This window comes from Astatotilapia calliptera, chromosome 5, assembly GCF_964374335.1.
Source record: "Astatotilapia calliptera chromosome 5, fAstCal68.1, whole genome shotgun sequence".
Taxonomy (NCBI): Eukaryota; Metazoa; Chordata; class Actinopteri; order Cichliformes; family Cichlidae; genus Astatotilapia; species Astatotilapia calliptera.
In genome coordinates, this window is record NC_137426.1 from 18257830 (window position 1) to 18326046 (window position 68217).

Sequence of the window (68217 nt, forward strand, 5' to 3'; positions counted from 1 at the left end):
AACAATCTCAATCGCTACCTTAGGGTTCAGCTGTGTGGCTGTTGTTCTTCACTTCATCGTAGTTACTCCAGCTAAGAATATGCTTAGATCTACTGTCTAGAATAATGAGATTGCTTTTCAAGCAGTGTGCTGGACATGGAGCTAAACAGTAGCATGATCGTGTCCCAGGAGACTGCACTGCACTACTCCTCGACTCTACTTATTGACTCTCAGTTCTACCTCTTCAGTTACCTCTACTACAGTAATAGCACAGGAAATCATTTAATGAATACTATGTCACTATAACTAACAGTAAGTCCTGGCACAATCAGCGAAGACTAATTTCTACTTCTTCTATATGCAAATGCTGTCTTTCAGTAACGTCCAGGTCCTAAGATATGACCAAACACACAAACCAAAGAAATATTATTATTATATTTGTACTCATTTTACTCTCGAAGATGGAGACAAATGTAAGAAAGAGGACATTAGAGAAAGATTAGAGAATATCAGTGAATGACAAACTTTAAACTTAAAATTTACATGTGATGTTATAATTCTTGTTAGATTTTTTTTTAATCAGACAGAGAATTTGTGCCCCATGTGTTGCTGAAGTTAAATAGTTCTTTGATGTTGTGGAATTTCTTAAAAAAAAACTATTTAAAAAACAATTTACTGGTGTGCAAAGGTTGCCGAGGAGTACGTGAACAGAGCGAAGTAAGTGCAAGTTAACATTAAGTCCAGCTTAAACTGCAGTATTGTTGTACAGTTTACTGATGCTAGATTTCTATAGAGCAAAGTTATGCATTCATGATTAGTACAATGGAAAGAAATTATTACACCCACTTCTTGAATCTCAGTTCAACACCTAAATACTCCCAGCCTCCAGGTAATGTTGCAAACGTCTGTGAACAAGTCACAGCTTGTCAGCAACATACACTAAGTTGGCCCAATGCATCACCACATCACCACAAAATGATCAGTGCTCTTTACTCCTCTTTTCAAGATATTTTATCCACAGATATAATGATACATCAATAAAATCAGTCATCTACCCACAGCCTTAAACATGCTCAAACATGGTGTGCTTTTTTTTAAACGGACAAACTGTAATAAGAACAAATGTCCAGAAAAAAAAAAATCACATTAGGTCATTCCTCCCCATCACACCCTTTCAGTTCCCCAGGAAAGCTCTGTGAGGAGGTTAGGCTATTTGTACTGATGTTTCACAGTTTGTGGAAACATATGTCAGAGTTACTTCCTGACCAGAAGACATGTGAAAACCACCTTCTTCTTAACTTTAAATAACCCTTAACATTTAACATTTGTGCGCAAATCTACTTCTAACCCATTCAACTCCAAAGATATAGAAAAAAGCCTAGCGACCTTCCAGGAGAATTTTTTCCAGAGCATATGTTTTGGGTAAAGGTATGTTTAGCCAGTACATGTAAACCTCCAGCACAAGTTTAAGCTCCTTTCCCACCAGAGGTGACATTCTGTCTCTAAAGCAGGTTTGGCAAAGCCTGGAAAGGCCTTCACCAGTGATAGTAGCATTTATGAATATAACCAATACAGAAGAAACCTGGTTATAATCAAATTGTGTGCACTGCTAATTATCATGTATTCACCAAAGAAATGTTTCTTGAACTTTGACCAAATTATTTTAGGTTTTAACTTCTATTTAAAATAAATAGTGGATATCAACTTGTGTTAGAATAGAAACAACAAAAAGGGAAATATGGAATTAGAGGGAGCAGAGGTGATAAAACCACCAAGGCACCCAAGTTAAAGGCACGGATTATAACATTCAGTGCATGTTCTTAGCTCTAATAAATGGTAAATGTAATTCATTATATTTTAAAGAAATGTAGATTTGATGTTAATACAAACATTGTATAAAGATGCAAAAAACAAAACTACAAAACAATCAGTCTATTAATTACCTGTAACACGTTATCTCTCACATTAGATGAGATATTTTATCTTATCTTGTTAAAACGTACCTGAACAAATGACTCTGCAATGCACAGAGAAGATGGGTTTTTTTGGTTGATAAACTGCAAAGAATTAATAGGAATAAGATTTGCAGAATCCGAGAAAAATCTGCTGTTTCATGTTGCTTTGAAGTATAAAGTGCTATTGATAAGGCTTTCAATATACTTCCTGACTGTGTGTGAGTGTGTGTCGTTATATAATACACAAATGTTTGTGAGGGATTATACAGTATATGTGAACGCAATGATAGGAAATGAAGGAGAGCAGGTGTCAGCAATCTCTCCATGCTCCCCCTCTTATCCCCTATTCACCCAGGCCGTTTCTATGGCAACGAATGAATGGATTGCCACATGGATGATTGGTGCCAATCCACCAGTCATTGGCCTCATAATGGACACCCACTCAGGAAAATAATACTAAATTAACACAGAGCGATGCCTATGAAATACATCAGGGAGGAATTGAAACTCTTGTTTTAGGTTTCAACATTTTATAAACTTAAATTTGTTAATCCCCCAAAATTTTATAACTCAAGACACATTTTAGACAGTAGTTAATAGTTTACAATCTGTTGTTTTTAATGTGAAGATACACTGTTCTGAAAGTGAAAATCTTAATTATTGATAGCAATGCTATAGCCACTTTTTTTATTTTTATTTTTATTTTTTTACCATATATAGGCTTACATTGGATGCAAATGAAAGAGTCTGCTTCTGAATATCTTTAAGCACCAGAGATAGGTGAACAGCTGTGTCATATATATATATAAACAACATTATAGTTGCCTCAGCAATGGAGATGCACAGCATGGTCTATTTGGGCTGAGTGTCCCCAGCATCTCAGTATCTTGGAGATACCTGTATCATCAGATCTCAACACATTGTGGTGCATAAGTCACTTTCATTTACTTCTAGCGCTGTTAATAAAAAGCAATTCTGACTATACAGAAATTTTGGGATCTAAGTACTAGGGGTGCAACGATACACAACATTCACGGTTCGGTTCGATACTTTGGTGTCACGGTTCGATATTTTTTCGATAAAAAAAAAATGTTCATGCCTTTTTAATTTGTCATTTATAAAATTTTCACGGCACATTCCGCACCACATCTCTGTGCGTTCATCATTTGTTTGAAGCCAGCTCACCTCCTGCAACTACTTTTTCGAGAATACGCGCTTCTTTTGTGGTTCGGACTCCTGACATTTCTTTGGAGGTGGAGGAAAACCAAAGTAATTGCTTAAAGGAGCTTCTTCGACATCTTTAAGAGTTCTAAACAAATGTCTGTCCTCCTCCTGAAAATCTTATGTATGCAAACACGTGTTGCAACTTCTTATCTTGTGCGCGTTTTTTATTTTGACAGCGAATGCGCACCTGCAGACCACTTATGTGCAGCCCTGGTTATTTAGCTTGTCATATTGCAGCCATGGAAATTCTTTTGTCCATGAAACCATAAAGCTGCACTTTATTTTTGCCTTATAGTCTGATTTGTCATAACTTTTCCGTTTTGTGGTAAGCTTTTCTTTGGCTGTCACTTCTTCACCCTGACCTGTCTTATTTGGCTCAGCAGAACTAAAATATATATCCTGCAGCTTTTACACACACACACACACACACACACACACACACATAAGCTCAGCGATTCTCTGCGCGATCAACCTCTCATATGTTTAAGCTTGCTGCGGGAGATTTCACTTGTCATGTTTGCATAGTAAGCTAACGATTGATAAGACGATGTCAGAGGAATTGGTGCACAAATTATCATCACTCACCAATCAGTACTGTCGCTCTCTATACACAGTTCGCGCGATTGCAAAGTGAAAGCAAAAAACAAGCGCAAATTCAAACGCGATTTCAATATGTCACATATTGACAGTGGCTCACCGATGCCAGTGACATAATTACCCAGCTACATTTCCGAAAGAATGCAAAAGCATTGACATATATTTTTCCTCCCTACGATAGGCCGACGGACAGGGCAGAGATAGATTTTGGTAGCCCGACTGGAAAAATCGCTAGCCCCGGGACGTCGGGCTAGCGATTTTGCGAGCCCTGTATCTGATTGAGGAATCACTCATCTTTGGAAAAGAGAGTTTATTACAGAGAAATGTCTCTTTCCAAAATAAAAGCTATACTATACGCTTCTTCTGGGCTATATTCTCAGCAGCATATTAAACATATCAGGTCCCCATAAGGAGAATCCTGTGCTAATGGCTGTCTAAATGACTCGGGTAAAGTTTGTAGCTTGTTGTTTTTGTCTGCTTCCACTTGTCTTTGCACTAGGATGATGTCGGCCTAAATGTGCAGTCATATTCGTTGTGTTCCCACTAGTGCTGTCAGCGTTAATCTCGTTGAAATGACATTAACGCCACAACACGGCAAATCTCCGTCAACGAGCTAACTGCGCTAACACACTAGCTCCCACCCATGTAATTGAGCATTGCGTGGCACATCCAACATACTGTTTTACTTTAGTCCATGACGCGCTTACCTTCAGGGTCATACTTCACATGAAAACCAAAATAATTCCAAACACCAGATCTGAATGAGGGTGGGGGAGGTTCAATTTGCCATGTTGCAAGGAGAGCTTAACTTCTGTCTCGCTAGCTTGCCCTGCACTCAGTGAATCTGCGTTCGACTACTCCGCCTAGGCTGCACTGTCGAGCGCAGATCCACTGAGCGCTCAACACAGACAGCATCGTCAGAAGGAAAGTTGATAAAATAAATTAAAAATTTTGTATTGTTCGATACATATGCGTACCGAACCGAAAGCACTGTATCGAACGGTTCAATATCGATGTTGCACCCCTACTAAGTACTATAATGCATCACCAAACAGTGATTCTAGCCAAACCAGTGTGAATTTTAATATAAAAGTTTTGTTTAAAAATGGCTCAGATTTTGACAGTGTGACGACTTTAAACTACTAAAATATTAAAGGATGTGTTTTGCATAAAACATAACAGAATAACTAAAATGGCCTTCTGTTAAAGTAACAATATAGCCTGTTGTGCTGTCACTAAAGACATGATCTTTTGCCCTACACTGATATGCATGTGATGACAGATATCTCAGATTGCCTGCTTTGTATTTAGGACAGGGAATTGTAGTGGTCCACACAGCTTTTTGCGGTACAAAATGACTGTTCTTAGTGTGACAGCTGGAATCTGTCAACTTGTGAGACAATTAGACAGTGTAGTCTCAAGACAGATCCGTGACTGATGACTGTGTAAGGATGTCTATTAAAACAGAACATGCAATCATCACCATCTACCAGGAGCTAAACCACCCTAAAATCTAAAGAAAATGATCAAGAAAGAAAGGACAGCATTGACCAAAGACAATATATGAAGAGATATATACCTGTTGCATATTAGGAATTTGCATCAGAGGTCATTTGCCATGTTTATACATCTAAACAGCTATTGATCCTGGCAATTAGAGCTAGGATCTGTCTTTTGTAACGACTGCAGAGTTGTGTTTGAGTTCAGACCAGGGTTCTGTCAGTGAGTTGTAACAAGAAAAAAATTTGCTGTGAAAAAAGGAAGATAACAAATAGTTTTAACAGGGAGAATTTCATGATTACAAAAGAAAATATGTCAGCTGTGAACCAGTAACCAGAATACTGTTTATGGAAAACCAATGTTGCTCTTGAGATTTTAAAAAGTAATGTTTATGAATATTAATATATAGTGATATCAGACTTAAAATATTTTTTAAAACATGCATCTAATATTACAAGTTGTGGAAAATTGGGGTTTACCTTTGTATTATCTGCAAATGTAATGATAACATTTGTATGTAAACATATGAAAGATATGTATAAAAAACATATGAAGTTTAATTTGAAAGTGACAATGATAAATCTGGACTATCGTGGAGGTAAACAGAGACAACACGAGAGCTCTCGATTTACACTCCTCGTTTATTTCGGCGAGGGGCCGAAACGCGAAACCCACGTTGACAAAAATGCCACCACTTCTGCTGTAGTGGACTCCAGAAGCACTGCCTCGGGCCAGCGGGTTGTGCGGTCCACTACAGTCAAAAGGTGTGTGAAACCTTGTGACTGCGGCAGAGGACCAACCAGGTCCACGTGCACATGATCAAAACGCCTCCCTGGGACGCGGAAGGGTTCGAGGTGCGCCTGCGTGTGCCTATGGCATGGGATGCACGCCGCTGCCCAGTCTTTCACTGATTTACGAAGGCCTGGCCAAACGAACTTAGAGCTGACCAGCTCGACCGAGGCCCGGATGCCTGGATGAGAGAGGGAGTGTACTGAGTCGAAAACACGACGCCATGAAAGGGGAACTACAGGACGCGGACGGCCGGTGGAAACACAGCAAAGCAGGCTAGGCCCGCCATTCCACACGGGTCTGTCCTCCAGTACAAGGCCCGTTTGCGCAGACCGAAGGGCAAGGACGTCCAGGTCAGCACGCTGGTCAGCGGCCATAGCGTAAAAGTCTATGCCAACATAAACGGGAGAAACAAGCGCGCGGGACAGACAGTCAGCCACGCAGTTGGACTTACCAGTCACGTGCTGAATGTTTGTTGTAAACTCGGAAATGGCTGCCAACTGTTGCTGCTGGCACGTGCTCCACGGTTCAGAGACCTTGGACATCGCAAACGTCAAAGGTTTATGATTGACGTATGCGATAAAGCTACGACCCTCGAGAAAAAAACGAAAATGCCGCGTCGCGAGGTGCAGGGCCAGCAACTCCCTGTCAAAACACTATATTTGCGCTCACTGTGTGACTGAAAGCGGCGAGCGATTGCCAGACACCGGTTCTAACACTGCGCCCACTGTCCACCACACTATTATTATATTTATACAAATGTATACATATATTTATGTTTATGAGTATATATTCACTGCATTAACATTATATCTAAGGGAACAAGGGTGACACACGTATTTGGTATCACACATACCCAAGTTCCCTTATGGTTATACTAACAAATATGAAATATTTATTGTAAGAGTTTGGTTTCCATTTACATCCGTAGTAAAGGGAAAAAATAATTTAATCTAGTTTTTTCCAATTAATAAAATGAAATAACTACGTTAGAAAAGTGAATGATGAAACTGAGGCTATCACTGGGATGTTAGGTAGGTTTTAATCTTATCTGATGCCTGATGGCTATTGTATGTGGTGATAGAAATCACACACAGATAAAAGATAATTGGCATGACACTTGTTTCTTTGAACTTCATCTTTCTGCCCTATTTTATAATTCAGTGTTTAAGATATCGACACATTAAACAATTTTATGCCCTGCCAAACTGGGGCAGTCACTACACATTCTTATGCAGCATGCTATTGATTTTACAGAGAAATTTAAATTACAAACTAATGCATTTTTTAAAAAGTCAAAGAATCTTCATGATGGATGAGCTTTCATAAGCTTAGCACTAATGTTTAATGAATACTATGATCAGTTTCACTAACTGTTAGGCTTCAAATTACCAAATGTAAGAGCTTAAAACAAATAAAGACGCAATAATACCCATATCATCTAGAATTGGGGAAAAAAAAACAAGGCTCTTCTGGGATGACAGTTTGCATTAAGACTCATCGTTGCTGTATGCCTCTTTCTTACCATCAGTTCCAAGAGACAATCACAAGACCTCCCTCAGTGCCTGTGTAATCTGCTTCCTTTTGCCATAGTATCTTTTGACTGTCTTCAAGAAAAGGCAGGCATTTCTTCATATCAAAGCTTCTAACTAGAGATGTAGTTTGAGGAGCAGATGTGTTATGACATCGCTCTCAGGATGGTTGTCTGTTTGGCTAGCTTGTGATGTAGAGTGACAGTGACAAGTGAAAAGGTTCCAACGGGTGTTTTTGTGGATGAGCCACCCGTTGAAGCAGAACACAAAGGGGGACCGATCTAACCTTGCCTGAAGAATCTACAGGCTTTTGAATGGGTGCAGTTACATAAAGTGTAATATATTGTGACATATTATAACACAACTCCTTGAATTAACAGAAAGTTGAAACAAAGAAAGTTAAGAAAAATAACAACCATGATTTGAAGAAGTCCAAAAAGTCGAAATAACAGGAAGAACCAGAAGATAAACCTGGGAAGCCTGAGGGAGGAAACAACAGGAGACAACTTCACCAGGACAAAAGATGAAACTATACACACACACAGAGGGATAGGGGATTAGGCACACGAGAGGACTAAGACAGATGCATGTAAACAACACAGGTGATGACCATTAGACAGCCAACCAAGATGCAAAATCCAAAACAAAACATACTATCAAAATAAAACAGGAAATGAACAAACTACTCATAATAAGGCAAGAAGACCTTGAAAACTGCATCAGCTAACTCAGCTGATTGCACTATGAAGTGAGTTCACCATTCCTGGCGTATCCCTAGTATCAGCAAATAAGCTAAGCTGTTGCATGAAGGTGATTATCAACTGTATAAGGTGGCACAGGGTTTTCCAGTCAAGCTACAAGCACGTTAATGTGAAAGGGGTGGTGGTTGCAGCATCTGACCAATCACAAACATGGATAAATCTACTGCCAGCAAAGAAAGTGATCTTACACAAAAATATAAAACAATAATTAAAAACATACAGAGAGGTCAGACAACACAGCTGCTGCAACAGGAGATAGGAGATCACAAAAATAAAATTCATTGTTATTTATTAGAATAACAGAGGGATTAAAAAGAAATTCAACCAGCACAAAAATATGAAAAACAAGAAACATGGTAACATTGAAACTCAAACAGAGAAGTAGAAACTAATGCTTAAAATTAATAAAACGATAATGAAATCAAAGAAGAATTTAAAAAACAGCAGAAAAACTAAACATAAATTAATAGTGAAAGATAAACAAGAATCCAACAACTCTAGAGTCCAAGAGTCACTTAGAAGAATTTTAAAAAATGAATGGCCAGAATCAAAACAAAGACTCAAAGTCAAAGACTGAGATATATTTATTCAGACTTTGTATTTAAAGGTCAAACTTTTTAAATGATTGCACTGATGGAACTCGTGGTCTCCTTTATTACGTATCCGCTGCCTTTTAAAAGCCCCAGTCCTTCAAACTACACTCAACAAAAATATAAACGCAACACCTTTGTTACTGCTCCCATTCCCCATGGGATGGACGTAGAGACCTAAAATTCATTCCAGATACACAATATAACCATCCCTCCCAAACAGTGGTCACAAATCAGTCCAAATGTGTGGTAGTGGGCACATCTGCTATATTGAGATAATCCATCCCACCTCACAGGTGTGCCACATCAGGATGCTGATCTGACATCATGAGTAGTGCACAGGTGTACCTCAGACTGCCCACAACAAAAGGCCACCCTGGAATGTGCAGTTTTTTGCGCTATTGGGGGTCTGGGGACCCAGAACCGGTCAGTATCTGGTGTGACCACCATTTGCCTCATGCAGTGCAACACATCGTCGCATGGAGTCTATCAGATTGTCAATTGTGGCCTGTGGAATGTTGGTCCACTCCACTTCAATGGCTGTGCGAGGTTGTTGGATATTCGTGGGAATTGGTACACGCTGTCGTATACGCCGGTCAAGCACATCCCGAACATGCTCAATGGGTGACATGTCCGGTGAGTATGCTGGCCATGCAAGAACTGGGACATTCTCAGCTGCCATCTGCCCTGAACAATGTGAACCATGATTCATCCGTGAAGCGCACACCTCTCCAACGTGCCAGACGCCATCGAATGTGAGCATTTGCCCACACAAGTCTGTTACGGCGACGAGCTGGAGTCAGGTCAAGACCCCGATGAGGACGACGGGCATGCAGTTGAGCGTCCCTGAGACGGTTTCTGACAGTTTGTGCAGAAATTGTTTGGTTGTGCAAACCAATTGTTCCAGCAGCTGTCTGGGTGGCTGGTCTCAGACGATCCTGGAGGTGAACCTGCTGGATGTGGAGGTCCTGGGCTGGTGTGGTTACACGAGGTCTGCGGTTGTGAGGCCGGTTGGATGTGCTGCCATATTCTCTGAAACGCCTGTGGAGACGGCTTATGGTTGAGAAATGAACATTCAATGCACGGGCGACAGATCTGGTTGACATTCCTGCTGTCAGCATGCCAATTGCACGCTCCCTCATTGCTTGTGGCATCTGTGGCATTTTGCTGTGAGACAAAACTGCACATTCCAGGGTGGCCTTTTGTTGTGGGCAGTCTGAGGTACACCTGTGCACTACTCATGATGTCAGATCAGCATCCTGATGTGGCACACCTGTGAGGTGGGATGGATTATCTCAATATAGCAGATGTGCCCACTACCACACATTTGGACTGATTTGTGACCACTGTTTGGGAGGGATGGTTATATTGTGTATCTGGAATGAATTTTAGGTCTCTACGTCCATCCCATGGGGAATGGGAGCAGTAACAAAGGTGTTGCGTTTATATTTTTGTTGAGTGTATATTAACCCGACTTCTGACTCAAGGTCACCATCCAAAACAGCAGTCTTGAGCCTAAACATCACTGAGATGATAACTGTTTGACATTGTGCAGTAAAGACAATTACAAGCCTGTCCTTGGCTGGCTCATTTTCCACTCCATCTGCAACTTTTCTGCAAACAAATTAGTAGAACTATAAATGCATCTAGTCACATACATATGAGGTAAAACTCCAAATGCTGATGAAATGAATGAAGAGAATGCAGCTGCAGCACACAATTGAAGCTGGCCCACTGGGGCTGGCCAACTAATTCCCCCAGCTTTCATACCCAGTGCTGATTGCTGAGTGGAATCAGTTGCGATCTAGCTCCACAGGAGAAAAGCTGTGGCACCTGCAGGGGAGAGCAACAGCATAAGCTCATTCTACACAGATGAGAGGGCAGTTAATGCCTAGAGAAAATGCTGATGGGCTAATACCTGTTGCATGAAAATGAGATTGTATTGCACATGTTTGAACATAAATACAACACCTTTCTTACTGCCCAAGTGAGAAAATAGATATGATTGAGGATAACAGTCACCATCCGTCATTTTCTTCTTTAGTGGAGGTTTTTTGCTCAGCGGTGTGTTCTCAAAAGTATTTCTCCCCCCTACAATTTTTCTGATTTATCTAACAGTGAAAATGTGAATCTTTGGGGAAACCACTGACTGTATCCAAAGAGAGGTATCTTATACTCAGTTAGTGACCTTCAGGTTTTATAGACAGATAGATAACTTAAGATATTCAGAAGAAATTAAAATAAAGGGAGGGTATTTACAGACTAGAATTTAAAAGAAAAAAAGAAGACAGGTAAATGTAGTAGCTTAAAATGAATCAGAGATAAAAGAAGCAGTATAGAGAAATAGGTTTGCCGTAAAACTGAACAGTGTAGAAATAGAAAAAAGGACAACTTACAAAGCAGATTTTAAATTGATGCAGGAAGAACGATAAACAAAGGAAAACAGAGAACACAAGGAAGGGCTGGAAGGGGGCAAGCCATTTTAAAATCATCAACAGCTAGGCACTGCTGCTGGCCTAACTATTGTATGTCTACATCACTGAAAGTTTATCGTGAACAGTGCTGACAGTTCTGGCTGCCAGGCTCCGACTGACGTACTTTACTCATAGTGTAGGGTGGGGGCAGAGGGAATAAAGAATGAGACAGGGAAACGAGAAAGGGAGAAGAGACTAAACAAGGTAAAATAATGGAACAAAAAATAATAGAGGAGGTGGGAAAACATGAAGTCTCCCTTCATGTTTTCCCACCTCCTCTATTATTTTTAAGATGAAAGCAAAGGGTTAGCAAAGCTACAGTATTGTAAACGTAAAATAAATGAAAGAATGACAACATAGAGACCTTAAATGAATACAGATGTTTACATGAAGCTGAATCAGTGGTTTCTGGACTATCACAATGCTTGTAGTGATGATCAGAGGACGACGGTTGGTCCAGATGACGCTGTAGACAGGGATGGAAAAGTTTTTGTTGTCATACATTAAACCAGGTGTGGAATTTACCCATCACGGATGTCACCTGAGGATAAATACAGTCTGTTAGGACTATCTAATCAACTCTATATTAGCTTAATTATCTACAGCCTGATTTTCATTTCTCTGCAGTGCCCTAAAAGTATCTCATTGCATGCGACTGGAATGAGATGCTTCCCTTCGCAAGCACGATTGTCCCCAAATCTGCAACAGACTAATTAACTTTTGGAGGAGTGTGAGTAAATGTACATCGGCTATACAAGTTACAATGTGAAAGTTGTGCAGCAGAGTGTAAGTTTGCAAAGCTAAAAGTACAGTTCCAACAGACTTCAATATGCTATGTTATGTTCCCTGTTAAAAGAGCCTTTAACCAAGTTTACAATCCCAAACATGAACAGGTTAATGTTAATTTATTAGCCTTTTTTAAATGAGCTTTCACTTTTTAGGGACATCATTCGTTGCTGAATTGTCTGCCACTGCCACCTGCTGTATCATGCCAACAGGCTCTACAGTCCATCACAGAACATGCACATCACAACATCTATTTACTGTTTGTCAAGCAATGTTCACGTTACATTCTTTAGCATCAAATTCTGTTTTCTCATTGACCGTCCACTAAAAACACAAGAGGGTTTGTTTTTTTTAGCATGTAATTGTGTGAATGCTATGAAAAAAGCTGTGTGCAGATGAGAGCACCTGCAAGAAAGTGTCCCCATTTTCCTGACACTCAACCATATAAATAGCCAAGATGGCACAGATGCTGTGTGGGACAAAGCTTGCTTCAAGCCCACTACTCTTGCCATTCTTACCTCTGCCAAGAAGGGCATGTTTTTGTGGCTGTTTGTTTGGGTCTTTGTCTGTCAGCAGGGAAATCAAATGAAAGTGACAAAGGGAGAAAATTTTGGAATATAAATGGGCTTCTTTTAGAAAAGCTATACTTCTCTAAAAGAACAATAGGCAAACAGAAAAAAGTCAATATTTCAAACTTAAAAACCACAAAATTCAGAATCAGAATGCATTTTATTAGCCAAGGAATTAAATGGTGTTTATCTTTCCACTTTTTTAAAGCTTTTTTACTTACAGTACATTTGTTTTCCAAATTGCTTTGATAAATGAAATTAAACATTCATTAATACGCATCACTAAAAAGCAAACCTGGAGCAGGGTCACTGTTAGCCTCCATGAAGCTATTCCTTTGCTTGGCTGCATCTGGTTGAGCACCCATCGTGCTACAATCATTTCATACTGTCTTCAGTTTGAAGTTCAGGTTTTTCAATACTTTGTTTATGTTGACTGAAAGTAAATTGTTGCTCAAACTTGTTAATAATTTCTTGTCTCTTTAACCATAAATGGATTTTATTCTAATTAGAAAATGTAAATCAATGAAAATCAATTTTCATGCGTCAGTAAGTTGCATGATGTGCATTGTGACTGGAAATGAATATTGATGAAGAGACATAGTTTGCTAATGGATATTGAAAAAAAGCTTACTCTCCACCACGGGTGAGCAGTTGGGTTCAGAATTCTGCCCCCCCACACAAACACCTTTTTTTAAGCACTGTTCATACTAGACATACAGGCCTGAAAGATCCCACATATCCTGCCTTTTGCTGTGATGTGGGATAATATTTTTCAGCTCAACGTCAAGCTTAGAGGTGCAAATTACAAATTTTAATATTTTGTATTTACTAAAATTGAGAAAAAACCTAATATGTTACCGTATGCCTATTGTTACAATAAAGTTGGTTTTCCTTGAACATACAGTAGCACAGCGATGTGGTCAGCAGTATCCATTTTTTTGTCAAATAAAAGTAAATTAAACTTAAAATAACCTCGAAGGGTAAGTCAGTCAGTCCAGAACTACGCTAATAATTGTACAGCATCCTTAAATTGTGACACAACAGTATATCTGTGTGCCATGCTGTTATATTTAATTGACGTTATATGAGTCTCTGTGAACATGTATCCTATAAAAACAACAGGAGCACAAGCGAGACAGGGACAAATGAATGAATGTGCAAGAAACATTCATCAACTCACAACAGCACAAAAGGATAAAAGAAGGCGACTTGCTGACAGTGCAAACAAAAATTAAACATAATGACTATTCTTTCAGCAAGCTAATGAAAATATACGCTCACACCACATCCACAAGGTCTTTAGCTTCTCACCATATTGCACTCTCAGCAGAGGAGAGGCACTTCATACATACAGGAAAAACAGATAAAATCGCTTCAGGCACTGAGTTAGGACCAAATTAGCCTCCTCTCCAACTATGTTATTTCCGTGCAGCCACTCATGTAATAGTAAACCAAGTAATCCACTCGTTATCGCAAAGCACATCATTATATGTTAATAGCCTATCCCTGTTGACACACCATTAGGCATGGGAAATTTGGTTAATGTGCTATACTGCTGTTTGTAGATTCATAGAAGTCTTTACCGTCTCTGGGGATGCACGTAAAATCCAGTGAGAGCTACAGAAGTGAGGTATACATCTAACTCTTTTTTTTTCTTTGTTTTGTTTGTATCATTTATGCTAAAACTATATCGTGGATGCAATGTTAAAATAAGTGGTAACATTCATTATTCCGATTTGATGATGATGGATGAGTTCTGATATGACAATACTCCACTAATGGAGCACAACTGCACTATGTAATTCACCTTCTCTCTCGCACACACAAACACACACAAAGTGAATGAGAAGAAAGAAATAAAACACAGAATTCTGGAAAAAGGAAAGGAAAGTGGATGATGAAGTCAATGGAGAGAGAGAAGAAGAAGAAAATGAGAGAAGACAAGTGGGAGAGAGGCAGCCAAAGAAAGGGAAATTTATAAAGTATAAAATGAACCTCAACAGATCTAGAGGAGAAGGTGTTCCTTTAGCTTTGAAGCTCCCATCCATGTCTTCTTCATCCGACCTGGCAGACAGACATTTCAGACACACTTCAGCTCACTCTGCCAACACCGGAGGCACCTTTGGCTCGCTTCTTTCTGAGTTGCATAGCTGAAGTTAAACTGATTTTCACATAGGTGGAAAAATAATTCCAAATTGAAATTTGACTCCAGTAAAAAGTTTGATGAGAAAACTGAGATGGTTTTAAACGGCATTTCAATTTAGCGTGCCTTCCCTTGACGTGCGCCCTGTCTTTTTGATGCAGCCAGTCACCAAAATTAACTTTTTTGCTGGTAGATAAAAAAAATCAGGTGAATTTCCCAACAGTTGACTGCTCTTTGGAGTGATAAATACAGCAGTGCTCTAGTGTAGTTTTCCTGTACTCTCTATAGTAATGGATGATGAATATAAATGTATGCTGCTCCATCTTCAGGCTATTGGATCTCTTTTTACTCTCTCACGCAAACTCTATTTTGCTCTCCTTCTGCTGATAATATTTGGAGTCTGTGCACTGGAAGGATTCTTTTTTAATGTTGCCTCATGTTAAACCCATATAGGGGAGGCTTAATACACGTTTTTCATATGTGAATATATATGTGGAGTCTCTGATTGATTTTTTTTAATATAATTGCCATGAAAGTTCATTCACTACGTCTGTTTTCATTCAAATTCAGAAATCGTTCTTCCAACAAGTATTTCAGCCAAACGTATCAGAGAAATTAAAAATGGTCTATACTGTATAAGAGCACATTAACATATTATAACATATCAGACAATATTTTTCCCCAAACCCTAAAATTAGACCAGTTTCTTATCAGATTACCAAATGCTTCAGGGACCTCTTCTCCTTGATATTAATTTTATTTCACACTTCATTCAGAGAGAGGGACAGAGGGATATAAATAGAGGGCGAGAAAAGAGAGCAAAATAGGATGACAGAGAGAAAGAGAGAGCGAAAGAAAGATATATTGAGGGGAGAAAAGGTAGAGGAAAATAGGAGAGATGGATAATAGAAGAGAGACTGCTGGGGTAGAAGTCAGAAGCACAGGGCAGAAAACAGTTTATTCACTAGTATACAGTAGGTCCTTATGAATCTGAGCAAAGCAGAGACACTTTTTATGTTTAAGTTTGCATCATCCATCCAGCCGATCAACACATACCCTTGGTGAACACCTTAAAGAGATTTATTAAATTTTGGCACAAAATGTAAGAATGACCTTCCTGTGTGATGGTGATCAAAAGTCACCCTGACCTCACGTTTATCTCATTTCCGTGATCGCACTTGCATCTCTTAAATGGCTGGAGGGAATTTCATTACATTTGGAGCAAATATTTAGTTCAGTTCATTTCAATTCAAATGTATTCATATAGTTTCAAATCACAACAGTCACCTCAAGGCAATTTATATTGCAGGGTAAAACCCCTGTGATATAAGATGGAAAACCCCAACAATTAGGTGATAGTGGGAAGAAAAGACTCCTTTTTAACAACCTTTTGCAGAAACAGGCTCATGAAGGTGCAGCCATGTGTCCAGACTGGTTGGGCAATGAGGGGAAAGAGCAATATAAAAATAGAGGAAAGCATAGGAAGACAGGGCAAAACACAACTATGGGAGGACAGGTGTTGTATAAGCCCATGGGGAGTGGGAGAAAAATGTTCAGTTCATCATTGGAAGAGCTTCAGCAGCCTGAACCAAGTGTGGTATGACTAAGAGATGCTTCAAGGTCACCTGATCGAGCCCTAACTGTAAACTTATCAAAATGGAAAGTTGTAAGTCTAATCTTAAAATTACAGAAGGTGCCTGCCACATGAATCCTAACTGCAACTTAAGATTAATGATTTACTCCTTTGCAATTTGCCCATTAACCATCAAGGTTACTAGAATCTAAGCACATTATTGGCAATAACTTGGGAAATCAAAATATGTCTCACACATGTATTATAGGAAAACATGACGACATTTATTATCCAAAAGGACAAAAGTCAAATGTGGGAATTATGGTTACCAACCCATCTTGACTGGGTTGAGTAAGGCCTATAGTCATTAGGTTAGTCATTATTAAGAATTCTGATTTTGGAGGTTTCCTGTGGGTATTAACACTAACATACAAATCAAAAATGGACATTCAAAATAAACATTAAGCACCATTTTATGTGAGAACATGGTCAAAACACTTAGTGGTACTATATCACATTTTATGGTTTATTATGTTTTTCCTGTAACATTTTGTCTATCCTCCCTGTGATGTTCACTCTCTCTCTGTGGTATGAACTTAATACTCAACGTCTCATTAAAATCTATCTGTAGCAACAGATAAGAGTAAGAATTAGAATTGGCCATAAGAGTTCCAAAAGAAGCCTTAACAATCTAATTTTATGGCTTCTGGTACAGCAGGGACAAGAGGTCACAACCATGATGGGGAGTCTCATTTTAGTATCGCCAGCAGTGTTTTTGGACAGACATCTTTATGACATATCTCTCGCTCCATCTTTCTCATCATCTGTCTAGCTCTCTAGTTCTCTTCTTCTTCTCCTCCTCCTCCTCCTCCTCCTCCTCCTCCTCCTCCTCCTCAACCATCATCATCACCTGGCCAAATACAGAGTCAATCCTTTTGATGATAGCTGTGTCCTCTACAAAGGCCCCAGAGCTTAAATGATTCTAAGAGACAAGAAATGACAAACCCAACACGTTTTCTTTGTGTGTGTGCGTGTATATGTGTGTGTGTGTTGCTACCAGCATCAGTGTGACTTAATTAAAGTTTATTAAACAGAACAACAAAAAGTGTTTAGGGCACTGGACATGTGTTGGTGAATATCCTCTTCAGTACTCAGCATATTCAAACAATTAAGATGCGATTGGAGTGCAGACTTTTAGATGTAATTAGATGTGTTTTACAAAAGCTTTGTGCTAAATTCCTTTATTATTCGTGACATATGAAGCAGACATAATATCTGAAATAGATATAAAGTACAGAATTTATGAATTACAGCTTTTTCATTAGGTTGATAAATCTAAATAAACAGCTCAGCAACAACTAAAGGCCTGAAAGTCCACAGAAGACAAGGTGCAAACCACTGGTTATACTCAAGCACACGAACAAGAAGGTCAAAAAGCATCTAAACGATATCTGGAAAAAAATATTTGGACAGATGAAACCAAGATTAACTTGTACCAGAGTTATAGTAAGAGAAAAGTGTGAAAAAGGAGAGTAACAGCTCTTGGTCTCAAACATACCACGCACTGCCGCGGTCAAACAAATATAGTGCAGATGCAAATAATGAAACTGCGCATTTGCTGTCTGTTGGTGTTTGATGTAAAAGCTGTGGATGTGTTTTTCTATTATAGCTGTCAAGGTGCAGTTAGATAAAACACAAAATAAGCTTGAGAGGTGGCTATTAGTCAGTGGCTCATACAATTTCAAAAAGTTAAGAATTCACCTCGGGGCTGAGCTTTACGCTGCTCTAATCCCGCTGATGCTGGCCTCCATAGATCTAAGCTTCGGGTTATCTGACCACAAGGTTCAAAATAGGAACGTTCTGGTTCTCAGGTGAAGAAACTGGTCAAGTTGCACTACTTCTTTGCATATGCTGCGCCTGAAAAGAAAATCACAACTTCACTGTCATGAAGATGATGTACAAATTAATGTTATGCCGCTGTAATAATAATATTATTATGATAAATGACAGATATAGATAACTGATTGTGCTGGTAGTGTTTTTACATGTGATTTACTGCTTGCTTGGTATGTTTAAACATTTCACTTGGTGGTATAGACTAACATAACCAAGTAGAAAGCATTAACATTTGGAAGTGAAGACTTTATGCTTTAAGCTTCTTTGTGTTCCTCGTGGGGACTGGAGGGAGGAGCATCACAATAAAAAAGCAATTCAGGAGTAAGGAGTTGACTGAAGAGGTTTCACCATATTTAAAATGTCACTGGGAAATGTTACAGTTGTAAAGAAAGGTATGCATGTACGCATATATAAAGTTATTATTTTATCTCAATGCAATTCAGAATAGCAAATTCAAACAGTCTCTTAGTGTGCCCGATATTACTGATATTATTCAAATATTATTCAGGATTAAATCACAAGCTTGATGTTTTTCAACCATCTAAGAGGTTTCAGAGCTCCTAAGAAGATAAGAGACAGACGATAAGAGGCCATCGGCTGGGTCGTACTTCTATCAGGCTCGTGATATAAATGTTATATGCCTGCCTTAAATTCAGTCCATGTCCTTCATCTGCAAACTTGTCTTTTAAAATGTATATTATTGTGATATGTTGCAGCTGTAAATCTTTTTAGACTCATTAAAGAGCAATGTTTGTGCAGAATGCAGTTCAGCTTTATTAGACTGCATTTTCTTAAAATGGCTTTTGTAACATTCATTTGTTCAGATAGGTAGGAAACAATAAACATAAAAATAATAAAACAAATATGCAGCAGTCAACACAAACATCATAAAAGACCCAACTATATCTTTATCTGTTTTTTATTAGTATAAATGCATGATCTGTGTAATAATTGTTGTTTAAATATTAACTAATGATGTAATAATAATTATGTGCTATGCTTGATTTCTAATTGTTACCATATGCACCTTGATGGAAAAATAACAAATGATCATAGAATACAAAACTTCTGATTTTAATCCTTTTCCTGTTAAGACATCATTGCATACAGAAAATCAGTGCAGGGAAAGCCTAGGACTCACTCACCTCAGCTTATAGTAGAAGTTAGTCAGAATAGTGAATGTGGTGCATGGATTGTGTAGATATGCATGTTGTGTGCACCAAGTAAAACATTGCATATACATTTGATACACATACAGGTGTGACACTGTGAATGTATAAGTGCAATTGTGTTTACGGTACATCAACACAGATGTACCTTTTTTACTTTTGGGAACGTAATAGCTTTCTTTTGTCACCATTGATCACATGTGACACCCACATAGATGTCATTTAAACACTGACAGGTGGTAAAACAAGCAAGACAGAATTGATTGTTTTGATCTGTGACAAAAAAGTGTCATGAGGGAAATGAAGGAGCAGCAAAACTAGACAGTTCTCTACAGTGGTGTAAGAATTATACACCACTGTAGTTACACACAGTTATTAGAATCAAAGTATGTCACACAGTGAATCATTACTAGAATGATTGTAACATATGAATGTATATATACAGTCCTGATCAAATGTTTAAGACCACTTGAAAAATGGCAAACAATCATATTTTGCATGGTTGGATCTTAACAAGGTTCCAAGTAAATCTTCAACATGTGTCTGAAATGTAACATTCCAACTTCCCCCTTAGTGTGTTTGTTGGGCAGCTTAGATAATGTCACTTCAGAAAAGAATATCGCCCATATGGTTTTCACTGCCCTATGCATAGCCAAGAAAACAGTCCTCATGAACTGGAAAAATAAAAATAATCTTAATTCTAACCAATATAGAAATTATCTATTAGATTACATTAGTCTTGATACAGCCTCTGCCACCACATCAGATCAATTGCTCTGGGCTCCTTTGATCAGCTCCATCACCTAGTGGGGGTGGGGGGTCATAGTTTGGTCCCGCCTTCACTGTTGTGATTGGTGTGGGGGTAGGGACAAACTTAGGGCGTCGGGGGGTTCCCCGGAGGCATTTTCCTTGGGGGGCTCAACCCGGGGTAGCGGTCATGTCCGGTTAGGGGCTCTGTTGGCTCTCAGGTGACTGTTTCCTCGCGGCTGCGTGCAGCGGGACTAGGGGAGGGTCTGTGCTGACGGACGTGGGTTACTGACCTGGTAGCCTGGCTGCCCCTGGGTGGGTCCGGGATGGGCGTGAGGTTCTGGGGGCGCTCCGTCTCTGGGCTGGGGCCCGGGCCGGGCCTCGGGGGCTTGGGTCCTGGTTGGTGTGTTGCCGGGGTTGTGGGCGGGTGGGTGCATGGGGGCCCAGCCCTGGAGCAGGGTGCCGCCGGTGCATCAAGCCACCTGGGGGGCTCTTCAACTGGTGGGGGAGATTGTCAATCTTGCAGGAGCTTTCCTCTCCTCAGGGGCTCTCTCTACAGGAGGGGGAGATACAGGAGAGGTGGAGGAAGATCTCAGCCTGGGTGTTTATTGTCTTATGTAGTCTGGAAGAAGAGTGGATGGTGGGGTGGGTGCAGTTTTCTCTGTGGTGGGGTTGGGTGGACTGTCCTGGGCTCTGTGGGGCCGGGAGGCGCTGCTGCGCTGGGCCCCGGTCTGGATGGGCCTGGGCCCCCTTTCCCTGGTGGGTCGCGGAGTATGGGGGTGCCTACTGGGGTCAGCGGGGGAGCTGGCCCCAGGGAGGGGTCACTTGCCCCTCCCTTCCTTCCCTCCCCATCGCCAGCTGCCTCCCTCTTCCCGCTCCATCACAACCACCCACACATGCAGGACCTTGGAGTAGGGGTATGTCACCAGGATGCAGAGGAGGCCACCCCCCCCCCCCCCCTCTGTCCCCTTCTGGCTGCCTCTGCCTCAATTTTATCCCACAACTTAGACATTCACATTACTCACACTCTCATTACACATACATATAGGATCTTGGGGGTGGGCACGATACACGGAATCCAAAGTACCATCAGGGTGTACACCCCACCCCTGGCATCATTGCCCACCTCTCAATTTTAAATACACGTAGACATTGAGGGCCAGCAGGAGGGACCATGCGCTTACCTGCTGCTCTCTGGCAGGTAGCTCCATGCCCTCCTGGGTTTTAAATGCACCTTAGAACACACATGCATCAACATTACAATGAGCGGGTGGAGGGAGGTTTGGAGTCTTCTCTCACCCCCGTTCTCTGCGACCTGCTGGAGCGGGGGGGCTAGGAGGAGGAGTTGGCCGTCCGACTGCGGTCTGGAGTGTGGGGCCTCCCTGCTGCTGCGGAGTCGGGGCGGTCTGCCTCCCCCCACCGCAGGGAAAAGGGTAACACCACCTGGGTCTGGGTGCAGTTCCCCCACCTCCAGGGGCAAGGGTACCTAGACCCGGGGCTTAGAGTACGCTTGGGGAGTGTGATCGTGTGTACAGCATCTCTTTATGTCTGTCTCCACGCTGGTTGAGTGTGGAGTAAGTGTATATGAGAGCATGAGGGTGGGAATGGATGTTTGTATATGTGTGTGCCTGTATGTCTGTGTCTATATGTCAGGTTGGGTGTCAGGCGCCACCTCTCTGGGGACATCTCAGGCCCTCCAAGGTTTGGAGGCCTATCTCCCCCTACCACCACTTCCCCTGCCAGTGGCGGACTCCCTCAGACGTCGGTGCGTTGGTGGTTCTTTGTGTCCGGGGATGGGCGTCCAGGTACACACCGGCTCACTCCTTGGCGGCCGCTTATCGGGGCCTGGAGCCTGGGGCTTGCTCGGGCCACTTCGGAGGTGGGGTGCCCCCGGCCTCTCGGCCTGGGGCTCGGTCACTCAGGCACGGCTGGCTGCCGGCGGAGCTCACGGGCGCGTCACTGCAACTCCCCCTGGCTTCTGCTCCGCGGCTGCTGAGTGAGCCCTCATCTGGGACTCTCCTCAGCTCTTTCTGGGACAGTGGCGCGGCTGCCCCTCTGTTGGTCTTCCTTGGTCTCTTGTGTTCTGGGGGCCTCTGGATGTCTGGAGTTTTGATCTCCTCCATACCTGCTTCATGCCCTGGAGGACGGGGCTGTGGCCCCCCCACACCCTCTAGCAGATCATTACATGAAGGAACCTTTTAAAAAACAAAAAACAAGCGCGTCCATGCTCACAGGTGTACACACGGGTGATCACACCCACAAACTACACCCTTTTTGGCTCCTACCTCAAAGCACACTGTGTTCTGTTGATCTTATGTGCTGCACAATAATGTTTAATATTTAGTATTTACTGTCATATTCCCATATATCATTGTGATGTTGTTTATTCTATTACTCTTGTTCTCTTCTGCTTGTTTTCTTTTTTCTTTCTCAGCAGGCGATCCAGGTGATTGATATATGCATTTTTTTTTCTCTGCCCGTTCTGTTGGTTTTTGGTTTTTGCCCTTCTCCCCCGTCCCTCTTCTCAGCTGTTTCTCTTTCCCTCTTTCTTTCTCCCCTTCTTTCCCCCAGTCAAGTCTGTCCCATGTTCAGTAAGTGAAAATAAAATAAACAATAAAAGGTGAATCAAATGGACCATTATGACAAGGCTGGGATGGTCAATTTGGTAAAGTAAATCCGTTGGGCATCTTTCTTTGCCTTTAGACAACAATTCTGATGGCAAAAGAGCCAAACGGGACAGGCAAAAAAGCAACAAAAAAAAAAAAGCTATAAAACAGCCTGTTTCAGTTTAAGCGCTGTTTTCAATAAATTGGATTTATAAAAAAATGTTTTGTCTCACTCCCATTTCTTCATCATATATATTACATTTATTTAATAATTTCCCTGTGAATGTGATGTTATGTTCTTGTTACATCATTTGCATATTGTTTCATGTGTTATATATATTGCTAGTTATAATATTTCATCCATTATGTGTATGCTACTTAAATGCTGCAGATACATCTACATTTTATTATTTGCATAATGCTTAATAATGGAATCTAAAAAGACAAAGTGATACATGGACATCATTAAATACATCTGCATGGATTATCAAAATGCTGAAATATCAGCCTATATTTTGAAATTGACAACACCAGCATTAAAAGGCCAGCTTCTTTAAAAGTAATACAATAAAGGTCATTGAAAGGCAATTTCACTTAATTTTGGGCACATAATTTAACCACTGACTAAGTAACAAATGCCAATTAAACTATTATTAATTTTGGTTCATGATTACTCAGAAACTACTCTCGGACATGTGACATCACATGTCACGATGACTCTATTTCACTCACTTTCATTAGGAAGTCATCATTATCTAATATTTCAATATAACACAGAGCTGGTGCCCCCACCTAACTAGTGAGACAACCAGACAACTACTTGAAGTGAAATTGGAAACAATGTCAAAGAATGGTCCCTGAATGATGAGTTATCATCACATTGTACATGTATGTGTAACCTGTGTACTGGGGAATATGCATGTGTGGATTATATGTTTGGTGTGTGAAATGGTGTAGCTGTGTACAAACAGCGCTTATTTCTCATTGTTTTCTCTGTGCGTATGTGTGGATTTTACCAATGACACCTGCACTGCAAAAAAGAATTTTCCAAGGTCAGAGACAAATAAACACAAATTACACAGCTGCCAAAAGCTATTACTGCATAAACCAGTGCTTACCCAATGGGCATACACCACTCATTGAGTCTACTAAGCAGACACAAATGATTTAGTTCACATTCACATGTGCATTTGCACTTTTGCCACATAATACTGCTTTTATATAGTATTTTTAGTGGCTTACAAAGTAAAACATGAAAAACAAAAACAAAATATAGCAAGGAGATCCCCCTCACATGAAACAAATTTGTAGATGGACTATGAAAAGCTTTCAGTGGCAAATAAAATGTAATTTACTGTATGTAGATGTCAAGCAGGCGTGAAAAACAACACTTTTCCCCAAGCTTTAGACCAGTCTCTGATCCTTCCTTTTATTCACACATCACAGAGTTTGACCTTTTACAGCAGCCACTTGCTCATTTCACGGTTGTTCATCCTTGTTAGCTGCACACAGGTAGGATCACAGCTCAGCTTTTGTAAAAGTCATTCATATCAGACTGTAAAATAATGATTGTGACAAAACAGCTGATTAGAGATTATTGCTGGGTGTTTTCCACAGTTTAGCTAATAGCATGAAAATCTATCTAAAATAAATAATAGCTAAAAATGGGGTACTGCCAATCCTTGCTAATGGATCACCCCCTTGGATAATAAACACTATTGCATCAAAGATGATAATGCTGAGAATTTTAGGCTACACTCTGTTTGCTGCTTACTGAAGAGGAAAGGGATGGTGGGACCGAGAAAGAAAGATGCTTGGAGCATCTTCAGACATCTTCTCCTTTGACCCATGACAACTCAAAGAAGGTGCCAAGGCAGATCTCATTGAATTCCTTACCCATGCAATTTATTTCTCCATGTCTCTCTCTTTCTCAGTCCCCTCATCCTCTTAACTACACAGTACACACTTAACTCCTGACACAAATAATGGTATACGGAATAAATGTTGGCATATGGGTCAAACTCCCAATTCCGGTGCAATAGCCTTTCCCTGACTCTGAGTAGAAATTAATAGATCACCCAGAGAAGGAATAAATGCACTACAGTAGAAATCAACGCACAATTTAACTTAAATTCATTTCATTATTTCAGAGCATTTCAAAGTTCACAAGTAGGTTGAGTGTATTTCTGTGTATTTGAACATGTAGTAGTGTTTATGGTTTTCTGGCACAGAAATTGACATAGTTCTAATTCTTTAGTGACCTGGTCCAAATGTATAGTGATATATTGACTGACTGACTATTTGAATGATTTGATCATCACCCATGAAATCGATGACATCGACTGTCTAGCAAGTGAAGGAAACCTGACACACAATGAGATAAAACAAACAAATACATATAAAGAAATGCTTTCTTTGATTCATTAATAACTTATTATCGGGCGTTCGCGGCTCAAGAGTTTGCAGTTCGTCTTGTAATCGGAAGGTTGCCGGTTCGAGCCCGGCTCGGTCGTTGTGTCCTTGGGCAAGACACTTCACCTACCGCCTACTGGTGATGGCCAGAGGGGCCGATGGCGCGATATGGCAGCCTCGCTTCTGTCAGTGTGCCCCAGGGCAGCTGTGGTTACAACTGTAGCTTGACTCCACCAGTGTGTGAATATGAGAGGGAATGAATAGTGGAATTGTAAAGTGCTTTGAGGGTCTCGAAAAGCGCTTTATAAATGCAATCCATTATTATTTTCAGTATGTCGTTTGTGTGTTTGTTTTAATACAGATTAAATGACATAAGTCGATGTTTATTAGCTTATTTACAGAATACATTCTTCAGAAATGGTCAGCTCCTTTGCTTTGTGTGTGAAACCCACAACAATGGAAACAAATATTGTCATCAGTTGGTATATGGAGCAGTGTGTGGCTCTATAATACAGAGCAAGATGAACAATGTAACCTTTTCTGACCTCAGAGTTTTCTGTCCAGCCTCTCTACCCTCACACCTCACCAAGTACAGAAACCATATTTACCGTGTCATATTTTTTTATTACGCAGTAGATTACTCTCTTTCGTGATCCTCCCATCTCTATTTCCCTACGTGATCCATCTCTCCATCTCTCGCTTCTTGACTTTTTCAGCATGCTCATCCCTCTGCTGGTTACCCACTTTCCATCTAGCACACTCACGCTCGCTTGCTTTGTGTATGTGAAACCCCAAGAAGTCATGATTCAAACTCTCAGGTGCATGCAGAAAATGTCTCACATGCATGCACACATTTAAAATACAGATGTGCAGAGGCATGTCCTCAGTGTTGTTGAGCTGAAAAGTATTTTATCTGCTTTTCTGAGAGAGAGAAGGTGCAAGAATGAAATATGCCTGTTATTACATGATGCCATATAAGGCATGGTGAGGTTATAAAGTGCAACATTGGCTATAATGGCAAAGAGATGCACACATGCATGTATTTCTGAGAAGAGAGTATATTGCGCATGTTTAGAAGCATGCACACAAAGTCAATCATAACATGTAGTCGCCTGCAGAAGCATTAGCACAAAAACACACATTTTCATTTTCATTTTCATGGGGCACAACCTTCTTCAGTCATGGTATTTTGGAATTTGCTGCCCCCTGCTGAAAGTAAAGGAATGACTCCAGCCTCATGTCACAACAGGATGGACTCAAGAGCGAACAAAAACAGATTAAATTTAGTGTAAAATCTAAGGCGACCGCATGACCTGTGGGTGACCTAAGGTTGCAAAAAGTAAAGTGGGTGTTTTATAAACTGTCATATGGCTTAGGCTATTCTTTAATGATGTTTTTGTAGGAAAAAAAATCTCTTCCTTCCAGGTGGCTGAGCTATCAACCACTGCACGTGGGCTTTCATTACTGACTTATGGTATCTGGTTTTGGGCTCTTTTTGGCCTTTTGCCTGCCCTATTATTGCTTTTTATCCATTATTTGCCTGTCCGTATGCTTCTGCCTATCTCCATTTTTCCCTGCCTTTGTCATCATCCACATCACAGTCATTTGGATGCTTCTGCGTCTTGCCTCGAGGTGCTTATCAGCAGAGAAAGATATAATTTACATCAAAGCCACAAACAAAACGCAGATAAACACTGAAAACATTAATTCAGAATGTTGTCAGACTTGGTGGAAATGGCACCGTATGATAGACTTATGTGACATTCAGTAGTTTCAATACTGCAAATAAGCATGACATATTTTAGTAAATGTACATAAAAGGATCATTGTTTCCCAACAGACAATGATCAGGTCTTATAAATAATATGACTACTAGGAGAGCAATGAATGAAAGGATAATTGGTTACTTGTGTGTGTGTTTACACAAAATGCTCTTGCCCACTTATTTTCCCATCCTGCTCACTATCAAAAGATCTGGATAGAAATGTAGGTTGCTGTGATCTTTGTGCACGGCTGACTTTTGGCCTCCGTGTGTTGTGTTTCTATCTCGGCTTTGTCCCGAAGCACTGCCCCAGAAAACTGTGTGAGTCAACTAATCTGCTATTCCTTCACCACGAGAATGAAGAATGCTTTACTCTCCTTTCTCCTACTGACTCTCCCATGCACTGGCTTATGCTTCCTCATTTCTCATCATCATATTTCTATAAATATTTCTATAAATATGTATCTCAGTTTTGTTTAATGGGATGCATTTGCTTGTCGCTCATGTCCTTTACCTTTGCATGTTTTTTTTTATAATGTACTCACAGCCACATTGCTCTTAACGATTACTGTTACAGACTAAGTAGCTATGGCCATCAGTGTATGGCTCTTTATACACAATTATATGTTAAATCTATGGCTATTATTTTTATAATAACAGTGAATGAGCTTGTGGATGTTATTGTCCATTGTCAAAGGCAGACACATAGACACGCCTGGCAAACTTAGTAAAGTTACAGCTGTGACTTTTAAAGAAAACATATTGATTTACTAACAATTCTGAACTATTGCAAATGCAATAGTAACATATAACTTATAAAAAAAGACAAAATGTCCATCCTGTACATGGTATGGCTCATATTTATGTCTACTGTTATATAGATCTTTAAAAATTATCTTCCTATAAACACATATATACACTTTAAATACACTTAAATAGCTTAATGACTTCTAAATGAATACTGAATATTATTTTGAACGGTGTTAAAAATCCAACTTTACAGGGTAAACCAGCCATAATTCCACAGTTTCTAAAAGCAAATAAAGTAGAAAAGAAAAGGCACTTTTTTATTTAAAGTAAATATTTGCCTAAATCACAGTAGATGTTATGAATCTAGATCCCCTAAATAGTTTATAGGCTTCATTTTCATCAAGATTGAACCAGCCATCTAGGAGAAATTCAGGAACAAACATTTAGACATACATGTGCTACAGTCATTATGACCTTGCAGTCATTGACCTGACCATGCACTGCTCTCAGTACTATGGTATTCGAGAGTCTATTGTGAGACCGTCTGTCTAACAGCTAAAGTTTAGTCCCAGTTGTGTCATGCAGACGGAGAATAATCCCAGCATCTGCAATTGCATTATACAATGAATAACAGAATTGCAAAGCCGTTATGCATTCAGATGCAAATGAAAAAGCAGCATATGCTCATTTACACATAAATATTAAAAAGTACTATATTAAACATGCTAAACATATAAGCTTTATACAAGGTATAGTGATGAGGTACTTTTTGTTAACAAAAGCAGTCATGCTGTGGAGTAGCATGATAGGGCAAGTATTGAATTCACAATTGTTTTCCACAAATGTGTGTGTTTTGATAACACACTGGAATTATGGCTGGTGTGATCTCATCAGTAGTCGGTCTCTCTGGGTTCATCCACAGTACTCATCTTTCCTCTCTTCAAACACTGGTCAGAAAACGATTCACTTTGAGCCACGTTCTGAGTTTTTTCTTGTTAAAAGGGAAGGAATTAACGATTATATGATTAGATCTCAGGAAGACGAAGCTATACTGGGGATTTTATGAAATGACACATAGAAGTAATCACAGTACCAAGTGGAACAAAGCTACTGGAGAGTGAGGGGCACGCAGTGATCCTGTCACTTTTTTGGATTTTGGAAAATGTCATCTTATCAGATCCTATCATTTCATTTATAAACTATTCATCACAGACAGAGGCAGTGAAATCCATTTGCATGACTTTAAGAAAATGTCAGAAGGAAGTTCTTTGTTTAGTGAGATGATATTAGATAAAGACCAAACTCTGTGTTTCGCTTTCCGTCATAATATTTATTCTTAAAAATGAGTAAGCAGACAGTTTGTGTGTCCTGTGAATACCAAAATGTTTGTAGAACAGTACAGAACAGTAAAACACCTTTCATTATATTTCTATAACAAGACCTTTTGAACATTTCAAAAGTCAAAACAAAGGACACATTCTTTAATATTACATCAATTCTTTCATCTCAGGAAATAGACCACAATTTTTTTTAGAAATAGATGTAAAAAATATACAATTAAAGTGATCAGTGTTAAACAGCAGGCTATCTTTTCTGATGCACATAACTATTAATTTGCACAATATCAGTGAGGAGGTGGACATTTTAGAACGCAACCACACCGGAGGGACCAATCACATCTTTAAAAGGACTTCACAGCTTAGACAGGAGGAGCTTCAGTCACTACACACTTCCCCAATTTCCCTCGTAACGTACTCTGTCTCACACTTCCTCAGCTCATCAAATTCTTATTTCTTCCCCTGCTTTCTTTGCCTCCTCCTGAAAAAACTATAAGAGAATTTTTCATTCCCTCAGATGCTCTCCTCTCATTGCATTTTCATCAGGAAACAAGGACACAGGAAAGAAAAAAAGGGAAGTGAAAGAGTTGGACAAAGTAAGGAAGGGTAGAAAGATTACTTGTAGTCATTTGAGTGCTGACAGGATGATCTTGTACTGGACAGAAATTGGTCTGAATAATGAGACCAGCTCATTGACCCCGAACGCATTTGCATCGATGACAGGGGTCCGATTGTGCTTTCACACCTGCAGTGGCTCAGACAGCAAAATTAAAAAGCTGTATATTTCTTAATGAGGTTTGTGTCAGAAGAAGTGTTTCCAAAAAAATACAGCGATAGGAAGAGCATTGCCAAAGCATGAAAGTGAGATGACATAAAAAGCATCACAGTTTCAAGAACGTCATGCGATGAAGAGCTAAAGAAGTAAAAAAAAATGGGAAAGAAGTGGACAAGCAGAAAAAGAGTCAGAAGAGGTGAAAGCAACAAAACACAAGAAAACTGACAAGAGGGAAGAATAAAAAGAATCAGAATAGAAGACAGATGAGGTTTGAAATGCTCATCTGATGGGCCTCTACAGGCAGAGCGGGAAATAAAAATGCAGGGTTGGAAGCACATCTATCTGTCACTCTGTGTTATGCTCAGTATAATTACTGTGAAATGACAGATATCCGTGACTTATAGGAGGGCGGCTAGAGGAGAGAGAGAGAGGTGTGTTTTTAGACTCAGCCTGCGAGTCACATAAACACACATCTATTTGTGGCCTGGTGCAGATCTGTAGCTCACGCTAGAAAATGAAACTATAACCAATGGTGATTTTAATGTTTAAACCCAGGCATATTTTATATTGGTTTATTGTTTTTGAATCTAATCAGGGATATTTAGTTTTACCACAGAAATCTGCAAAACCCTAAATGACTTGATTTGTGCTAACATGATAATCAATAACCTAATAATTCCTTCACATTATTCCAATAAGCAGAGTTTTCGCTAATCTTTTTTTGCAACAACAATAAATTCAAGTAAATAAGAACAGCTCGACGATCAGAAATGGTGTGCAGGCCTCAAAGTCACAGCTGTCACTGATAACATGTGAGATTTCTGTGGCAAAACTCTTGATGTGTAGTTTTACAAGGAAGGGTAACTGATGCCCCCCTACGGCCTCAGTACATAGACACCACTGAAATATTCTTTCTTAACAAGCAAAACTACTTAATATGGTCCCCAAACTGCTACATCTTAAAAAGTCACATTTGGGTACCTAGTACCTAATAGGGTGGCAGAGCACTTTGCCAATAAATGTACAGTGAAAGCCTTGTACAACACAACACACGGGTATCGTTCTAAAGGCACAGACACTATCGTGATCATTATTGACAAGGTACCAGGACAGGTTGTATCCATATAATGTCATTAAACTGATTTTAAAATATTATTGGTTAAGAAAAAAGCTGCTTTCATCACAATGTTAATTAAGAACATCAAACGTGTTATTTAAAGTTTGTGCAAAACCGACTACATAATAACACGATAGCTTTTCCTTTTTTCTTACATTTTTTTTTACAAAACAAAAATAACACTCTGAGTCATTTGTTTCATTTCCTGTTTTGAGTAGTGGCTGATAATGCTGTTTTTGTTTCATGGACATTTTATATAGACAACAGGCAGCTTGGTTGGTCAGTCAAGCGGTCAGTTAAAAATGCGTTTCCTTCTCTGAGATGGTGGATATTTTCCCATCGGCCTTAAGTTTTGCATCGTTGGCAGCGTAAGGACTCGTGGCAGCAAGTTTCCCTCTCATTTTCAGGTCTGGGCTGGGGGTGGTTAGCTTCTTTATTCTCTGCACAGAGCCAAAGACACAAAGAGGAAAGATAAGAGAATATATTTCAATCTCTGGAAGGTGACACAGTAACACAGCATCAGCACCACTTGACCCTAAATGCAATACTGTACGTTTAAAACTGTTAAAATCATTTTATATATTCAAATGAGTGTAATATTTGTAAGCTATTTGTAAGAGATTTGGGTAGATGATCCTTCAGTTTGGTGAAGTTTCACTATTCTAGTAGGAAACAACCTAACTGTCTTATGTTTGTCTCTCTTTATTTTGCCTCCATGAGACCTCAAGTAAAGAATCATGACTTGTTGAAGAAGCATAAACTTTTGAACAGGATCATCATACATGCTCTAACCTGTGTATAGCTTTCTTATCTTTGATACACATATTTGTATGATTTCTATAATAATTATATATAGAAATCAGTATTATTATTATTATTATTATCAGTAAGTATTATATATACGGTATCTTATGACTTTCATATCTCTCTGCTGCAAGATTAGCTCTATATGAGGCTGGTAAATTTGATTTCAGTATTTCCATTTGCATGTGTACCATATGCATGTTTTACCTCAGAGAAGGTGCCAGGAGTCTTCCAAATCATCCAGATAATACCCAGAGGGATGCAGACCATTGAGGACATGGCCATGAACCAGCCAATACCATAGCCCCAGTCAGGGTAGACGTAAACATTGTTGTACTTCAGTGGTTTGTATTTAATCAAGAAAAACAAGAAAATTCCCTGTGGCAAAAACAAAATTCAGTTTGCAAATGTTTCAATTTAGAATATGACATAAAGAAACGGCTTTAATAAATAAATTAAAGTTGCAGTACTGTATCTTTGTGGATTGCTGTGCAAATGTATTATTCAAAGTTAGGAGTTTAAGAATATGAAAATCAACATTTCCGGGTGACACAGCACGGCAGCTACACAATACGAACTCATTATTTGCACATGTGATAAAAATATATGATGATCCATGTTGATTCAGTATAAAACTCCAGAGCCATCCATATGTATCTTCAGAATTTTGTTTTTCGTTTTTTTTAAATTTATAACTTTTTTTAACATGATACGCTGTTTGTGCTACTACAGCTCTTGAAATTATGCCACTCACAGCACAGATGCCCGGGGTCAGGATCATCCAGCACCATTTGATGAAGAAGACTGGTTTGTACCCAATCATGTCTTCAATATTAAGGTAGAATCTGTCACTACCTGAAAAAAAAGTATGATTCAGTGACAGTTTCTGTGTGTTTCATAAAAATAATGATGTGGTTAATCTTTAAAGACAGTTTGTGACTCTCTTAACAAGGTGGACGAAATCTAGTCTGAAACTTTCTATCAAGAAAGCCGAGATCAATTTGTTTTGCTTCATATCTGATTTATTGTGCTTATAATAGATCTGTCTTTGTAAGTTGTTGTCAGTTTGTCAGTTTAAATTAGACTTACAGTAACATAATTGTATTGACATCTAAACGCAGGGGGAAAAACATGTATATTGCTTATGTATATTTTATCAAATATACATGTATGCATAATATTTGAGTCAAGTAGACAGAAAACAACCTTATGTTTTATTTAAAAAAGCACAGAAAGCCACTGCTTTAGGATTACTTTTATTATTATGCATCAGTAAAACGATTGGTGCAAAATTAAGAGAATGCTGCATGTGTTTGAGACCAATCTCCAGCAGAGGGCAGAGAAGAAATATTATTGCAGAGTGTTAAAAACATGATGGCTTTTGCAGTGCTGCAATCTGTGGCAATTGCCCAGCTGACAAAAGACAAATGACTGTAATCTCAAGCGACAAGAGGGGGAAGTGAAGTGAAAAACTGAAAACACTGCTTTGATATTTCAAGGTGTATAGGTCAAAACTCTTATCTTACCATACACCCAGCCGATGCATATGGACTCAAATATGGCTACGAACAGCAGACACATCCCGCTGGCAGCATACGCATCAAACAGCTGGAAGACGTACATCCCTCCCTGACAAGACAAGACAAGTGTCAGTTTCCTGTCAAAGCCCCTACATGTCAGACTCAGTTGAACAAAATCAAGTATAAAGTTAACGATGAGTGCATGATTATGGTTAATGGCAAGACCTCAGTAGCAAACAAAATAAACTTGCAAACATCCCACACTGGTATTTTCATAAGGATTTGTCCCAAAATTAAATAATTCTACACAACAATAAATATTTTATATTAGAGCCACTGACAGACACCAGCTATAATGCTTTTTTTCAAATCTGGTTTGAGTCTGACTGAAGGATGCATTTACAGTATATTTGGTGCATTGTAGTATAGTGTGTCAGGGATGACTGCATGGAGCCTCCCGTTCATGCTCTGATGGCCAAACTTGCACTGAGTCAATTGTTTGTGAATTTGTGCTAAAAAGCTTTAAAGATGACCACTGGGCTTCATTGGTCACCATAGTTGTGTTCAGGTTCATTTTAGTTGCCAAAATGTGTTTGTTGGTTTCAATTTAGCCGTAACTGCTTAAACATGTTTAATTGCTGTTAAGATCATATTAGTTTCATTGTTTTGTTCTTTTTGTTTTAGGTTGGGTTTATTTTTACATTACAATGCATTGGAGTATTTGTCAGGGGTAAGATATAAGGTAATACACCACCGACCATTATGTAACACTAAAAATAAAACATTAAAACTAATGAATTATTATTTCCTGCCTGGTTTTATGTTATTTCTTTTACTAAACAAAATCTTTTATATATTTTTTGCCACTGATACATTAAGTTTTTGGTCAATAAAAATAAGGACATAAATTTGATATTTATGTTTTTGAACAGTGACACGTTTTTTGTAATTATGCCTCTGTAGACTAGCACAGTGGATTTAAATTAAATGATTTAGATGTGATTGAGGTCTAGACTTTCACCTTGAACATTTTATATATATCAACAATTCTTCACTACATCCATTAATCTTTTTCTTTTCATCCTGCCTTACAGCTCTTCTTAGTTTGTATTTCTCTCACATCTTCACATTTCATCTCAAAAGGTAGTCTTGCATTTTACCTTCCCCTGCACTCAAGACAAGTTATCAGCTCTTCCACTAAAAGCGTCATAAATAAAATCTCACATGAATCTTACAGAAGGTTACATCACAGCTTTACTGTGCTAGTAAAGCTAAGCTAAGAATCGTCTCAAAATATCTTAGTATTGCACCACACTCCCAGAAGAGCATTTAAACTGTGTTTAATCCTACTCTGAGACATTTTATTCAACATACTTTTTTGTCAGCTTTTGAATAAAGCTTCTTGAGTCCCATTATAGGTGGAAGTTGATTAAAAAGTGATAAAACTTATACATAGTGGTAATAGGAAGGAATAGGCAGTAAAAACAGAGGTCAATCAACTGAAAGCTCTAAGACAAAAGACTGAGAGAGAAAGTGCTATACTTCCATATTTTATCAAGTTTCATCCCCTGTGCCATCTCCATTATGGAACACTAAAGAATGGTACTGTACATTCATAGTGGAGATGGATGGAGTTCAGTGCAGACAGAAATGTGAAATGCTTTTAGTGGCTGAAAGAGGTTTTTGAAACAGATCTTCAGGTCTAAATTACTGCTGTCAAATGTCCATATGTATAGGTTTGTAATGGTTATCTAATGGTGTGTAAGGGTTATCAATAAAAGAGATCAGGGCACAATTAAAAACAATTAAAATAACAGGAAAAGGTTTCTATTATCTACAGTGTATCTGATTGGATTTCATGTAAGGGATGGATGGATGGATGGATGGATGGATGGATGGATGGATGGATGGATGGATGGATGGATGGATGGGCAGGTGGGGGTAAATATTATACAGGCATTTAACTTATGGGACATTTAACTGACAAGCTATAGCTATCTTACCTCCATACACATGATGAGTCCTATGAAAAACGAAACTATAGACATGCCTAGGATCAGTAGTTCTCTGCGATAGCCTCTCCGGAAGGTGTCTGGGTACATGTCCACCACAGCTGTCACCAAGCTCTCCACACATACAAACTTAGATACAAAAAATAAAACTGAAATTTACAGGATAGACACTTTGATGAGAAAAAAGACCATAAGGTCATTATATCATCATTATATTATACATCAACATAAACTGAAAACTCTTTGAGCAGGATGTTCCTCTCAGTATATGCATCTGTGGTGAAACCAGAAATGTTTATACCTGGAAGTAACACTGGAACCAAAAAGTTGCACAGAGGGGGAAAAAATCGCCAGATCTCGTTTTTGCTCACAATTAAGATTTGCCAACGTTTCATTGACATATTGTGCAAGTGCTAACATTTTACCTTCGTTTATTCAACTTTGGAAATACATGTTTCCTGCCAGAAACCTTCTGCGACCCAAATGTAACCAAAAACTTTAAAACAAAAAATTTAAACAACAATATAAAACTGAAATCAATAGAGCATGTAATCCATGTCATGCATATATGATTTCTTCACAAATATTAAAAATTTGTAGAGGCACATAGAACTCTAATTGTATGTGGCAAGGATACAAATTGTGACTGTTGAACTGAACGCGTTCCCTCATTTTCTCGATTTTCACTATGTCAGCTTGTACTCATTAGATACAGTGTTTCATGACCACATATTGGCATTCTCACAGGATTAGCAGGGTTGTTCACCCTCTTACTATGTCTAGATTATCATGCTATCACACTAGAGGAAATAAGCTTCATGTGTTGTCTGCCAAGCCGTAGGTCTCAGCAAACCTTCAACTTTGTCACAAGCTTAAGAGTCAGCATTCCCAGGATATATTCACAACAGCAGTACTCACCTGACTGTCCAGGCCAAGGAAGATTAGCATCATAAAGAACAGACAAGCCCAGAGTGGAGACAGAGGCATCATAGTAACAGCTTTGGGATATGCAATGAATGCAAGACCAGGACCTGAATGAAAATATAAGAATACAGATTCTCAATTACAGGACTGCTGGCAGTGTATCTGATAGAACAAGTACAAAATTCTAACAGCAAAACAAAGACTGCTTGGTCTACAAAGAATAAATTAAACTTCACTTTTTAGGATTCTGCAAAATTATATAGTTCTCAAAAATCCTCAAAAATGAGACCTAATGGTAGCATGCATTATGTGAACTGGGCTGATTCTTGTTGTTATTGTTGTTACAAATCAGACACTGCTTTGATTTTAGTCTTGCATCTAGCTGACGCAGAGCAGCCATTGTAGAAAGGTGATCCTGCTTGTAGCGGTTATTTAAAGCTTTGGTCTTTTTCTTATCCTCAGCCAGTATTTTTTGTCATTGGGAAAATATTATAGAGGTCACAGAGATCACTCAGCAAACCACATGTAAGTTTGGAACTGGCCAAGTCTTGTTTGGGTTCAAGGAAGTGACTTAAACTCAGCCATCAGAAGCCTTCTGCAGAGAACATTTCAGGATGCCAGACAGTCTAGTCAAAATTAAAGTGAATTTAGGACGAGCATCCGACTTTCCTTAAGTGGCCTCAAGAGGTCTCCTGCAGATGCCACTGCACAAGTTCATAGAGACTTCCTTTCCAATCAGATGAGGAGAACCCAACAGTGCCAAATGTTGCCAAAGTTGACATGACATTTTTGAATATGCATAAATAAATGAAATTTAAAATGTGTTTCATATTTTCTCCCAATGGATTATTTGAAGCGCTTTGTGTAAAATGTCACATTATCTTTTTTAAATTCAATCTACAACACAAAGTTTGCAGGTGACTAATCTTGGGATTATCTGATCCACTGTGAGGCTAACTGCTTGAACAGAAGAGCTGGCATGCTATTGCTTTATTTAGCACCCACATTTGGTGACTGTCCCAGAGAAATACATTATCTGAAGCATTATGCCCTGTCCTTACTGTGCTCTAACAAACATTTAAAATTTCTCGCTCTGTCTCTTTCACTAAATCTTTCATACTGACTTGAATAAATCATAATGCGGTGATCTAAGAGCCTAAGTAAAGAGTGTGTGGTTATATAACTGCGAGTGTTTACTCATTTTAGCACAATATGATGGATGAGAGCACAAATGCTCAGGTTTTGTTTCTGTTTTTTTAATCTGCAGTAGCTGCTGTAGATCGAGCACATGATTTCATTACGGTTTTGAAAGTTGGTACTTTTCAGAAACATGTCATTATATTGTGTGTTGTTCTCTCACCAGATTCTGCAACAGCTTCGATGGGAACATTTTGTTCGTAGGCCATAAATCCCAGCACAGAGAAGATGGCAAAACCTGCCACAAAGCTGGTGCCGCTGTTCAGACAACACAGCATGATGCAATCCCTGAGTACCAAGACAGAAAGAGAGTTAGAGATCACACTTATTGGAAGAGTTGTTATTGCAGCTGACACTAGAAGCAGCACAGACAGAACAGAAACATGTTGCGTAATAAAGACATACTAAAATGATACATAATTTACTAATGCATAAATTCTTACCATTCGCCGCTTACCCATGGGGCTTTCTTCTTATATATTAACCATTTTGGAAAATCAAGATGGAGGTACATTTCAGTGCTGTTTGTGTGTGTTTTTTCTGTCAGCATCTCCAATATGAAATCAAGAGACTTGCTAGAAAAGTGTAGAATAGCTAAAGACTGCATGAAACTCCCAATATTTGGGATGACCACCTTTACTCTTCAACACAGATACCTCTGTTAGTCAAGCCTTCTTGTAATTTCTTTAAGTAGGCTTCAGGAAACAGTTCCTCAGGCTTCTTGAAGGACATTTGGTGTCAGCTGCCTTCAGTAATGTTGAGGTCTGGGCTCAGGGGAGGCCAATCCATGACTGGTGATGTAATTCTATCTATGTATGCTTTTCCTGTGTTGTATTTTCCAGATGGTATTGCATAATTGATTAACATCTGAGCTAGTTTGCTCCATTCATGCCATCAGTTCTGTGTCAGGTCTCTGCTGGATTATCTCCTATTTCTGACATGGCACGACTGAAAAAGCAGCCAATGTCAAAAGAAAACAACTACCAGACCCTCAGACAGACTGCAAAATGATGGCTCAAAACCATTTAAAAAATGACAAGAAAGTCTGGTTCCATGGAAGCAAACTATAAAGAAATGAGAGGTGGGATTTATCTACCACACTGACCTGTTGGCTTCAGCTGTACTAGGAAATATCTCAAAGAAAATTAAGCACGCTAGCATTTCTGAGTGTCTTTGAACAGAGTTTGGTCATGTAATAGAGCTGCCACTGATTTTCAGACCAGTTTGCACGGAGCACAGTTGAGACAAAGTGATGCAGTAGCAAAGGCCAAAGGGATATTGTCCACTTTATCCCTGTGTCTCACATCCTTCTTAATTTGTAATGTGTTTATAATCCTACTGCATGATAGTGGCTAATTGTTTTCTACTGTTAGTTTTATTTATAGACAGAGATCCATCAACTGGAATTTACATTCTTACCTGTAGCAGTTATTGTTGTAGGCATTATAACTTCCCAGCGCAGTAAGACAGCCCAAACAGATGGCATAGGAGAAGAAGATTTGTGTTCCTGCATCCACCCATACCTAAGTACCAAAATATACAGTATGTGTAGAAACAGACAAGATCAAAGAACAAAACAACATAAAGTGTTTCTAAGGTGTTGACAAAAATTATCCAAGTCAATAAACTCGGCTTTTCTAAGGACGCTCATTTGCCACTAAATATCCACAAACCAAACATCATCATCATCCTTTGTGATCCTTTCCAATCTTTGTGATTTGTAAAAATTAATTTAAAAAAACAAATTAAATTGAATTGTGTATGCTTTCCCATTTAAATGAGATCACCATGATATACCTAGGGGTCATTTATCTTCTCTAATGAAACTTTACATCTCTTTTGTTGCCCTTCATTCACCTTTTTTTAATCCTTTGTAATGAAATTATGGCTCAGCTCAAATGGAGTCTTTCCCTTCAGACAGACAGGGAAGCAGCATGAATTATGAATTAAAATCCTAAAAGTAGCTCTAAACTTTTTTCAGAGGCTCATTATTTAAATTAAGTTCACTACTTTATACAGTTTGGAGGGATTTGAGGTAGGGAGGGTAATAGAAGCTTAAATTAAGCAATGAATATTATTTAATCTCTCTAATTGAAACAGATCTTGACAGAATTTAAAACCTAAAAAAGACAAAGTGGCTAAAAAAAACCCCACCAGACCACTCATTTGGCATTAGAGCCAGATAACTACTGGTAAGTACCAGTTGTATGGTGGTGAGGTGGTTAGTCAGTCACTTTGGTTCAAGTAGGCAACATGTCAGCAACTATCTAACACAAAACAATCGGGACAATTTTGCAGACGTCCCAAAAGAGTGAACTCAATTAACCTTTGTGATCTGCTTAGATTTCCTCCAGCACCTGAAGCAATAACCAGCCTAAAAAAATCTCATAGAGGACAATGGATTCAGTAGCTTGTGCATGTTGAGGATTTTAATGAAATGCCTAGATGATTAATTTCCAAATAATGTGCTGTGGCACAATGCTGTGCAATGGGGCAATCATGTGTCTTTTTGTCTGTATCTGTACATGTTGTGCAAGAAATTGGCTAATGACACATGGACAAAAGGGTCCTTGGAAGAAACATAACTTAATACCTCAAACAATTATTGGATCTGAACCAGAGGATGCAAGGCCATTTGTTCAGCTGAGGTATGTCCTAGTGAAGAGGTCAGACTCTTAAAAAAACAAGCTGTCATGCTACATCTGGATGCAACAAAAGGCTGTCAACAATGGTTGCCAATATGTTTAAAAGAGTACTTTGGGACTTGTCTGAAGACACAGAGCCTATTCTGTATATATATATATATATATATATATATATATATATATATATATATATATATATGAATGCAAATGAACTTTGAACTTTTGGCTTGCCCTTTAATGTGCCTCGGGCAAAAGTTCTTATTTATCAAATATCAGCATGATAGGATGAAAATAGGGTGAAAACATCATTGACAATTTTGTTTTTTTGTGCACAGGCTGAAATGATCCCTTAGTTCAAAGTTGACAGCCACTCTTACTTGATTCTGGATGAACCCACTCTTAATTAAACCTCCATGTTGTCCAACTCTGTTGTTTTTATAAGCACCAATACAAAGGCTCATTTATGTTACCTGGCAAGCTTAGTAGAAACTGAGAGCTTGATCATTGACCATCATCACCTCAGAAAGTCTAGGAAATTTGCATACAGTACCCAAAGTATGTTTCTTGCAAAGTAGCCAGTATTTCTCTTAACTACAGTTTTAGTTTCCCAAACTTACTGTAATGATAAACGTAAAACAATAATCTCACGTTTTCTGTCACCAAAGTTTTTTGTCATTTAGGTAGGAGGGAGTTTTGGTCTTTAATCAAGTAAAAATCTGAGTAAATTCCAATGTGGAGAGCTTACTCTATTATTGACTTTGTATTCTGTGAAGAAAGAAAGTTTCCCTACTCTCAGTTATTTTAATAAGTTTAAGTCTTTCCATCTTTGGGCTGAAAGGCAACTTTCTTGTGGCAATTTTAATGCAAAACAATAAAGTTTGACAATGTTAATATATATCTGATGGGAAATACATCCAAAATAGTATTTGGTCATTGACTAAAGGGGATATTTACATATGTACAATTCATCAGTGAGAAAGCTTTAGTATGTGCATTATGAAACTAGTTTGTAGTGGAACACAGGACCCCAGAAACCCAAGGATAGCATGGGGTGCTAGCAAATTCAAACTTAATGCAGCATGGCTCTTTGAAAACTCTCTCACATCACCATTCAGCCACTAATCTCATTTCCCCACTGAGAAACAATTAACAAACGCAAGGTCTTCGCTCCCTCCTGGGAGTAACCACGGTAACTTCTGTGACCTCACAAACACAGGACTGTTCCTGTGGAAGAACAGGCCTTTCTCTCCTAATGTTCATTAATGTTCCCTTTAGTTCAACCTCGGCTGATGGCCGCACAGTGCAGGGAAACCTTGAAAGCCCAGGCTCAGAGAGAATCACTTGTTGATGTTGTGCCTAATTTGGCCGGCTCGTGTTTGGTTATGTTGAGACTGTGGCTCCAGGAAACTTGTCTACTGTGTGAAAGCTGGATGACATAGGCTGTTAGATAGTGCTCTTGTAATGTAAATGTACCACTCTTGGTGTGCTTTACATCTCCCTCTGCTTATGAATGATCTATAGATTTGAACTGAGGCATTAAGACATGAAATTAGCTTTTATGTGCCCCTCTACATCTGAGCCAGGCATTATTAAATGGAATTTCGTTCCAGAGTATTATCACAATCTATCACAACTGCATAAAGAATACAGACCTATAACAATTAGTTATTATTAGTTATTAGTTATCACTTATTTCAGTCCTTTATTTTACCAACATGCATATTGCTGCTGTTGTGCAATAACCTTTTTACCTTTTAATATGAACTAATTTGAACTATTAAATGATTAAAAAATGTTTCTCCAAAGCTGATATATAGTAAAAAAAACAAAAACAAAAAAAAACAAAAACAAAACATAAGCCTGTGGACTTTGGAGTGCAAACAAAGTACACCCTGATAACTTCCACAGGAATTAAGAGTATGTGTAGCAGCCAGATGCTCCTAGTCAATTCCACTTGATTAACTGATCATCAGGAAGTGTAACCACCATTATAAAAGCAAAAATGTGGTCAGTCCTATTAACACAAAGCCACAATTTTCCCAGGAGTGGACACCCTGAGATCAAACCGTGCAGTGCTCAGAGAAACTGTAAAATCTAAATCTGAGACTCTGGAGGAACTAGTGTGCTAATTGTGTAAGGTCATGACAGTGCAATTACAAAAAAAATTAAAATAGGTATGACTTATTTGGAAGGTTCGCCAGGAGAAAGCATTTTCTCTTTAAAAAAATCATGGCAACACAGCTGAGGTCATCAGTCATTAGGTTGACTATGAATTCATGTATTCCTCTCTATACCAAAGTATTCTACAGTCAAATATGTGTTCAACTGTTCAACAGCAACAGGAAAATGATCCTAAGAATTCCAGCAAAATCTACCTTAGAGCAGCTTTGAAAGTAAAGAATCAAGGTAGCTCAGCCAAAGCCCAGACTTCAGCTTGACTGCAATGCTGCGGTTGGACCTTAAGCGAGAACCTGTACAAATGGCCACAAACTGAATTGAAGCAACACTTTCGCAAGCTACTGAATCATCGGGTGTAGTTCGTTTTTCACAAGACTGCTTAGTTTTGTGAAAACTTTCATTTTCACAACTATATGCCTGACTAGTGAATAGCAGTCTTAGTGTATTCTTTACCTGTTTCTAACAACCATTCATCTCTTGGATAGCTCAGGATCCAAGAATGTGCAATGTGAAAATTATCTGTCATATTTTGGCTAAAAGTTTTTTACTTTTACGTCATCATTTTGTTTTTGCTACTGAAGGTCATCATTGAGTCAACAAGTTGGGTGACTGTTCACTAGCTACACCTAGTAGATCCTGTCATAAATCTCTACTTGCAACCTCACCCTAAATCCTGTGAGAGGAGCTAGGAAAAAACAGGGCAACAGCTGTACTGCCCCAAAAGTGCAAAAAGGAGGGGTGATACATAGTGCAGAGTGGAGGGTGATTGGGGGAGACAACCACTAAAAGAAAGAAAAGAAGAGAAATGTGGAAGGCAACACCCAGCCACACACACTTCACAAAGCTGGTTGAACAGAACAGAGCCCTCATTGTTCCCGAGGAAGCCAGTTTAACATTGGTGTCAGAAGTAATGTCCTCTGGCAAAAAACCAAAAGCTTTCTTTATTACTCTTCTTGCTCTCCCTGTGCTGTTGTATGTGTCTTTATTTATCTGTCCTCATCCCCTTAATCTGTCACAATTTATCTGTTTCACTTTTTCCTTTCTCTTATTTTAATCAGTTTACAAATGTAACTATCTTACTGTACCTTACTGTACAGCAGTTGGAGAGTATATCAAATAAATAAAAGAATCAAATCAGATAGTTTGCTTTTAGTACTATATAGTGAGCTTAATTCATCATGGGATACATCGGTACCCTCAAGATAATAATTATATGGAAAAACAACTTGTTAATTAATAAAAATAGGGTTTATACACTACATTACATCATCCAGTCCATCATTATGGCATTATATTGTATGTTCTTAACACCTTTTCTCGCCAACATGTTGTGTGAAACAGGTTGGTTTGTTGGTGTATAGTTACAGATTGAGGGAAACTTTAGTTTAATTACCAAGAAACAAACTTTCTTTGTTATCACATTCAAGACATCACACCCGGTGTCGCTATAAAGAGTGTAAAAAAGGTGTTTTGTCAGGATGGGAGTCTGACAAGAAGGAAAACATCATATTGACACATTTTGTTTCCTGAAATGCTGTAATGTGTTTCCAAATTGGGAAGTTGGAATAGCTCTGTTTACCTATAAGCATGAAGACATTATGTTTACATATCACAATCACACTGAAGCCGTGTACTATCTATCTATCTATCTATCTATCTATCTATCTATCTATCTATCTATCTATCTATCTATCTATCTATCTATCTATCTATCTATCTATCTATCTATCTATCTATCTATCTATCTATCTATCTATCTATCTATCTATCTAAGAAACTCTATCTCAATTTGTGTTGTCATGACCACCATCCAGTGACATTTTCTAGCCCTCTGTTGCCAAGCGACTTGAACCGTCTGCCTTTTCCAGACAAGGTCAAGGAGTCTCCATTTATGTGTGCTTGTTTGTGTCTGTATCTCTGTGAATTCATTGTATGTTAAAGCAACTCCCTCTATTAGCACCAAATACTGATCTTTTGACCATAGCCAACTCTTTCGATCAGGTTTTCTGACCTGACCTTCAGTTAATCCGTCACCAGAGGAAGTGTCAGTTCAAATTATGCCACTGTCACTAAACCACTAGATTTAAATGCATATTTTTGCAATATTTAATCTAAACAGTTTTTGCTGCAGTTGTTTTGTGCAGAGTAAACAGAGTTTTTGAGGTAATATTGAGAACAAGTAGTAATAGGTGTAAAACAAACTGCAAACACTCCTTATGTTTGCAGTAAAAACACTTTATATGCTTAGTCTGCATAGCCCTTTTTGCCGTCATTAATTTAGTGTCCTCAGGCTGTTATAACTAACCTGCCTAAAACAACTCAGTGCAATCAGACTGATTCCATTGATCTGAATGTCATACTGCCTTGCCAAGGACACAATTATAGAATAAACTTGGGACAGTGATAAAATGATGTCACTCTGTCACTGGATTGGATCCAGAAAAGCAAGCAAAGATTACAAAAAAACCAGTATAAAACTTAAGCAGTAACACCTCTAGATGGCACAGTTATTAAAAACAACAACAGCTTCTGCTTTCCAAATTTAGATTTTTGCAGAGTCGCTAGTGAAAGACAGCCTACCTGAGGGTCAGAGAGTCGTGAAATGTCTGGGTAGAGGTAGAACTTGATACCATCGAATGCTCCGGGCAGCGTCACTCCCCTGATCAGCAGGATCAACAGCATGAAATAAGGAAAGGTAGCTGTCACATACACAACCTGTGGGTATAAACATAGGCATATGCAAGCATATGAGTACAGTGTTACTGTCCAAACATAATGAATTTGATTATTACATAACATGAAATGAGGACAGTTAAAACAAAAAGTCTGCAAATGACATTCTGAATAATGCTGGCCTGTGACAAACATGGCTACTACTCAATGACTCATTGTTTTAGAAGTGCATCAGAAACTGAGATTGGGAGACAGTATTCTATGCAACAATAACACATCACTGCTCAGACCTAAAGGTGAGAGGACATGACAGCAATCTAAACAACAATACCTAGACAGGAAAAATTGTGGCAAAGTAAGTGAGGAAAATAATCTTTGGGATAAAAGAGCAATTTGTTTTTTCTTGGTGCACGCAAACATAAAGCAACAATGTGCTGCAATGTGAGTGCTACAACCAATTTTTAACGCTCACAAATTTGACTTTAAAAAGCCATAAAATCTCATAAGGCTCAATGAACATATATGGAGTGAAGCCACAGAGCTGGTTCAGACACTGCGTCATACACACTAACACGTCCCACTTTCCTCAAGTCATATGCCAAACACCCTCTCTAGATTTGGCACTGTATTTAACCTGCAAATTTCCCATCTCTCCCTCTAAAGGATTCATGGTTGTATATCAAGGTGAAGACAACAGAATATAGGACAATGTGTCCTAAGCACAAAGGACTTGTGTGGAAAATATTAGACCGCTGTTTAATTACATAATAGCGCACTCAGTGTGAGGTCAATGAGAATCTGTGGCCACAAGTACACGTTTAACCGAACAACCAGTGAGCCGTCATGCTGCTACGCTTCTATAATATAGTATTTTGTATAAAATGCACGTTTTGTTTTCTTTCTTTCCAACACCACTTCATATTTAAAGAAGAAAGGGATGGGCGAAATCAGATCGTGCAATGCAAACTCTGTTTGCCAGCAACCAAGCTGCTCTCAGTGTCAAAAGACTCCAAAAGTAATTTCTTTTTAAAAAACTAACGTTAGCCTACTGCAACCACCTTGTTTCAGTTGTGGTAGCTACCTGGGTTATGTGCCACTTCAGTATCTTCGATGTACTATTGCTGTGTGATTTATTACCATTACTAAAGGCTACTCACCACCGAGCTAACATTGTTAGCTGGCGTCAGCTGAGGTTAGTTCATAGACTGCAGGCTGTTAGACTTGATGGATAGCATTAACAACTTGCTAGCGGCAAATAATCACGTGCAGTTCTGAAAGCAGTCTATGAACTAACCTCAGCTAACAATATTAGCTCAGTGGCGAGTAGTCTTCAGTAATAGTAATAAATCACACAGCAATAGTACATTCATGTAGTTGGGAAAAGCATGGCAATATATTAAGTAATTCAAAGTATTCAGAATATGTTACTCACATTGAGTAACTTAACAGAATGCATTACAAATTACATTTTGGGGGATGTATTCTGTAATCTGTAGTGGAATACATTTTAAAAGTAACATTCCCAACACTGTAAGTAGTATGCACGTCAGCACCTGAAGAGTGCTAACTTTCAGGTCAGTTCTTTTTATTATATAAAATAATTATGTAATGCAGTAAATCAATATTATTGAATTATGTGGGGGCAACACAAGTTCATCGTAACTGTGACAAAGTGTCTACACATTTGAAACAACCTGTCATACAAATTTGCCATTTAGATAGTGATTAATTGGGCAAACTTTACAAAACAAAACAAAAAAATCATTGTGACACATAAATTGAAGGTTTTTGGGAACGTTAAAGCTTCACAGCTTATCTAAGGTGTTTTTTGGGGGGGCGGAGGGGTTCTACAAGAAACTGCAGTTTTATTTAGTGCAAGAATACATTCATGTGGTAGCATCTTGCAAACAGTAGCTAGCTAGCTTCTGCTAATGTTCAAACCTACACTCTTATATTATTGAACTATTCGGGTTTTGCAGAACTGTGCTAGACATCTCAAGACTCTTAGAAACTCACTGAACAAAGACTTTGGTCTCTTGGAAGGCAGAGGCGGGCAACATACATCCCCTGGCTTTTTGGCACTCAGTCAAAGTCCAATTGAGGAGAGAACAGGACAGAAGAGAGGCAGGCCAGGAGAGTGAAAAGAAAAGAAGGCTCCTCTGGCCCCATCTCTTAAACAGGAGAAGCCCACGGGAGTGATGCTGGCAGTGTGGGAAAATGTGCTTCTCTTGGACGCACGCGCAGAAGTGCATGAGTACGTGCACCAGCGGACACACACTCGCAACTTTATTCATAGCCCATAAGTGGGTGCGCACATACTACAGAGGCAAAATGTAGAATTCACAGATACCGGCCTAAAAACCAACTTGTGTGTGTGTGTGGTTCTGGTACAGCAAAGTTCTGAATCAAACTTCAAAGAAGTTCATTTCATTTCTGTGTGGCCGAATGCAACTGTGACTCAGTCACTGTGAAACTGAAACCAGAATCAAAGCTTAAATACATGAAATCCTAACCAAGTGTCTGTTCGAACAGCAGCAGCATCCATGAAGCTTAATGAGGCTGACCACTTTAAGCTCTGCTAATCCTAGCGTGGCCCACAAGGAAAGTGTGGGAAAATGTGCCTCCTTCCCAGCGGATCACTCCTTTAATTTGTAAAATAAAACGATTACACATCCTGAACCTTCTCTCCCTCTTTCTCTCCATCTCTCTGGAGATGAAAAGGACAATATTCAATCTCTCCATGAACTTTTGATGCTCCGCATGCTCCTTCCCGCTCACCAAACATTTAAGCCACCACAAATTTACTGGTCAAACTTGCCCCTGCCTTGCCGTAAATCTAACAGGAGGGCTTAAATGTGAGAATGGCCGGCAAACAGGGCCAACAAAAGCAAACAGCTTAGCAGAGTCGGAACTCAATGGTCTGTGGAAAAAAAAGCGACCCTCTCTTGCGACGAGTGAGCTGTGGTTAATTTTGCATAGCAGAAGAGAGAGAGAGGCAGCGGAGGCGGAGGCTGAGGATATACTCTGCATGCTCCTCATGAATGCTCTCCTTTCCTCCAGTGAATGCAGGAATCAATCTTGGACGGGCTGCTAAAGCCCAGCCATGAAGAAGCATTCTCCCCTCTTACTTCACAGCCAAACAAAAGACACTTCATGGAGATATAGGCATCGTCCCCCTAGTTGTTTTTTCCCCAGTCATGTAGAATGTGAACCCATTAATTTTTCCTCACACACCTCTCCTCTTTTCTCTTGACTCTCTTTTTCCCTCTCTATTTCTCACTTTATCTCTCTACTCATTCTGGCTCACTGAATCTATGAGAAGGTTTTCAAGGGCTGCTGAGCACCCATAGCCAAGTCCTTACTGTCCTCCCCATGGCTGCCAGAGAAAACTCAAGGCAAGTGTGATTGGAGGAAAGGTAGAAGTAGGTGGTGTAGACACCTCTTTGTCTCGCATTTAATGGAGGGAATTCATTTGGCTTCCTGTGGGAGAGCTTTCTCTTAGGACCAGAAGGGAAAGTGTTTTATCTTGTGGCTGCTTCAGTGGGGCTGTTTAAAATTAAAACTGCCCCAACTTACAAACACTAGAGGTAGTATAAAAGCAGAGTAGCATCCAAACACATTACTACACACAGTATTACTATAAATCCTTCATATTTACAGTTTCAAATAGTGAGACGCACTATCAAATACAGACATTCACACACCAACACATTAAGGCACACATAGAACACTAAACATTTATCCCTTGTTCTCACCTTGCCAGTTGACTTGGGTCCCTTCCAGATGCAGAAGTAGCAGATGAACCAGGCCAGAGCCAGACACATGGCCAGCTCCCAGCGCATCCCTCCCATGTGCTCGATACCATCTGATATCTTGAGTACTCTGCGTCTGATTTGACCAAGAAAACACACAGTTACAGACTTGGAATTTGACTGAGTTCAAATTCTTGGGTGATACGAGCAGGAGTCTAAAAACTTCGCAGGGAAGACGGAGCAGCATCGGAGAAAAAAACAACGCCTCTGCAACCTCCCCGAGACCGATTCTGCCTTTAAAACTAAGCGAGCAAAAACAGCAGTGATTGCTGCTGTGGCTATGCCAAATTTCAGCTAATGCATCTCCAAACTCAACTACATGTAGCAAGTTTACCTTCACTGTCATGCTCAGTTTCAGATTGTTTGGGTAAATTTTGAATAGTTGCAACAATGCAGTGGATTTTTCTCTACTTAATCTACATTTCTGCTAAGAAAAAAAAATTAAATAAATATTTACAGTGGACTCTTGAAAATGTTAGGACAACACGGGAAATACTGCTTTACAAACTGCTGTCCTCTCTTTTTGAATATCACAGGCCTTGTATGTACAGATGCCCCTCTGATGGATCTGCTGGAAAACTAACATAGCAAACCAGTATAAAAGCTGTGAGCATTGGGGGAAATACATCATACATCAGCAAAGTGGGTGGCACTGTGTTGGCCTAACACTGTATGTACCACCAACTCTGAAGTAGAAGTTTTCATGAAGAAATTTTAAAGCAAGGCTAGAATTATATTGACTTAACTGTCAGTATAATTCTAGCCTTGCTGCTAGTCTGCCCTCAACTGCCTAACCATTGTGGGTACTCAGTTTGACACCACAGGTACACTACAGCTACTCTAACTGGTAAATTCTATACAAGCATCACCATTTTCTCGTAGATCAGTGTTAGCAGTACATATTGCATGGCCCTTATAATGTTTATGTTAAAACTTATTGCAATATGCTAAACGGTGTGGGTGCAAGATGCAGAGCATGTTATCAGCAGTAATGACATCAGTGGTGGGGAATCAACAGTGTGTTTCCTGTTTGTTAAAACACAGCCAGGCAACAGCATTGATAAAGGATGAGAAGCGGGAGCCGAAGCCACAGAACTACATGGTGCTGCCAAATCTTTGCCACCGAGTTCAACCCTGGGGCTCTGACCAGCCATTGATCATGGTGACATGTTCTTGGTGGCCGGCCACAGGCTAGGTCCAACACAGCCCCACTGTCCCTCCTTGGTCACCCAAAAGGGCAAGATGTGGACACTAATGTGTGTAAATAAAGTTGTGTGGGGTCTCAGATTTGTTGAAATTGTTTAAATCGGTCAAGGGTGATTCATGCTGACGTGCTCTTGTTAGTGTGACACTCAGTATTTTTGGAGGCTAGTAGTTTTGAAAGGTTCGGTATAGTTCAAACCAAAGCTAAGCACTCCAGGTATCCTTGAATAATACTGTACCGCTATGCATTTTTTTCTATTCAAAATTATTAGGAAGCACTAAAAACGTGTCAGTTTAGGAGTCCTTTCAAACTCTTCTTCTGTAATCTCAGCTTTGCATTTTAAACGATAGGGACCAATAACAGCATTTTTTTATCAGAACATTTTTTAAAGAAAATAAAATACAGTTTTTAGAGGCCTGAGGTTTGTTTATTCTGTACATACAGTACAAAGCAGTCCCTCTTGGCATACGCTGAACAAAGCCTGGTCAGATTCTATTTTTGCCAACAACATGGTGGTTGGCTATTTGGCCATGTCTTACTCCTGGGTTCGGTTTATGTTCCTGGCTCAGATCTGACATTTTCTATGACAGTTAAGTTGGTCGTCTCTCTCAATTTGAACCTAACCACAATCTAAATCTAACAGTTTTGATCAAAATATGCTGTTTTAAAAATATTCTTAAGTAGGTTGCCCGTTTGATTTGACCCAGCAGTGTAAACACAGCTACTGGCAGTGAGACAGGAAGTGTGGTCAGCATTACACACTGACAAGGCCTGATCTGTTGCCACACACATGGCTCTAGCTGGGAGACAGCTGGCCAACCAGGGCCTGCTGACACACAAATATGAAAAGGGCTGACTAATTTTCGGGCATAAGGTTAGTGGGGGCAGCAAAAGAGTCTGGAGCTTGAAGCATATGGCAACATTAAGAATGGAGGGGAAGAGTGTTGCGTTGAAGATTGCCTGAACTGACAAAGGATGGTGTTAGAAGGCAAATGGTGATTCAGTTAAAATAATGAGGTTTTGCACTTGCAAGCAGATGTGAAAATATAGAAATAGAAGTGTACTCACTCCCAGAACTCAATGACTGGAGAAGATGCATTAGGGTTTGTGATGTTGGTGGCATTTTCTCCATAATAGTCAACACAGTATTCTGTAAATACACAATAGGTTATCATGTTGAAACCACCATGCAGGTGTATGTGTAGAGTTGGCTTTGCACATCAAACCTAGAAGGTAATTTCTGTTTTCTTTCCTCCGCACAGGTTCGCAGGCGTATTTGTTTTTCTAAGAATTTGCTCCACTGTTATTTCCTCCTACCTGTATTCCAGTAGTGCCCACAGCCAGCCCACGGCAGCTCAGTGGTGAAGCAGTTGAAGAGGTAGAAAATGGCCCAGGCGAGGATCACTACGTAGTATATGTTTAGATGAGCTTCAATCACCTGTGTTGCATAGCCAATGCCTGAAAAAGAAACGTGAGGCTGATAAAAGAAGGAAATTGGAAAGAAAATGCAGGTAATAGCAAGATTTATAAATGACTGCAACCTTCACTGCTCCAGTGGTTATAAGGCACTCATAAAACAGGCAACATTTATCAGCCAAACTAATGTGTCTTCCATCGGCTTTCTCATCAGTTGTTAAAGTCAAGCGCATACTAGAAGAAACATATCAAGTGTGTGTTTTCTCACCCTCAAACAGTGGGCAGACTTTCCTCCAGCAGGTGATGCCTCCCTCACTGGTAAACTGACCCAAAGCGGTCTCCAAGAAAAACACGGGGATACCACAGCAGATGAAGAAGATGACATATGGAACAAAGAATGCACCTTGTAGACAAATAAAAACACACACAGTACATCAATATATGCGATCTATACAAGAGAGTAACACGTCTGGAAGAAAAGCAGATCAAAATTCCTGCATCAAATGCATCTATGAAAAAAAAGAGTAAAGGGCAAAACAACCAAATTCACATGAAAGCACTCATTACCGTGTCACACTCACACTGCAGGATGACATTTTTAGATCATGAGGCAAAGCCATACTGTGCAGTCTAATGGTGCCTAATGAGGTAACCTGCCTGTTATTGACAATATTCTGCATAATAGATGATATAATAAATTACTCAAACCACTTGCCTGTTTAATTTTCATAAAGTGAAAGTTCTAACTTTTCCTATGATGCAACAGAATAAATAGAATTCAAAAAATAACTTGTAGGTCTTTTATGCAGGAATTGGTTATGTAACTTGAAAAAATTAAAACATAGTCTCAATCTTTTTTTCTTTTAGTCTGCCTTCGTGTAAGGCAGTTGCTTTTATCTCTATTTTTCAATATATAAATTTTATATTATATTTTTAAAGAGCAACTCTATTTCCATCCCACTACCCCTAAATAAAGGAAACTTTCTTGCCTCCTCCATTCTTGTAGCAGAGGTAAGGAAACCTCCAGACGTTGCCCAACCCAATGATTTCTCCAGCCACAGACAGGACGAATTCAATCTTGTTGTTCCACTGGCCCCTCTCATTGTATCCCCCACTGTCTAGGCTGGAGCTTGACCCTTCCGGGTCTCTGCCATCCTCTGGTTTTCCGTTTATAACAGGCCCGCTCTTCTCAGCTGTCATGACGCTCCAGCAGCCTGCTGAGACAGAAAAAAACACAAGCAGAAAGAAATGAAAAAAACAAAACAAAACAAAAACGACAAGAAAAGAAAGGTGACAACAGAACGACAACTTTAAACGAATTCAGCTCTTTTTTCCTCCATCTTTAATGGAACATCTGAATGAGTGTCCAGTTTGTGCAAAACCACGCCCATCTCCCAGCGCAGACTTGAATAATACGCGAAGGTTCCAACCAAGTGAAAGCTGTCCAGTTAATTATTGCGGTCAAAGGCACTTTGACCACCTGCAAATCTAGGAAAAAACCCCCAATAAATAAACATAAAAAAATGCTAAGTGTTAAAGCTATCGTCCTCTTCAGCAAAGAAAAAATAACGCATATAAACGTCACAATGACTCAAAATGAAGTTACTGGATAGCAGCACAGTAAGTTAAAAAAAAATGTCGAACAAGAAGACAACAAACGTGGTAGTTAAAACATTCTGGCTCAAGTATGAAACTTTCTGAAAATAAAGTCGGAGTGGCTCTACTTACCAGTCTCCTATGGAACAATGTCTAACCTCCTTTTTGGCTCCCGCGATGATGCGCACTAACAATTGCCTTTACAGAGCGCGGGATGGTTAAGCCTGATCAGGGGGGTGAAAAGAGGCGAGAGGGGGCAAAAGAGGAAAAAGAAAAACAAATCTGGGTCCGCGTTGAGTGATGTGATTTTGTTAAGTCTCGCGTCTATATAAAGGAAGATCGCAGACGTGGCAGAGCAACGGCTGATCTTGCACCAGGCGATGGGTAACCTGCGACTGCGCTCCCACTCTCCGAGCGGTCTACTCTCAAGCGCCTCTACTTGGATAAAAGCCATTTGGTAACCAGTCTAGCTCTCACATCAGCGTTACCACGGCACAGGGAGCAGGGTGGCCATAAGGGGAGACTGGACAAGCACGAGAAAAAAGTTGGGGAGATGTAAGTTTAGGGATGCGGTTTATAGTTGAAAAATAACCGCACTTCCAATACTGTTTGTCGTGTGACTACTTTAACACACTGATAACACACGCATGTAAATCCATAAATGGGATCAGGGACGATCTGGGGCACGAACTGTGTGGATAATTGGTGGTCTACCTTCATGAATAAGTGAAAAAAAGCTTCCCTCAAAGATTAACAAGTGTTCGCGTTCTGCCAAATATCAGCAGATTTTTAATATTCTGGGTTGTGAGCCACTGCACGACAGAAAGTTTCTATTTAAACTTGGTTTTAAGGGAACGGTTAATAACAGTTAGTTAATAATACCCTATAATAATTAAGCAATAAGACAAACATACATTGCCAATCACTTTCAGAGAGCATCTACACACCTATAAATAATTAAAATATAGTTAAAGTTGGGGGTTTTTTTAAATTAAAGAACGTTTGATTGTCACCCTGTCTTGGTCATATATTTTAGATTGTCACGTAATACATAATTATTATTGCCCTCTATCACAAATTTTTGATAAAATTGTGTGTGTGTGTGTGCGTGCGTGCGTGTGTGTGTGTGTGTGTGCGTGCGTGCGTGTGTGTGTGTGTGTGTGTGTGTGTGTGTGTAACAACAGGTTAAACAGTTCTTTTACTTGAGGTTTTTGTTGGTTGAACAGTTGTGGGAAGTCAAGTCCTAATCTTCAGTGAGGCAGTGACCCTGTCTGCTGTATGAATTGATGTCAACAGTCTGGTCTTCTATGTCAATGCAGTTGAAGCTTTGCTTTTAGCATACCAACTCACACGTCTTTGTCTCTCCTAAAAGTCACTCTGCACCTGATAACACAACACGGGTGGATTTCTTTAGTGAGAAACACTGGATTGTTGTCAGCAGCTAATGATGAATGACCAGCCTGTCATAAAGTCTCTAATAACCCATGCTGCTTGCAAAACGATTATCGCCTTATGTGCTTAAAAAGGGAGTTTATAGGGTTTGTTCATACACAAGTCGATTGCCTGGTTTCCAGGCGTGATGATCGGTGCACTAGGAACTCCCCTGACTCTAAAAGCCTGACCTAGTCTCTAAGAATCCCTTCATGCAAGGGTCAGTCGTCATTAGAAGCTTAAAGGAAGTGCCCTGCATAAAAAGTATGGCCACCCAAAGAGGCTGGCAAACAGTCACTGTGCTTTTCAGGCAGAGTCAACTTCTTTATTTATGTTGCCCTGCACAACATTATCAGAAGGTGAATTCTTAATAAGGAAACTGCCTCAGCCTGCTTGTTTTCCTCTGTGTTTGTTCCATATATTCCTACTAAGAAGAATTCTGGAAAATGTTTAGTGTAGCTGCAGTGCAAGAAGTGGTGATAAAAGTTTTTCAAATAAATTCCAATGCTTTCTAATACACTGGCAAATTTTTAAAAATTGAAAAAAAAATTAGTTTTGATTCAATACTGTTAACAAGCTGTCAGGAGGTCCTTCCACTTAACCATTGTCCTTGTGGCCTACTGACACCGAAACAACAAAGATGCTGCGAAATAATTGGCTGCCTGAGTCCTGAAGGACCACGAAGTGGTTGTTTCATTGGCTGTTTGAGTTGCATCTCTTTGCTGTCCAGTTAGAACAGTGAGGGGAAAAAAGCACTTGTTGCCAGGATACCTAAGATCAGTGTTTGTTCAAGGCGCTGGAAGTGAAAATAGTTGAAGAAAACAGACAAGTTAAAGTATGTTAGAGGCAGAGATAGGAGGCATATAAAGAATGAGCAGCAAAAAATAGAAGAAAGAGCTAGACAGAAAGGAAAAAAGCACGATGAAAAATGAAAGTGCGAGGGGAGAGTTGATAAAGCTGTCACTCCGAATGTATCTCACCCATTTCTCATATGATGTAACTCCCCCCCCCCCCCTTTACTTGTGAATGATATCCCATTTTTTCTGAATTTCTGAGAAGATGCTGTATTGTTTTTCCCTGAAAAACTTATTCTGTCATTCATTTAATTATGAAATCTTAGTAACACTGGGTATTGGAGAGGTTAGCACGATTGCCTCACATCAAGATCAGATTCGGTGGACCTTTCTGTGTGGAGTTTATATGTTCTCCATTCTCTCCAGGTAATGAGCCTTTCTCTCACAGTTCAAATATATGCATGTAAGCTGACTACAGGCGTGAATATGAGCATAAAAAGTCAACACTCTCTTTGTTTTGGGCAAGCCATAGACCAATGCCAACTGATGTTGGTGAGGCACTAGACAAAGAGTGATTCAAACCATCCCTAAGCTGAGTAACAAAATAAAGGTTCCAGCAGACCCTGGGACAGGGTTACTGGGTTCCTATCCTGGAGCCAATCCTAGGGTCAAGGGTGAGTGTCTGGTGGCCAGGCTTTAGCCCTAAGAAGCGACATTAGAGGCCGTTAGAGTTTAGTGCTTTGTGAATTAGATGGTATTAAGAGGTGGCGGTCTGTTCTCAAACTCCTGCCCCTGCAATCCAAACCTGGCTAAGTGGTAGAAAATGGATGGATGGATATGTGAATGGATGGCTGGATGGCATAATACAGTGTTTAGGACTCTGCTGGGAATGTTTGAAAAATGTGTACAAATTAAAGTGCCTTGATTGAAAGAATGTGGCAGTTTAACAATGAAGCATGTGAACAAGTCAAGCAATGATGAATCAAAAGTTTAAAAAAGCAGCTGATGTCAGTTGTTGGGTGTGTTTTTTAGGTATTTTACTGTCTGTGTATCATCATCTTTTTTTTTTTGGACATATTCCACAACCTTTCCCAGACTTTGTATTTTAGGATTTAAAACAAAATCCTCACCCAATGTTATTTATGTTTTAAATGTTGTTTTCAGTTAACTCGACATGTTTGTAGATTAAAAAAAAACACATAATGTGTGAAATTTGCAAATGTTTTTTTGCTGCAAACTTGTTGCTTGGGTAACAGATTGTTGTGTGCGTGTGTATGTGTGTGTGAGCCAGGGCACTGATAAGGGCACTGCTTGTTCATGACACCTTGTTCTCATGGCGTATTATTATTATTATTATTTACCGAGGTAATTTGTCATTAATATAATGATGTGAGCTGTGAAAAAAAGAAAAACGTATTTCCCACCCCACCCTGATCCCATGGGGCTCCCCCAGCTGGACTATGCCTTCCAACACACTACAGATTGTGCACAGCAACAGTTCATAGAGACTGCTGTCCCATCTTTCAAACTCCCCAGATGATCATCCAGTAGAGCATTCACAGAACACACCAGAAGGAGCAGATCCATAGCGGCTCCAACACACATCCCACCAACTACAGTATCACTGCCAGACACCACAGGACATCCCAAGAGGTCCTGTATCCATGCCCCCGAAACTTTTATGGCAGCACAAGGGGGGACCTACACAATAAGTCAGATGGTTTAATGTTATGCCTGACGAATAGTCTTTCTGATTAAACATTATTCTGTAGGAGAAATTTGAATGGAATTCTTTTGAAAGTTTTCATTTGGCATATTTAAGATACAACTGAGCTTACTCAAAGAATGAAGCCATAACTTCAGCCACATCAACCATTCAGTGTCGTGCAATGCTAAAATTGTGCCAAGGGTATAAGCCTTCATCTCATTGGAAGCACAACCCCACATCTTCATATCAACAGCAATTTGTTTGAGCAATTCACCAAGATGCCCCAAGAACATTTAAACACGGGTCACTTCACTGAGAAAGCTTTAGACTGCATTCATGCACAATTTTCACCAGCACAAAAAGAAACTGTGAGGTAAGGTGAAAAGAAAAGAAGCCAGGGGAAATGCAAGACAAAGAGCCCAGTGCAACAGATCCCAAACTAATGTTCAACAAACTGGCTGCAGCCAATCCACAGCAATTATTCAGCCCACATTTCTTTCATCCCTTTGCAACACTTAGCCCGCCGTCCAACAAAAGATATTGTTTACCCTCATCAGTAGTGCAACATTATTAGACTAGCACTATCAGTGACAGTGTAAAACAATAAGAATGTGATTATTTATCTTAAGTCATAAACATACACGTGGGCACTAACACACACACACCAGTGCACACACTGACCCCACCTTACAGCTTTCTTAGGAGAGTCCAATAGCTTTCTATGCTTGGCATGAAAGGAGCGTTGAGTAGCTACCAACCAGGCCACCCAGTAGTGAGTGAGACCTGCCAGCAAAACCCCCGGGCACATGCCAGTAGAGCTGAGAAAAGCTGATATTGGTAGGATGAATATTAATTCATAGTGACTGCTGCATAATACTAAAGCAACAACACGTACAAATGCAATACCAGTCTGAGGCTTCAGATCTTTCTGGTGCTGGCTAGCTAGCATATGCACAAAAATGAGAACATTGTTTTAAAGCAGCATAAAAGTGACAAAAAACAATACTCGAAAAAAGTCTTACTTTACTGAATACACTCAATAAAGACTAAAGTCACTGACAAATGCAAAGGCCGGATCAATAAATGTGATAATAAATAATAATAATACATTTCTGCAGAGACAAGTCTTCATTTGTTCATAAGGTGTGACCAAATCAAATGGTCAACTTCACCTGTATGTTCAGCTGCGATGAAAATATCGGCCTTACCGCTATAGCAGCTCTCTCTCTGCCACCATTTGCTGCTCAGGGGATGCTTCTCATTTACATTTTATCATTTTATTTTCTTTGTCTTTTTAAACGTACTGAGACAAGTCTGTAGTGGAGTAAAAATCAGATAAGGATAGCATGACAGATGTTAACTTTGATTAAGAATAGGTGTAATTAACTGGACATTATTAACTTGAGCTTCTTATATAATATTATACTACAGTATATTTCTAACTAACTAGACAGCTCATTCTCTTCCTCTTGACAGTACCTACTTTACAGATATAACACAGTTTGGAGTCAAATTTAAAGACATTAAAGTTTGAACTTATTTGACCTTGAAGAAGAGGTCAGAGGTCCAAAGTAATGTTAATTTATAATCCTGATATATATGTAAGAAACATAGTTTTAAATAGCTCTGTACAGCATTATTATTACTTTGACTTTGAGGACAATCTGTTTACCTTGAGGGAAAGGTGGAGTGCATTCTAAGAATAAAGATAAAAGACAGCAGTACTATTTCAGCACTGAGGACAGCGCCATGGATTGGAGTCAATACAGGGCAATGACTTAAAAAACCAACTATATCTTAGCCCTTTAGCAGAGAGGTGGCTGATTTAGGTTACTTTATAAAGCAGATTACTGGACAGCCACCAGTGGAACTAAGCCACTAGTGTTTATTGATGATGTTAATATTGCTGGTAGAGGTAGCTGGCTGAACAGTGAGGTATGTACAGAGCTATACTCTCCATACTCTCTACACTCAAAGGCCTCTTTAAATCCCTGTGGACATGGATAAGATCTTAAATGTTTGGCGTGGATGACTTTGGTCAACATAAGATAACCCAAATCCTCAGGTGAGCACTCTTAAATGGGTGAAGGTTGTTATAGCAGCAGACTGATTTATATGTTTTGGTACTGTTTGGACACTAATGCAAAAAATATACAAAAGATAATGTGAGATTTTAAGTTAAAGGCCTACAGATACAGTAAAGGCCCAGAACTGGCTATTTATTAAAACCTTTATATTTGTGTATGTTTATTTAAGAGACCGCGCATATAAATTAATATGAGTGCTTATTAAATTCATCATGAAAATATGCCAGATTTAGCTACACAGGGTAAATCTAATGTTTTAATATAACAGTATCAAAAGCAGGAAACAAACAAGAAGAGAGTCATTCCACATCTGCAGGAATCCAGCTACCCACTGAAAATATTCCATGTTTGAGCAAAATACACTACATTGCAAATTAAAACCCTAATCAAGCATGAAAATACCAATTATATTGCCAGCAAACGTGAGTGAACTCCCAGTATGCATCTATGAAGCAACAGCCACAGTGCTAGAAACAGAGAGGACAGGATTAAAAGCCCTGAATTATACACAAACATAAAAAAAGAGTTAAAACAGTAGCATAAACAAAGTCAAAACAGTCAATTAAGTAATCCAGAAATAAACAGCTTTCAGTGTTGTGGCTGTAAGTAAACAGAGCACTTCCCATATCAGTTAACATCTTCATTTTCTGCCTTAAAAAAGATTATGTCATACTAATAATCTAATGGATAAAATGTTATCTTGATACACAAACAAAAATGATATAACAAAGACTTGAAGCAGACCACAGATCGCAGTTTCACAGGAATATGCTAGGGAGCGCTTCCCACTAACACCTACCAGAAACCATCAAACCAACTATTTTACACTTTGTGGCTGACATGTGGATTGACCTCCTGCCTGAGCCTGTGTTTCCAGTGCTTGCTAAGCGTACATGCACTGTAAAACAGGAGTCCAAGCTGAAGGTAGCAGAGTGACCAAAATGGATAACAAATGTGTATACCAGGGTCAAATTTAGAAAGGCAAGGCTAAAATGGTTTGGACATGTGCATAGGAGAGGTAGGATGTTGATTATTGAGCTGCCAAGCAAGAGGAAAAGAGGAAGATGAGGTTCATGGATTCAGTGAAGGAAGACATGCAAAGGGTTGGTGTGACAGAGGAGGATCCTACAGAGATGGAGGCAGATGATCCGCTATGGTGATCAGCTGAAAGAAGAAGAAGATGCTCCCTTGGGCATTGGCACTGTTATTAATACTACTACTAGAAGGCTGTTGCTACTGATCTTAGTGATAGCAGGAGTGTAAAAGTATAAAAGAATATCAATCAAGTAATTGTACAAATATTTTAGTCTGGACCAAGCTGTTGGTCCTTCATTCATCCTTCATTCAGCATTTACCTGACAGGCATTGTTTCTCGCCATGCATTGTGATAGTGAGCTGACACTGTTAAAATGTTGTCTTAATAATACCCTAAAAAGTAGAACGGAATGAATAACTGTGTCTGTAAAGTGACTTGGCACTGAAGACTTGTGTTGTTCACCCTTTTTTTTTACCAGACTCGCTCCTCGGCGCTACATCAAAATTGCTTTCAGCAAGCAGCATGGCTCCAAAGAAGTGTTAATTAGTTAGATGGTGCAACAACTGAGATCATTTGTCATGTAATCTTGCACACAGCTGGGCAAAATGACAGAAAACCTTCTTGTTTATGACTTTATTTTGGGGGTTAGTGCAAATAACAAAGATTTATTTCCCAAATGTCTGCAGGAAATCCTCCTTCCATCACAAAAAAATGCACTGGTTTTCTGAAAGGGGGTTGTAGTTATAAACAGTCGTGATTCCACTCTATCATCCAAATGTTGAATATAGACTAAAATGTCAGTATTGATAACTGTCATTTTGATTCACACAATGACCGTCTTGATGAGCAGCTACCCAGGTAATAATTTCATTCAAGCCCTTCACCTTGGAGATTTCTCATGGGTTCCTGGAAATATTAAACCTGATGTGCAATTATACATTCAGCTATTCTTAGCTCTGTCTGTCTACTATGCTCACCTGCCAGACAACCTTTTGATGAATGAGCTATTACCACATCCTGGAGTGTGGTGGACCATAGGTAATGAAGACAAACTGGAGATATTACCCAAATAATGGCAGCTGGTGGTCTCTTCCTCTCTGTTCTCTCTTTCACTTTCATCAGTCCTCCCCCTCTTCAGTCCATCTGTACATAAAGACGAAATGTTGATCAGTCTAGGAAATATGACACCTCTGCATCTTCCTCTGAATTTATCATTTCACTTATCGCTGCGTGACATCTTGGTATCGGCACAGTGAACAGGGGAATGGAGCAATTATACCTGCGAGGTTTTGAGGTAGAATGGTAATCACGGACCTGTCCATCTGCTGTCACTGGAGAATTGAGTGTGATTGTGTGTCTGAGAGACAAATATCTGGGCTAGGATGTTTTTGTGTATGTTCTTGGGTTATGCATCTGATTTGACAGAAGAAATGTGACTGCCAGAGCTTTACCTTTTTTTTTTCTTTCATTTTTTGGGCCCACTGACATTTAACTCATCAAGTTTTGATTTGAATCAACAGTTTTCCTTCTTATTTACTAATTAATTCATGCTCATCTGGTCAGTGTGATTGATTGTGACCAAACCAAAAAATGGAGTACTTGATGAACATTAAAATGATGAACACAATGAGAGGAAACAAATCCATCCATCCATCCATCCATCCATCCATCCTATTCTGCTTATCCAGTTCAGGGTGGTGGTGGTGGAACTGGGTTCCATGGGTTGAGAGTAAACGCATGAAAAGCCACCACTCTTTGCAGGGCCTTTCAGACTGACAGCCAGTCGTACTTTCAAACCTATGGTACCTGTGGTCAATTTAGATACCACCAGTTATGCAAACATGCATGTCTTTGGACTGTGGGAAGAAATGGGAGTGTCTGGAGAGAACCCACACAGGCACACGGAGAACATGCAAACTTACACAGAAAGGCCCCAAACTGTTTTTGGATTAAAAGAACAGGTAGACATTTTCTCCTAAAATTATCAGTATCTCAGATTTTTATCCTTCACAAGAAACCACAGACGAATGCTACTTTTGTCATAACAGGCTGAAAGTCAGAAATATTGAAAACAGCAGAGACGGCAGACCTAACATTATGCCACAGATGACCTCTGCTGGTCAGAATTTTGCAATGCATGTTCCCACCTCCAGCCCTCCACTCATCCACCTTCAGTTCTCTGTGATGTTCATTCAGTCTCCTCGACTGACCCCTAGCTTTGCTGCATGTGAAATAATCAGCAACAAGAAAATGATCTTATACTTCACAAGTACAATGCAGTCTAACACGTGAACCACAAATCAACGCACTTTCATTATTGCTGTATTTTGTTTTGCAAGTTTCAACTCTGCCGAAAGGCGTGTCATATCTTTTTTTGGCTAGTTTGCATAGTAGCCATGGCCCTGAGGTGTCTTTGGGATATAATGAGTCACCACATAGTCACCTTTGTTTTGAATCAACCAACAACATAGCTGTTTGTGCAGTGAATGCAACGTGTGTGTTTTCCCATGTCATTCCCACAGTCCCATCCCCCCAACAGGAACCATAGTCTCCCCTTATCCCATTAAGACAATTGCCAAGACTGGCATTCAAACGTGTGCACGTGCGTGTTTGTGCGTGCGTGCATGTGTGTCCGAAAGCACACACACCCATACACACACATATACGGACGAATGCACACAAATATACTGACCCATACACACACACTGGGCAGAGAAAGAGTAATTTCAAAATCAATCCTTTTGAAGAAAAAGAGTGAAAAAAGAATGAGAGCCTCAAAACCTCAACCAGTGTTGGCTGATTGTAAAGGACTGTCAGTTACCGCAGTCTTCTATTGGGCCAAAGGGAAGCAGCAGGATTCAACTTGGGGCCCAGTAAAGGGCTATTCTTCCTGGAAATCAGCCCTCGCACATGGACTTGAATGCGGCCTGAGGCTAATCTCCTGAGCTGTGGGAGTCCAATCTATATTCACAGGCTGTGCGACCCCAGCAGGCACGGCCATGCATGCTGATGCCACTACACACAGCAATAAGCTAGTGCTAAAGCTAAGTCAGGGTTAATGCTAATATGTCCATCACATTTGCTCTGCAAATATGGATAAGGATATATTTTAAGATGTATAGAAATAAAGTTTCCAGTAATAAAGAATAAACAAGAGAATATTTTCTTGGGTATGTTGAAACCTTTTTGTGATCCCCATAATAAGGTACCGAACTACATTATTCTTTCCAGCAAACATATTAGATCATAATTAGGACATGAAAGGGATGTAAAATAAATTAGCAACGTGCCATTTCTCACTTAAAATCTTCTGTTCATCAAGCCATGTAAATAGCTTTGTGTTTTGTTTTTGTTGTATTTTTAATGTCCCGGGTTTTGTGTACTTTACCTCCTCCTCCAGAATAAATGTATAGCATCAAACTCCCAAAAAAAAATTCCAGCGCAAGTCACGAAAATGGTGTGAACAGTTTTCATGCACTTGAAGTAGAAAGCTGTTCACAGCCAGGCCAAGTGTCATCTCAAATTGCTGAGAGCATCATGTGTGGTCTGGTCCATGTATGGTGACCTGAATTTGGGCAAGAGATAGAGCTGGTTTGGATTCAGGATCCAGACTTGAGCCAGCATACATGGGCCAAATCAGGGGTGTAATTAATATATTGTACCTGTGCCTGATTATTTATCTGGCAAAACCAGGCTTGGGCCATTACTATAGGCCAAACTATTGTGGCTAAAAGGATTGGATTGGGAAGCATACATTGCAATCAAAACCTGTCAGACTGAATGAGTCCCAACAGTTGTCACACTGGTATTTAAAATGAGCTCAGAGGGAAGTTATACTGTAGTAAGTATGGATGTCCCATTCTAGTAATAGTTTCCTAAAAACACACTAAACAAGCTGTTAAACAAACACACTGGTCAAGGTTATACTCATTACTGTTGGTGAGTGGCACATGAGGGACGACGGTCATCGTCATCTATTAACCTGAGGACACCTTCACTATCATTAGATGCTGACCGTGTTTTCATTGCCTCATTAATAATGTTCTCAGCAATGAATCTACTCCTCCTCAGCGTGTGCTTAACCAGCCAGCAGTCGATTAATAATCTGCATCTTATTCTGCCCTGATGGCTCAGTGAAATAACAGCCCGCATGTCAATGATTGAAACTGCACCCTTTAATTTATCAGCCTCTTATTTGAAACGCTGTGTGTGTTAATGGAGAGAGATTTTCATTCCTGTTGTGGCTTTTCATTATGACATGTATGATGCAAATTGATAGCTGATTAGACGGGATTTATTTTTTCCTATCAACAGTGGTTAAAGTGAGATTTTGCAGGTGTGGGGAGCCTAAAAACATAAGAAAAAGAAATACTTAGAAATAAGCAACATAACATCTTGTTTTGTGAGGTTGTGATCAGCTGACCTGTGTTGGTACTCAGATATTTATTGCTCATTGTGGATGTAGCCAACTGAACTTAACAAGACACATTCAAATGTTTAACAAGCTGTATGTGTAATTTTCCAAACCCTATATGCTAAAAGGGTAGAAGTTGATGTAACCTATCATTGACCATGAACACCATATGTGCTCTATGTCAGCCCAACTTACCAGTTTAGCCTTCACTAAACCGTATCACACTGCTTAGTGTGGTACACAAACCTAGTTTACTTCAATTTCTTTTGTGAGATTGTTCATAGAAACACATCATTAAAAAAAAAAAAAAAAAAAAAAAAGGGGGCAGGGATAGCTCAGTAGGTAGAGTGGTGGCCCCATGATCGGAAGGTCGGGGGCTCGACTCCACTGCTACCGGCAACCCTGAGGTACCCCTGAGCAAGGTACCGTCCCTACACACTGCTCCCCGGGCGCTGCATTGGTGGCTGCCCACTGCTTCACTGGGTGAATGGGTTAAATGCAGAGGAACTATTTCCCTATGGGGACTAACACGCACACTTTATTTATCAGGCACACATAATGTATAGATCTAATATCTGATTTAAAGAATCAGAAGAATTTTAAATGAATTATAACGGTAAAGTTTAAAAATGTCCTGTTTAACAGCTGAGCAGTGCTTACCTTTGAGAATAATCTCACATTTCCTCTTCTGTCTCTCATCTTTTTATCTCTTAATGTCACAAACTAATGTCTCTCTCTCTCAGTAACATGGCATTACATTACATTAGTTCCCAAACACATTTGTAGCTAACTGCTCAGAAACGGTTTGTGTTTTTGGTGATATTTGTTGAGCTGTTTGAAAAGTTGCATTCGAAATTATTACTTCAAGTTACTGTTCATGCTTGCTCCTCTTCTGTGTTACTGTAGATACTGAAGTACAGCAACCATGAGTTTACATCTACATCATGAATACACCAAAGGGATAAGAAGAAAAACAACAGCCACGGCATGTTTTTATTTTCTTATCAGTGAGCACTGGAAGCAACGTCAGGCTGCAGTACATGAAAAATGTATTGACAGTAATATGCATTAACCTGCCTATCAAATGTCATTGCTTATTATCTAATAGTACTGGAAGTAATTGTGTCAAAAGTCATCATCTGCCAAACAGTGATTGTTGTCATTTGCCAAAAGAATTCATTTTTCTGTGTTTAAACTGTCTAAAAGGACTTATTATAAGTCATCTAGAAAGAACATGTCACAAATGTAAAGTCTGCAATCATTATGTTGACTAAGTGAATTTCATATATTATTTATTTTATTCAGAAAAAAAGATTAAATATCTCGTTTTCAAGAGACGTGGCCAAAAGGGGAGTAGAAATTGGAACAAAGGGGCAAGATTCATTGTAATGTAGACCACAGAGGAGGTACAAAAGGTCATTTTTAAAATTTTTGGTATAACCCCCTCATAACCCCTTCATGTTGACTACAGCTTAGCCCCCAAATATTAACAAGAATATTGCACATAAAAAACCCACAAACAGACATTAGCAATCGCTTTTTGGCAGATGATCACCTTTTCTTCTGCCCTCTGAAGCATTTTAGCACCCTTTAGCTTGTTGTTTTGATTCCCCTGTCTGTAGCTGTACTGTTTTGGTCTTATTTGCTAAAAGGAAAAAAACTAAAAAACTATATATCCTACAAGCACAGCTAAAGCTAGGCCAAACAGGGCTATCAATACAGTATGTCGCTGGTGAACACAGTGAAACATTTAGCAGTTAAAGAGAAAGGTTGAAATGAGAGTATTAAATTTTCCCTAAAACTCCAAGTACTGATGATGCCTAATTTATACCAGAAGTTACAAATGTGTAACTGCTGTAGCTGACACAACAACACATTATTTTATGAAGGTAAACATGTGAGGCTGTAGGTGTGAGAGCTTGCAGAATAAGATGTGACAATGTGTATGCGTGAGATTTTCAATCACATTACCTGTTTCCCTCTCAGCATGGACATCTTCTCATAGGCTATTATAAAACCTGAATTTCTTTTGCACCCAGAGGAGTCTCCTCCTCAGTATTATCAAAATATTATCAAAAATTCAAATGACACTCATTACTGGCTTCATTTTTCACAACTGCATGCAATGTCATTCATTTATAAAGTTGTTGCTTGGAATGTGATTTTTTTTCCGATTACAATCAAGCTGTTCAAGTTTGTTTTCAGAGCGGCCAAACATCCTGATAACAGCCTATGACAGAAAGTAAAGGACAAGAAAATAAGGGTAGTTGTTTTGCATCTAAATGAATACACCAAAGTGAATCTAATACATCCAACTGAATGATGTGATGACAACCTCATGAAAACATACTCTGCTGCAGAATGACCAGCCTGTATCATCACAACCTCTGTCTCATAATACAGACATACAGATGTTCTCGCGATCTTCCCATGGATGAACAAGGACATATGCCATCTCTAGTGAAATACTGCCCTCCAGTGGAATCAAACTTTCAGATAAACATCAACCAGGACCTTTCTATTACGCAACAAAAAATAAATAAAAATAAATAATGACTGAGTTTGATTATATTGATACTGGCAGGTGTAGTACATTTTTAATAAAGTTGAGAGAAAACTCATGAGAACTTGAAAAGAAGGCAAGCTCCCAAAACTACCATGATCTGAATGACTGATAACTTACACAAACTTAGTGGAAAAGACATCATCAAGCCTTCCATCTCAACACTGGAGACCAGTCCCATGAGAACCTTTTGGACATCACCAGATTTCAGGTATGGGCAGATGTTCTTCCACATTTTTAAATGTATTTCACTTAAACACAACTCCTTTAACGAGCACAACCTAAAATTTCAATACTTGGTCTTCTGTAAGTACTTGAACATAGACTTGTGTAATTTGTCCAAACCAAAATAAATACTTTCCGCTCCTTCATTACCATTGCTTAAATGACATGAGCAAGGCCTCTTGGGCTCTACAAACAGATAAAAGTGTTGCTGTAATGAGCAGCTTTAGGTGTACCTGGGTGAATATCAATGTAGGCTCCCTCCAAAACTGTACTAAGATCGAGGAGAAAATCACACTGCTACTCAGACTCATTTGGTCATCACTTTCATTTTTTTTTCAATGCTATATTAGTCCTCCAAAAGTGGTTAAAGTGTACGTGTCTCTATAAAAACCTCTCAGAAGCATATACTGTTTCTCCTCTGTCACGTTCATGTTCTGATATTGTCTCTCTCGCTGCTTTAGATCCATCTTCTTGTGTTTGCAATACAGTACACGTGTTAGCTTTCCACTCTTGGTGAGTTAATCTGAAAACAAACTAGATAAACTCACACAACACACAACATCAAAGACAAATGACACTGGTGAAAGATCATTTTTGAGGAGAGGTGACTTTAAAGTATCTGGACCCAGTGTATTTATTTTCCCTTCCACTACACAGCTGGGTCCAGTCAGGTGTAGTCTGTGGTGTTCCGGCTATGATGTAGTGTATGATATATATGCACACATATATATTTAAAACCCGATGTGCTCTTTTTAACCTCTAAAATTTGGTGTGGAGTTTACCCTGTGGAGTTTCAGATCAATAGTCACACTTTCAACATCTGTCTGTTTTCAATTTTTTGAATCATGCACATTCACCATACACACTGTTCCTGTTTTGTTTCTTCTCACAGACCTCTCATAAAAATTGATGTAGCTGCTGTGACATTACCCACT

The 68217-nt window shown here is 39.4% G+C and overlaps 1 protein-coding gene across 2 annotated transcripts; it reads right to left on the reverse strand.

The window, feature by feature from the left end:
• Nucleotides 1-30884: 30884 nt before the first annotated feature.
• slc6a11b (solute carrier family 6 member 11b) lies at nt 30885-53469 on the reverse strand. 2 transcript variants are annotated; one of them, XM_026167714.2, is made up of 15 exons: nt 53157-53469; nt 52418-52645; nt 51697-51831; nt 51330-51470; nt 51081-51162; nt 48752-48884; nt 44904-45038; nt 38920-39023; nt 37664-37788; nt 36298-36410; nt 35371-35508; nt 33374-33476; nt 32602-32702; nt 32055-32225; nt 30885-31483 (listed from the first exon to the last, which is right to left on the reverse strand). In XM_026167714.2, the coding sequence occupies exons 2-15, from the start codon at nt 52626-52628 to the stop codon at nt 31340-31342; spliced, it is 1836 nt and encodes a 611-aa protein (XP_026023499.1). In that variant the 5' UTR covers nt 52629-52645; nt 53157-53469; the 3' UTR covers nt 30885-31339. The 2 variants fall into 2 exon arrangements, with proteins under 2 accessions (XP_026023499.1, XP_026023501.1); XM_026167716.2 differs by having other exon boundaries at nt 52418-52642; nt 53157-53293.
• Nucleotides 53470-68217: the final 14748 nt, after the last annotated feature.

Coding starts and splice junctions, on each gene's coding strand:
- slc6a11b (XM_026167714.2), bottom strand. CDS start 52,628: ATGACAGCTGAGAAGAGCGGGCCTGTTATAAACGGAAAACCAGAGGAT. Junction 36,411..37,663: donor CGAAGCTGTTGCAGAATCTG/GTGAGAGAACAA, acceptor ATTTTCATTCAG/GTCCTGGTCTTGCATTCATT. Junction 35,509..36,297: donor TCCTTGGCCTGGACAGTCAG/GTGAGTACTGCT, acceptor TTTGTATCTAAG/TTTGTATGTGTGGAGAGCTT.